At 35.0% G+C, this 63,916-nt stretch overlaps 4 protein-coding genes across 4 annotated transcripts; all 4 read right to left on the bottom strand.

Annotated features, from left to right (window-relative positions):
- Nucleotides 1–2,736: 2,736 nt before the first annotated feature.
- LOC141827295 (N-alpha-acetyltransferase MAK3) lies at nt 2,737–13,019 on the bottom strand. The gene is made up of 4 exons (XM_074714513.1): nt 12,688–13,019; nt 12,484–12,604; nt 5,289–5,344; nt 2,737–2,961 (listed from the first exon to the last, which is right to left on the bottom strand). The coding sequence occupies exons 1-4, from the start codon at nt 12,910–12,912 to the stop codon at nt 2,737–2,739; spliced, it is 627 nt and encodes a 208-aa protein (XP_074570614.1). The 5' UTR covers nt 12,913–13,019.
- An 11,402-nt stretch (nt 13,020–24,421) lies between these two features.
- On the bottom strand, nt 24,422–26,072 carry LOC141827305 (uncharacterized). The gene is made up of 7 exons (XM_074714524.1): nt 26,064–26,072; nt 25,693–25,985; nt 25,487–25,613; nt 25,125–25,409; nt 24,950–25,051; nt 24,751–24,868; nt 24,422–24,669 (listed from the first exon to the last, which is right to left on the bottom strand). Exons 1-7 carry the CDS (start codon nt 26,070–26,072, stop codon nt 24,422–24,424), a joined length of 1,182 nt encoding a protein of 393 aa, XP_074570625.1.
- A 185-nt stretch (nt 26,073–26,257) lies between these two features.
- On the bottom strand, nt 26,258–27,996 carry LOC141837179 (uncharacterized). The gene is made up of 4 exons (XM_074724656.1): nt 27,614–27,996; nt 27,221–27,532; nt 27,054–27,141; nt 26,258–26,983 (listed from the first exon to the last, which is right to left on the bottom strand). Exons 1-4 carry the CDS (start codon nt 27,892–27,894, stop codon nt 26,258–26,260), a joined length of 1,407 nt encoding a protein of 468 aa, XP_074580757.1. The 5' UTR covers nt 27,895–27,996.
- Nucleotides 27,997–37,800: 9,804 nt separating this feature from the next.
- LOC141827314 (phosphatidylserine decarboxylase proenzyme 1, mitochondrial-like) lies at nt 37,801–60,591 on the bottom strand. The gene is made up of 6 exons (XM_074714536.1): nt 60,442–60,591; nt 59,865–59,925; nt 54,717–54,826; nt 54,375–54,619; nt 44,090–44,196; nt 37,801–38,009 (listed from the first exon to the last, which is right to left on the bottom strand). Exons 1-6 carry the CDS (start codon nt 60,589–60,591, stop codon nt 37,801–37,803), a joined length of 882 nt encoding a protein of 293 aa, XP_074570637.1.
- Between the last annotated feature and the right edge of the window lie 3,325 nt (nt 60,592–63,916).

The following is a 63,916-nucleotide window of genomic DNA, read 5'->3' on the forward strand; positions in this document are numbered from 1 at the left end:
CAATTCATTGAATGGAAGAGTCTTATTCATAAACTAGGGAAGTTTTTCCCTCTGTCCCTGTCTGCGTTTACGCTTTCATTCTGGATTCAAATACCTACTTAAGCAACCGGAGCACTTACTAAGTACTTCGCGGGCCCGACCACTCATGGCTAAGCTGGCGGTGCCTTTTCGTCCTTCATCCATTCATTCAAGCAGCAACACTGAAGATGAAGAGAGAAGATACCTGATAATACTTGACTACTTGACTACTTTCAGACTTGAACTTGATCGTTCATTGAAGATACTTGAAGACTTTGACTTGAATTCCTACTTTCAGACTTGAACTTTACCTTTACATTGAAGAGACTTTCATTCCGACAATGTCAAGTCCAAGTCTCTTCTTTTATCTGATTTTAGTGATAACGACGTGGCGACGGGTATATTTGTTGCGACGTGAAGCTAGCGACGGGCGAGTGATAACGACGCGGTAGTTTTGAATGGCCTAAACTAAAGAAATTATCGACATTTTTTGGGCGGTCCGAGTGATCAAATATGAGACGGTACGAGCTATTATTTTAATTCTAGCGACGTGGCGACGGGCTAATATTGTTAGAACGACGCAGAGGGCCAAAGGCCATTGACTACTTTCCGATGCAAAAGATAATAATAGTAGTTAATGGAAGGAGTTCATTAGTTTATTTTAGGAGTTCATGGACAGAAGCATTGCTATATTTAATTTCTGGACATACTCATGGTTGGTTTGAATAAGCAGGTACCCTGGTACCCTACACGAGTTCAGGAGAAGAACTCAAATACGAGCTCAGTTCTCGTATTATAAGAAGAGGTACAAAGACTTCTGACTTGAATGAAGCTTTAGTGCTCGACCAAAGGGAGATAGAATGAGTCTCGTTCTAGGCATCCGAACCCAACCCTTTCTGACATGGGGCATTTTACCCTCTAACTGAGTTCATTCCAAGAGGTGCAAAGAAGGGAATGGTGATAGGTTTCAAGGGAGGTACGAACACTTCTGAATTAGAGTAAGCTGACGAGCTACTGCTACTGGCACGAAGGAGGGAACTATCTCAAGCAAATGTATTTCGAAATATCTTTGTAAGAAAAGAGTGAATGGCTAAAAAGAAGCTTATATACTGACTAACATGGTTAGATCTTGAGTAGTGAAGAATTGCCATGAACGAAATAATACCATATAAATCAATATGCAAATTAAGTCTAGTCGTAACGTAACGTGAGGTATACAATTCCCTTTGGCCCTAATTCTATTTGATCACATAAAATAGGCCCACAACAAGAAACTCGATCTCTCTAACAACACTCTCTCCCGTCGCACGTCGCTAGCTTCCCGTCGCAACAAACAAATATAAGATAAGATAATCTCGTACATAAAGTCATAAAGTTATTGATGGTCTTTCCTTGAATTCCTACCTTGAACAAGTATCTCGTTTGGAAATGTTAAGTCTAATGATGAACTTCACTACTTTCCCGCGCGCGCAGAGTACAGAGTACCTTGCATTAGGTTCCTTGCATTAGGTTGTTTCGAGCATGAGGAACATTTAGTGAGTTGCTCTTGCGTTCGGCCGTTCAGATCCTTCTCCTGCTTGGAAAGACAAGAGGAATGAAACCGATTAGGCGTCAAATCTCCTGTGAATGGATTAACGCTTGCCTCGCTCTGTTCGGTGACCAACTTACTACATCGGGCTTGGCCAGAGATCTTTATTACCAAAAAGGATCTCTGCTCTTGCATAAGTAGCTATGAACGTATATCTTTATCTTAGCTTAGGTTCATCTCCTGTAAGGATTAGTAAGTCCCCATGCGTAGCGGTTTCCACGAATGGACTTACAACTGACCTTCCAGCTTGCTTTCTCTACCTCTGAATCTCATGCCTAGGAGATTCTTTCTCTTCTCAGTTCGGAATTGATGATAGAGGAAAGGCGTTAAGTTGTTCTCCTTATTCTCCTTCTGTTCGACCAACTCCTCCCCCTCTAACCATTCACTACTCTTGCAACTATGATGGCGCCATTCAGACCTAGGAGATTCATAAGGAGAGCGGAAGCTAACATGAGCGTAGGGAAACAAAGCAAGGAGCTTCATCGGGCAGAAGCGCTTCTCTCTTATCTATATATCCATATCCCGAGCTTCTCTCTTATCTATATATCCATATCCCGAGTCCGTAGCATCTCTTTCCCCAGGTGTAGCGTACCTAAATAAAATATCTATCTCTGCTTCTTTCCTCTATCTAAGTCTAAGGCTCGAGACGGGTTTCACGAAAGGTCTACCCCAGAGAGAGAAATATATGATATCAAGTCCTTCGAAAAGCGGATTCTCTTTCGGGTTGAATAGTAGGAAGAAGGAGCGAATGGACTGACCTTCCAAGAGTGTTTCATCTTTTAGTTGGAATAGAATATTCTTTGATATATGTCTGGTGATCCTCCACTCGGCATGGTAGAAAGGTCGAATGCTAAAACGCGTTGGCTCACGGTTGCCTTCTTCCGTTAAGCCCTGCTTATCACAGGGAAAGCATATGGACTAGGCTGGAGCGTGGGAACCCGCGAATCCAAGTGATACAAACCCACAACAATCAATCGCCCTGCCGGGAACTCATATAGTTCGACAGGAGCTCGGCTAATTGAGGGTGGGGGGATGAGGACAGAAGAAGGCAACAATTGAATCGGGCTCTTGAGTCTCGGACTGCAGGACGAGTAAGAGAGGAGTAGGAAGACCAGTATGTTATACCCAGATCAGCATGCAGGACCGGCCAAGCGAACATCGACCAATAGCGCCATACGTCCTGGGGCTGGGAAATCCTTCCCGGTGACTGATAAGAGAGGCGGGCAAAGTACAAAGTACGCGAAAGCCTCTTGCCTAGGACTCTTTAAATTGTTCACCCCACGGAGCGGTACAGAATGAAACCAAAGAGCCGGAAAGGACTCGTTAGGTACAAATGTCATTCCAAAGCTGGTACCCTTATGAGATAAAGATCTTGAGATAAAGATCTGGAATTGGAATTACATATGATTAAGTCCTTCTGCTCATTATTAAGTTAAGTCCTTCTGTTCATTAGCAGTAGCTGTGCTTTCCTTTGTAGCAGTAGCTGTGCTTTCCTTCTGTTCATTATAAGTAGCGGAAGGGGTGCACTGAATTCCAAGAGTGAGCCGGGACGAGTTTAACGAGTAGCTCTTGCTAGACCTATGGCTATGGGATGGGCAAGGAAAAGAAAGAACTGCGGACAAGATCTAGAGTCAGTTACAATACAATACAATATAAATAACAAGAGTGGAAGCAGCCCAGAGTTCAGGAGAGTTAATATGAAAGAGATGGAAAGAGGACTCGGGAGCGGACTACGAACAAGAAAGATCAGAACCGGACTACGAACAAGAAAGATTAGAACCGGACTACGAACAAGAAAGATTAGAACCGGACTACGAACAAGAAAGATCAGAACCGGACTCGGGTTCATGAAGAGTATTTAACCAGGAGGGAAGGGAATGCTTGAAGTTCTTGTTGGCGTAGCTACTTCCTCCGCAGCCTCTGATATATCCAATCTAGTGAGTCTTCCTCTTGTCTGAGTCTGAGGTAGGCTGTAATTTCTCAGGGACATCTACCCTCCGTGTCAACCCCATTCAACTAAGTGTAAAAACTGAGATTACATGCTCGCCTCTAATGTACAATTTGGAGTCAGAATAACATAGGTCTCGATAAGATAAGATGGCGTTGATAAGGAACATAAGAATAGCTACACGCAAGTAGATCCAACTAGATTAAAAGTAAATACTGTTAGCAGTTTGCTAAAGTCTAGAAATTGTAGCTTCATTTGTGCTATACAGGATCCTACATAATTTTGTAGGAACAAATATGGACTTGGGGGCATGCACAAGGAAGATATTGAATATTAAAGGGAAAAATTGATGTGGTTGTCCAACAAAATATAACAATTTGATAAAAAAAAAAATAGCATCTTATAGAACATCAGTGTGCTTCTCCGTTAGGATAGTAGTTGTTGGGTCCAACAACCATTGCTAGTTGATGTTGGTCTCACTTGTGTTGGGACCGGTTGAACGGATGGCGGAGGAGCTAAAGTGGGGTGAATAGCAAATGTTCATGCAAATGACTTTTAAAGATATTGCTATTAGCAAGGTTAATTCTAAACAATTATGCAGCAGAAATTAAGAATCAAGAACAAAGTATGCTAACAATCGATTTTAATGTGGTTTGGAACTCTAATTCCTACTCAACAGCATATAATCTTTCGATGGATCACTTTGAATGCACCATTAAGTTTTCTTCTTCTTGAGCAACTTCTGAAGGTGGAGGAACCTTTTACAAGCACTTGGAGTGATTATAATTTAAATCTCAAATATAAAGGAAAGGAGTTTACAATTACGGCTCAAAATATCAGCAAGTATATATTGGAAGGTTAGTCTTTGAATGTGCTCCTTGACTCCTTTTTATAGTCTTCATTTAGCGTCACATGTTCTTGACTGTTGTGTTAACACCGATTAATCATCAGAAATGCACTATCAATCGACTAGCCATTAGGTCATCTGACCATTGTTGTGTAGCCTTTTATATCAACAAATCTCTTTAGTTTTTCTGCTGTAGAATCAATAGATTGAATTTTGTCATCAATTGACCAATCCAAGAAAAGTTGCCAGCCAACTCAATCACAAAAAAGTATTTTGTTCACTAGTTGATCGCTTGAGATGACTCCATGGTCATCTCAACCTCTATCAGTCAACTAAAATACGTCAACAATCAACCAACCCCAAACTTGGCCCTAAGCATAAATATTACGTTTGTGGGCTGATTCACTTGATTTGGCGATTTGGTTGACTCAATTTTATGACCGAAATAGGCGATAAAGGGAGGACTGAATATCGTGCTTTGAAAAATTGAGGTAACTAAAACTGTACCTAACTTTACAGCTGGATTTGATAACGATAACATTAACTCTTAAGAATCCAATATTCATACATTAAATTATCCAGTCCAAGTTACCTTCATACAGTCATTTAAATTGCTAAAGCCTGAATGAAGAAAGATCTGGACAAGATTTAGCTTCAATAGACCAACAATATTTCCAAAGGCTGTTTCTATTCAATAAAATGGAGAGATGCTCATAAATGTTTGGATGATGTCAAGCAAGGGAGAATACATGTGATATAACAAGCAATGTGCAATATCACACTTTCAAGGGAAGAATTAACTATCATAAACATAGGTATGCTTCTCTTTCTGAAATATTAGAAGAATTGATGCAGCATGTTATTAATTTATTCGTCAAGCAAATTACCTCCTCACATCCAGATTCCATCATCACTCTGATAGATCTGGTAACAAGTTCAGTTGCTGCAGTCCCAAATAAATTTTACAATGAGTTGCAGTAGTAGAATGAGCACATGAGCACAGCATATTTAGAGAAAGTGTCAATAGAAAAAAATAAGCTAAGAATAAAGGTTCCATTTCTAAGAAAGTAAATGCTAAACAAGAAAGAAAATACTACTCTCATCTAGGCATTCAACTTGCCAGGTCCAGTGCAGAGATTCATTTCACAAAAGGTCAAATTCAATCCATGCTTTATAGAACATCAAAGCTCAACAAGAAAACTACTATCAACAAGGCATATCATCCTATTAGGACAACAAAACAGGACTACATAGGAATTACCAAAATCAACAACAGCCAGATGAACACCAGTTTTTCATCAACGTGAAGTATAGGAAATTTCTATTCTGATGTCTACAAATTTTCTATTAGAGAAAGATGAGAGTCGCAAAGATGAAGATGTTAAGATGAAAGTTCAGGCATACAAAGATGGACAAAATAAAAAGAATGAAAATATTAAAAACAACGTGGAAGCTACGCTGATCAAAGGAGAGACACATTTAAAAGATAGTATGAATATTTAGACAACCAATAAAAACTCTAATTAGGTGGTGTGACACTATAACAAATACAAACATTAAACAAGGAAAAGGAAGATTAAAAAAAATTTAATTAGCAATAATAAAATAAACTTTATTTAAATATAAATGATGATATAATAAAGGATAAAACCCAAAGGAATAGAAAGATTCATATAATTTACCTCATCTAGTAAGAGAAGACTTGATGGTGGTTGTTGTTGTATGTCTATAAAATTTCACATTTCCACTCTTTTTTATGCAGTCTTATTTTCCTACTGTTTTAGGCTCTCGTCATATCCTCAAGCACCATAAAATGCTTTCTATCAATGTTTTTAGTTGTACAATAAATTTTTTTCCTCTCGATATCCATTTTACCACCTACATCATGCAAGAGACAAGATCAAATTGAAATATGTATATGCTACTAGTCATCTGAAGAGAGAGTGCCACTTTAAGAAATGAAGCATTGAGATCTCTAATAACCGGTCAAAAGGTTTAGGCATCACATGATGATTTGGTCTTCATGTAGCCTAGAAATGGAAAAATATAGATAAACCATATTATGGAAGTGTCCATATTCCTCTCGAAAATACACCTTCACATTAGGAAATATGCCCTTACCGTCAAAAGGTGTGCAAGGCAGGCATTAACTATTATAATATCAAAAACTAGCATTAGAGAGAAGTCTTCTAGTTGCCACCATCACATCATTGTGATATGCCAAAACTTCATATGTTGAGCAAAATCCTACTTGCGAGCTGCCTCAATATGACATATTTCCATGCAAACTCAATAAGAGTTGGAATATGCCAAATTTGAGCACGATGTGTGCATGAATTACCCAAAAGATGATTGCATACAACTGGTGGAGACTTGCGAAATTGATTATACACTGAAGACAACAAGTGTATGCAACATACATACTTAAGGTATGTTTATTTCACTTAAAATATTTTCCAAAAATATATTTCTTAAGTTTTCTAGTGTTTAGCATAATGTGATATTATAGTCAACGAAATACTACTATCAGTACATAAAAAATGTGACCCTTTCGGAGGAAAATGTCTCTTCTCTTTTTGCATGGAAATCATTTTACATAACGCAAGTTGTTAACCCCTCTATCCCTTAGAGGGGCCCTTCCCTGCCTTTAACCCCTTTATAAACCCCACAAGATCCTTCCTCACCACCTCCTTTGTACTCATCCTCTTCAACCACAAGTTGGGCCTCGCCACCTTAATTCCACTTACCCTCATCAAACATGGGGTTGATGCACCCGTCATCTCCTCCCACTCACTCTCACTGCTACTCCATCCTGCTTATCCTGCTTGTACCCACTAATGAACCTGATGGCCTTGCCAACTCCTACTCACCCACCCACATCCTCTCACTCACTCTAGAACCTCCATCTTGCTTGTCCCAACAGATCGCAAGATCAATGTTCTCACTATCTCGATCGTAGTCCACAGAAACCTTCCTCACCACCTCCAGCATACTCATCCTCTTCAACCGCACAATTGATGTCCTCGCCACCTTCATCCCACTCTCCTCATCAACTATGGGGGTGGTGCCCCCATCATCTCCTCCCACTCACCCTCACCATTACTGGCCGCCACCTCTTACTCCACAACCTCTATCTTACTTGTCCCAACAAATTACAACGCCACTGCTCTCACTGCCTAAATGATGGTTGAGTTTCACCTCTCCAAGTCCGACATCATTGTCTCCATATTTCGAAAGAAGACTTCATCCTCCAACCCATTTTAGACATAACTTCCATAATGAAGAAACCACCAATTTCATCCAAATCAATACAATAACAATAATTAAACTTTATCCCACTAGATGAGGTTGATTATATGGATCTTTCTACGTTACTGGGTTATATCCTCTACTATATCATCATTTATATTTAAATAAATTTTATCTTGTTTTATTATTGTTAATCTCTTCCTCTTCCTTATCGGATATGCACATTTGTCATAGTTTTACATCGCCTAACTAAAGCATTTATCGGTCGTCTACGTACATGATTGTATCATCTTAAACGTGTTGCTCAGAATTTTTCCTCAATAGGTGCAACCCCGACTTTCTCTTTAATTTTTTTCATTTTCATCCTTGTATGTTCACACATCCACTTTAACATCCTCATCTCTGCAACTCTCATCTTCTGCTCATGTGCTCAAGTCATAGCCCAACATTTAGCTCCATACAACATAACAAGTCTAACAACCGTTTTGTAAAACTTTCCTTTAAATCTTAGAAGTATTTTACCATCATAAAGAATATTTGACGCTCTCCTTCATTTAAATCATCCTGCTTATAGTGTATGTAAGACATCTCTTTTAATCTCTCTATCTTTTTGCAAAAATGATCCTAAATATTTAAAACTCTCAGTTACAGACAACTCATCATCTCGTATCTTAATAATTATCTCATTAAGTCTAATATTACTAAACTTAAATTTCATATATTCTGTCTTTACTCTACTAAGTCTAAAACCTTTCACTTCTAACGTTTTCTGTCAAGATTCGAAGTTAACATTTATTTCTTCATGTGTCTCATCTATGAAAATAATATCATCTGTGAAAAACATGCACTACGATATTGTATCTTGGATGTGTCCAGTGAATTCATCCATAATTAGTGTAAAAAGATAGGGACTTAGAGCTAATCCTTGATATAACTCTATTTTTATGAGAAATACTTCAATTAATCTGCCTGAAGTCTTCACTCTTGTTATTACATCCTCATACATATCATTAATTAGTTTAATATACGCTATGTTAACTCCTCTCTTTTCTAGAATTCTCTATATAATTTCCTTTATAACTCTATCATATGTTTTTTCTAAGTCAACGAATATCATGTGTAAGTCTTGTTTCTATTCCCAATGTTTTTCAATTAGTTGTCTGAGAAGATGTATAGCTTCTATTGTCGACCTTCCAAACATTAATCCAAATTGATTTTTACTTTTCACCGTAATCTCCTTCCTCAGTCTTTTTTCTATTACTCTTTCCCATTGTTTCATGATATGACTCATTAGTTTAATAACTTATAGTTTACACAATTTTGTACATCTCCTTTATTCTTATATAAGGGAATCAGAGTACTTATCCTCCACTGATCAGATATTATTTTAATTTTCAATATCAAATTGAATAACTTTGTAAATCATTCAATACCTTATTTCCCAAGACACTTCCATACTTCTATTGAAATATCATCTGATTCAACTACTTTTCCATTTTACATCTCATTTAAAGCTTGTTTTACTTTTGAAATTTAAATTTTATGATAAAAATTTAAATTTCTATACTCTACCTATTTAAATTACCTAAATTAAGTTGGTCATCTAAACCTTTATTAAAAAATTGATGAAAACATCTCTTCCATCGCTCTTTTTTATTTTCTCATCATTACTAATACCCTATTGTATTTATCTTTAATATATCTTTTTGGATAAGATTTCTTGTCTTCCTCTCTCTTGCTTTAGCTATTCTATAAATATCTCTTTCCTCTTCTTTTGTATCTAATATCTGAAATAAGCGTTTAAAAGTTTTATTCTTAACTTCATTCATTGCTTTCTTGACCTCTTTCTTGGCTAATGTATATTTTTTTAAGTTTTTCTCATTCTTATAAATATATAATTCCTTATAAGCTATTCATTTTTCCTTCACTTTCTCTTATACTTTCTCATTACACTATCAAGATTTTTTACTTGAGGGTGCACATCCTTTTTGACTTATCGAGTACACTCTTGGCTACTATTTTCAACTTCGATATCATTTTATCTCATGTCGTATTCGAGTTGTCATATATTTCTCCTAATACTTATACTCGTACCTTTTCCTTAAATATGTTTTGCTTTTCATCCTTTAACTTCCACCACTTAATTCTAGTAATCGTGCATATTGTCTTTCTATTGATATTATGTTTGAAGCGTATATTCAACACTAATAACATATGTTAGATAGTTAAATTCTCTCTAGGAATGACTTTGCAATCTTTACAAATCTTTGTATCATTCTTCTTAACCATAAGAAAGTCACGATTTATTATTCCCACTTTTGAATGTGACCAAGTGTTCTTTTTTTTCTTAAAAAATGTATTAGCTAATATAAGATCATATGCTATTGTAAAATCCAATATAGTTTTTCCTTCTTCATTTCTTGTTTCAAACCCATAACCCTCATTCACCCTATCATATTCTTTATTTTTCACTCCTACATGCTCATTTAAATCTCCTCCTATTAAAATCATTTTGGTTAGCAGAATGTTTTGTAATACCTCAATTAGGTCACCCTAAAATTTAGATTTGGTGTGTTCATCTAATCCTATTTGACAGAAGGCATATATGCTAATTACATTAATAGTTTCTTTTATCGTCATTATCTTGAGAGTTATAATCCTATCCCCTTTTTAAATAAACCTAGTACTTTATCCTTAAGTGAACTATCAACAACAATACCTATTCTATTTCTTATTTTACTCATTCCTAATGTATCATAACTTAAAATCTAAATTTTCTATCATCTTTGTCTTCTCTCCTACCCATTTTATCTTTTGTACATATAAAATATTAATTCTTCTCCTAATCATTGTATCTACTATCTCCATTGTTTTACCCGTAAGTGTTCCTACCCATTTCATATTTCAAATCTTAAATAATTAAATTTTCTATAATATTTGTTTTTACCTAACCTATAGTATGAGAACTCTTATATATTTAACAATACAGCCGAATTCTCATGGAGATGCAACGGTCCTTGCCAAGACGTTACAGTCGACCCTGCAACGCATTCTTTCCAAAAACATCCTAGCATTAACACAATACTTTGATGGATTCATTCATTGAACATTTATCTGAAAGTCCACGCTAGTTGGCAACCTAACGCACAACCCTCGTCCTTTTTCAACCAGGCTTGGGACCGGATTGGACGAATTTCACCCAAATCAATCATGGAAGTAAAAGAAAGTGAAATATTTTCTTTGTATCATAGATAAATAAGGAAAAGTAATCCATTTTCCTTTTAAAAGTTTTCCTCCAAAAATATTTTACATTGACAAATTATTTTATGTGAAACAAATAGACCCTTTTTTGTTCATCATTTGCTAGAACTAAAGATTAAATGTAAAGATGTAAGTTCACTGGCAAGCCAAATGCATGAAGACAACCATTCAACCTTGAGAATATATTTACTTATCATCGTCAAAATGCAACACAAACCACATGATCACACAAACCTATGATCTAAATTAGCATATACGATCAAGATCCCAATTAAGATGAGAATTGAGACCTAATGAGCCTATGATCTAATCCTTTGAATCTCTCACTATATGTAGGTTGGAACTTGATCTAGGCAACCTTGAACTAAGTAAATTACCTAATATCAAGATATGTTTGAAAAAGTTTTGCATAACTTAAATATTAGTAAATGACATAATTTGAAGCTAAGGTGTGTTCCTTATTGGTTAAGTTAAAGGAAGTAGAAATTCTAAAATGCATTCAAAAGAGTTACTTACAAGGTCACATACATTGAAGGGAAAGATGTTATATTTGCAAGTTGGCCTCATTTGGGAAACCTAACTATTGCCTTCTCATTTAAGCATCCACTTAGCACAAGACTAGAGAGTCCCGACTACTTAATGCCTATAAGGTTTTGTACTTAGTGATATTGCTAACTTATAATGGTTACATTTTCCACAATAGAAAGGTAATAAAGAAGAATCAACTCTTATGCTTTTGCTCCAAAAAATTATGAAATGACCATAGGATTGTGCTCCCAATGTGGAATTAAGTACTTCTTATTTATGACAAAGTGAGAATAAGAGATGTTATCTAACTTGCATCATCTACGAATGTGATATCAAAAAGTGGAAAATTTCTTATGAGCAAATGTCATAATAATGCTTAATGTTAAAAATCAAACAAATTAAACTTATTTTGGCAATTCTGCATATCAACATAATAATCTATCAAGAGTAACTTGTCAATAATAGTAATAGTCTATTTCACAGTTCAAAATTTTCATAAACCTATAAATTCATCAAGCTATTATGCATAGCCCTATTTTTCTATTCATCCTGTTAAAATGAACTTGCTAATAGAAGTAAGAGAGATAATTGTGAAAAACAACACAGTATTAAGCAATAAATTATATCATGTAGCAAAATATGCTTCACACGGCATAAAGGCATCGACAGTTCACCTATAGGCGATGTATGTGACAAATGAACCAAGGTGCAAACAAATCTAGAAAACTGATCCTATTCATAACTTATACTCAAGGTAGAAATACAATATTTACGCTATCACAGTTTATCAAATTATTATGCTAAAGCCACGTATGACTTTGTGATTTCTAGTTTCATCATCTATGCCTTCAAATGCTCCAGCATAACATAACTAGGAGGGTTTTTTTTCAATTATCATAAAGTAAGAACAGATAAAATCCCTTCAATCAATTGCTAAATTCGTTTCAACAATGCTGCCACAAATTTCAGTTAACAGCAGTGAGCAAGAGTGCTCGTTCATCATTTGTCTAATAAAAAACTGACTAAGCGGCTAACATAATTTACCAATGCCTCTGCCCCTGTAAGGCTTGATGACAACCAACATTGCAATGTACCCCCGGAAGGTGTTCCTATGCTCCCCTATCTTAGAGACCACCGTCCCCACACACCTCCCCCTGTGAAACGCCTGGATTATGCCACAAATTGGAAATTGAATAGCAAAACGTTACTGAGTCTATCAGAACTATGGAGCAAAGGTATGGCGGTTACCAGAAAGGTGAGGTTGGGCCACAGGTAGACGAAGTATCGGTAGGTGAAGATGGAATAGGGTTCGCTGAGCTCCTGGTCGACGAGACCCATGATTAGAGGGAGATGATGCTCTCCCCCGTAGCTTATATACTCGACATCGGAAGGAGAGAAGACTTCCGATTGCTCTCCTTCAACCTCCGTCGTCCCGGCTGCGTCCACCACCACCTCCGGGGCGGTCGCCTCCATCAGTTCTCACCAAAATCCCTCGTTTTCTCGATCAACTATCAATCGCTGGTCCAACTTCAAACCGGCCCGAGCTAAGGTTGTCGTCGGTAGAGCGGTCAAACGACTCAAACGGGACAATGGTAACCAGTAGGCGGATCAATCCAATAAAAATCATCTACAAAATAAAACGAGCCAATCCAATAATTAGACAGGTTAAAAAATATTAATTCAATCTAAAATGAATTACGGATTAGATGGATTATGAATTTATAAAAAAAAAAAAAATTAAAATTTTTAAATTTAGATTATGATTTAAATTGATAAATTAAAATTTTTAAATTTAAATGGTAATTTAGACATATCAAATTCACTAATTTATTAAATTTTTTATTTTAATTTTAAATTTTAAAATAAATAAATATACTTTCTCAATCATGGGTCAATCCAAGTTCGTCAACGGGTCAATCTATATGGGTCACGGGTCTAAACAGATCAATCCATCTACACCTATCATAAAATTAATTGATAAAATTTTAACTCAATCTGTTTAAATTATTTGATGGGACAAGCCAACCACCCAATAATTTTGTAGGTTTACGTATTATCATATGTGAAAAAATAGATCAAAAAACGTTCCCTCGACCTGATTGTGGTGAGTGACAAATAATAATATATAAGAAAGCATTTTGATATATATAATATATATAATGTTGAATCATCTTAGGGCAAAACGGTAATTATCTATTCAGTTTTAACCTAAGAAAGCATCTTGATTCACCCTCTAATCCACTTTGCTCATGGCCTTTTTTCTATAATTTATTTACAATCGTTAAATATTTTATAGAATCTTTTTATTATAAAAATGTCTTGATTTTTGTAGGATATTTTTCATTATAAAAATATCTAAATATTTTATAGTGAGATATTTCTAAACATGTAACGTATATCGTTGGCTCAAATTAATCTCAATTGTTACCTATGTTCCCTTCACTTATAAATATCTCAAGAATAATAGGCATTATTTGCTTTCATATCTCTCAAGTACTTTCAATCTTTCTTAGCTTCTCTTACATAGTGTTCCGGTTGGATGTCATCGACGGTCAAGTCACCAATCAATAATATGCTATCTCAACCTTTGTTGGTTCCGCCGACGAGAAGAACTTGAGGAAGTAGAGAACTGAGCGAGCGGGTTAGCAGGGGGCCGAGGATTCTCGATGGGGCCACTCTGACGCTCAAGTTAGAAAAGAGTAAAAAAGAAGTAATATATAAGTACGTGTCCAAAATTCGAGAGCCCTTTTTTCATACCTGAGAGGGTTTATATAGTAGCAGGGGGAATACGATTTTCGAGAAATAACCTCCAAGATGAGCTATTCAATGCAACATTAAATGCACAATCTGTGACAGTTACCAACCATCCAACGGCTTGACCAAGATAGTTATCTTCATTTGATGGTTGTCCGCATAAGTGTGCTAAGTTTTCGAAGATCAAGTTTGAGAATTTGGTCACTGTCCTTATCATTTTGGATGAACTGATAAGTCTAAGCCAAGGAGGAGGGTCGACCTATTTGTACGTTGATGGCCGACCTGACACTTGAGGTCAGAAGATGTGTAGATGAGCTGTATCCTTGAATGGGCGAGCCGTGAAAGCATGTGGCTGAGCTGTCTGAATGATCGAGCTGTGAGAGCATGTGGCCAAGTTGTCTGAATGGGTAATACCCGCAATTTTCCTTAAATAATTCTTGGATAATAAGATAATGAATAATTGCTCCCAAGGAATTTAATTTCTATATGTGTCTTAATGATTTAATGGGTTAATTTCGTGTGGGCTTGCAAAAAGGTAAAATAAAAGAAAATTTATGGAGGAGCTGGGGATTGATCCCTGGACCTCATGGATGGCAAGCCTAGTAGAAGCATGATTTAACCAAATGTGCTAGCAAGTTATCTTGTTAGAGACACATAGAGAAATAAATGTAAATGTAAGGATAAAGGAAAATAGGGTATATAAGGCAGTATATAATTATTCCTCTCTACGATATTTTAATAAATCAATCAAGATTTATCTTGATTTGATAGGGGTGGCCGAAACTTCAAAGAAGGAAAGGGAATTCGAAAGTTAAAATTCGAATAAATAAAGAATAAGGAAAGACTCTCCTTAAATGGTAAGTTTAAAATAATTTCTGCGGCTGAATTTTCCTTTCTCCTCAGATTTTATTTTTCTTTCCTTATTTGAGGAGCCATGGCCGAAACTCCTAATAGAGGAAAGCCAATTCGAAATTTAAGATTTCGAAGGATAAGGAATTAAAGATCTCCACGAATGGTAAGTTCAGAAAAATAATTTAATCGGCTAATTTCCTTTCCCCTCGGATTTTATTTTTCTTTCCTTATGGGTCTTGGCCGAAACTTATAGAGGGAAGGAGAGTTTAAAATTCGAACAAGAGGAGAAAAGGAAAGGAGTGGTCGGCCAAGGGAAGGAGGGAAGATTAGGAAAGAGTTTAGGAGGGAATTTCATACCAAATAAGGAGGGGAATACAAGGAAACTTTCCACCTCATGGCTCCCTCCACTTATATAACTAAACCCTCTCCCTCTTCTCTCATTCTTTCCCACGCCAACCTCCTCTCCTCTCCTCTCCCTTGTGACCGAAAACTCCAAGGAACCCTCAAGTGGCCGGCGCCCAAGAAGAAGAAGCAAGAGAAGAGAAATCAAGGCAAGAGATTGGTAAGGGTTAGCCTTCTTGGTTTTCTCTCCGTCTCTTCTTGTTTTTCCATGTGACCGAACTCTTCATCCTTCTCCTCTTCTTGTGGCCGAAAGTCTCCAAGGAAGACAAGAGGCCGGGTTCCCAACCAAGCAAGGGAAAGACAACCACACGAGGACTCTAGGAAATTCGTCGGTAAGGGGTGGTCGAAGTTATTTTTCGTTAGTCGTCGTTTTCTTTTCTTTCCATCTATGGCCGAATAGGTTAAAGAAGAAAATCTCATGGTTTTGTTGTCAAAATAAGGGGACAACACCAAGAGGCAAGAAAGGCTCGGAGAAAAGAAGAAAAGGACGCGAAGAAAATAACGAACGACTCATCGGTATAAAAACAAATCAAAAGGACAGTGTAAGACTCCCTCGCCCTGCAACATGATTGCTACGATTGCATATGATTCTTTATATTTTTGTAATCTTCATGATAAAAATATAGGAAATCCTAATTATAATGTTCAAACACGAAGAAAGGATTAGGATCTAAAAGCATGTCGCATAAATTGTTTTTATGCCATTTATGGAAACTTGTATGTTAAAGAACTTAGTTTTTCCCATGTGCTAAAAATGGAAAGTTCATGCTATAGAATCCTTAGGTTCTTGATTATACATGTTAGAAATTTTAAGAGTTCGATTACATGCCATAATTGGAAGGAATTACAAGACATGACATATATGGAAAGTTTCTATATGCGATGACTTTTATGGTATGTTTATGCAATGCTAAAACCTAACCATAGCTAGAAAATATGATTCATGCTCCATTAGGTATTTTTAGAAAAGTTGAATCCATGTTTAGGAAATTGTAATATTCGGCCAACACCTTGTAACCATGATTTGGATCGAAGTTCAAATTAGGAAAGGTGTCGGAATGCTATAAAAGGAATGTTTAACAAGATATAAAAGAATGTGTAACTAAATTAAGGTTTATTAAAGGATTTTTAGAGTGATGAGAGGTTCGGCCACTATAGGCTAACAAGGTTAATGGTGGTTCTATTCCTAACTCATGACTCTAACAAATAAGGAAACCTTAAACAAGAACCTAGGACCCCAATGGCTAAACCTAACTCAAGGTCCAACCTTGTGAGGGTCGGCCAACCTAGGTAAGAGACTCAAGTGATGGTGGACCTATGCTAATAGGACTTCAATATGACTTGAGGCTCTCGTAAGAAGTTAAAATAGGTAAGGGTATTTAGGGAAAGTAAAGAATCAAAAGGGGACTCCGAGACGATTCGACCAACCTTAAGAAATTAGGGACTTGGTCGGGTCTAGAGTTCTTATGTGATCAACTAATAAATGGGTAACCTTAGTCACTTGTTACATTCTTAGTAATAAGAGACGACAGGACCTAAGGAAAAAGGTAACCCATAAGGAGATCGCTTAACCCTAAGGAAAAATGTAAGGTCCTGATTAAACAAAGACATTCATGTGGATAACTATTATAAAAGGTTCATGACGTGAGTTTATCTCATGTTAATGACATAAGATGATAATCATGATATGTTATAACATACCACATGAAATGATGTCCCAATGTTCATCATGTATAAATGATGATGTACGATGAAATGATAAAAAGGGGATATTCATAATGAAATGATAAAAGAAAGATATATGCATTAAATTTATTTTAATGAAGGGCTTGTACCGGAACCCGAAAGGGATCCAAGGGATGGCCACCTAAAGAACGGCTCTAGGTCGAAAGACAAAAGACCTAGTAACCGAATAGTCGAGACTTGCAACCTCGTACTATTTGGAATGGCGCGCAAAAGATGAATGGGTACAAAGCCAGGGATCCCTAAAGAATGAAAGATGATTAATTTCACTTATTATGTAATAAGTTTTCAAAGCATGTGCATTACACTTATGCATATTATGACAAGGTAAAGTTGAAGGAAATTAATTGTGCTCAATGTTTATGAAATGGTATGCTAATGTTTATGCTTGCTTTTGCTATATGTATATGCTCGGATTAACGACTTGGTTTTGGTGAGTAGGAAAGGAGCTTACTAAGCCTTGTGCTTACAGTCTTTCTTTCTCATGTTGCAGAACCTCATCAAGGTCGTTAGGGAACGGGAAGCAGCTGGACAAGGCCAATAAAGATGTGTGTGGTGGTACCATAACGACGGAAATGAAATTAAACACTGCATGCTAAATGTTAAAGTTATTTACTATTGTTTAAGACTATGATGCTATGTGGTTTATGATTGAACTTAAAATTTCTTAGACAATAATTTGCATGCTTTTAATATGTGTTAAGTATCGCATATGCATTTCTAATATGATAAAATGTTTCCGCTGCAATATTAGAATTCTTGTATGTGATATATTTTATAAGTATGTAAGAAAAAAAAAAGTAACCCACGTAACGTCCGTCGTAAGACTCTGTATATAAGTAAGGACGGGCGTTACATCCTTGTTTGCATCGACAAGCTCTTTGGGTGAGGAAACTGCACTGATTAAGTCGAGAATGTCTCGGCCGAGCTCAGACATATGTTGTCCAACCAGATCTGGCCAAGGAAACTGCGCCATAGGATGGATTTGCATGTATTAGCCGAGTAAATGGTTCGGCGTGTGTGATAATGCACAAGATATGTAATCATTTACAGAGATAAGGGCGTATCAATGCTTTAATGGCAAAAGGCGTGCGCGATCGCGATGAGATCCGTACTGCCAAAATTGTCGTCAGATGACCACTCGTCGTGTCAGACTTTCAACGGTAAGATGAGAAGTCCGGCGAGAAGCAAAGGCGCAGATGAACGCAAAGCCGAAAAAGGAAGAGAGATACTAAACCAATGAGAGCGGTCAGACGTGCGGTGTATATCTGGCCATTGAGGCGTAACCACCATGATCTGATGGCTTCCAGTTAACCACGTCACCTCTGCCGGGCCTTATAAAAGGGGGACTTCGCCGGCATATTCGACGCTTATCGAATCTCCAAGCTTGTCGATCTTTTGCTTTCTGCGTCTGGCCTGTTTTAGCATCCGATCCTTTTTTAAGTAAGTCCGACCCCTTTTTTAATTAAGCCTGACCTCCTTTTTGTAAGTTGACTAAACCTCTATTTCCTTCTTTATTAAATTCGGATCTAATCTGTGCTTATCTTCTACTAAACGACTAGATTCGATCGATCGAATCCTTGAATCCTGAAGAACTTTATTTGTCTACAAAATAAAGTTAATATAAATACAAACATAGAAATCTTGCAAAATAAAGTTAGAACAGTTTATGTATGCATAAATTATCTAACAGTTTTGGAATGTTTGATCTGGACTTAGAAACCTCCGTTGGTTCAGTCAGATCAATGTCTAAGGTTGTCCCAACCAGGACATGTCCTCACAGTCTTCCTAAATGGAAAGACCTCTCAAGGGCTCATCTTAACTCACCTGCTAAACATCTGATTTAACTGACTTGTTTGGACTTCTATTCCTACTTAGTGTCCGATCGACCCACCAGAACTTTCCTTACTTGATGTCCAGTCCAGCTGACCCATCAAGTGCTCTGCTAGATTAGCTCATCTAGTCTTCTGCCGGTGTTTGGTCCTTCTGATCCACTAAAACTTTTAATGCCTAATATCCGGTCTTCTTGACCCATTAGGACTTTTCAAGTTAAGTGGCATACACACTTAACTCATACATCAAACACATAAAGTTTAACTTTAAACTCTTTATTTGATATCAAAATACAAAGTTCGATTATCAATGTTGACTGTACTAACAATCTCTCTATTTTTTATATTTGTCAATATAGTTTAAAGTTAGATAAAATATACCTTTTCTAAAACAGTTTATCATGCTTTAAAGAGATGTATACTTTAACTCAAAGCATTAAACTTAAGATCACAATGATTTAACTATTATATTTGAGAGGCGTCCTAATGCAATCGTCTTAAATATTATATTATTTATTGGATAATTTGAGTATACATTCTCTATATATTTGATTTGATCTTAAACTCAATTACTGATATCTACAATACAATACATAGCATGGGAGAAATTGTAATTAGATCATAATTAGGTATCTCTACATATGCAATTATGAACGTATTGAAATATTTTCTAGTCGATGAATTGATGAGATTGGATATCATCAATTCTATGAGACTAGCATATGTCAAACTCCTTAGTTTTGCCAAGCAGTCAATCCTCGCTGGCTGGAAATATTGGAATGTTGAAAGTTAACATTTAGATACTAGTTAAGGGTAACTAGTTCATTGGGAGTGACCTGCCATGAAATTTTATATGGTTTTATGAATATCTATAAAGATCTCATTGCAGCTCAAGTGCAAGTTTCCTCTGACTTGAAGTATTTAAGTTATCTTGGTTATAGAGACTTATACTTTGACATCTCACACAAACGTCTCTACGGAGGTATAGACCCGGAATGATTGAGTATAAGCCGAAGTGCCCGAAGGTGTTTGAGTAGCCAATAAAGGATTCACCACTCCTTTAATTAGGAAACGTGTACCCTATGACCACTTGTCAAGATTGTTACTCGTAAGTCTTTGGGAAAAGAAATAACACGTCAAGAGAATGATCTTTTTAGACAATTATTTTGAGTAACTTGAATCTGCAGAACAAGGAACTATAGCTTAGGCTAGGTGTGACATAGTCAATCCAGTAGGGACTGACACATAAACCATACCTGAACTAAGCAGGTATAAGATGATGAAAGGAATAGAGACATGATCAACCATAGTTGTTGAAGGATTCAAAAGTGGTTCTGGAATCAACTGTGATTTTTTATTAATTGGAGAGTCATAATGTACTACTAGGTGTCACTCATGATCGATCCATAATTAATGTTTAATTATGTATGATCAATATAAATTGGGAACCTATAAAGTCACACACACTACGAGTTTCTTCAAGAGACATAAAATGAGTTTGAGAATTGAATTCTCAAATAGAGAGAAATTGAGTCTAGTTGAACTAGACGAAGGAGGGTTTAGAAGATATTTTATAGGGTTTGGGCAGGGTTTGAAAATAACATGGGCCCTCTTGGTTTAATTATAAACTAAATTGGTTTGGTTTTAATCAAAGGTGGTTTGATTTTGAACCAATCTGATTTGATTTTGAACCAAACTTGAGGCTATAAGATAGGAGTTTGGTTTAACAGATTCTGTTAATATTTCTTAACAAAATTTTTTCTATTAAATACCTATAAATATATCTCTTATGAAGAATTATTTAAAGGTGATTAAAAACCTAATTGTTAGATTTTAAAAATCCAACACAAACTCTTCCTCTTCCTCTCTTGTTGTTGCCCACAACAACAAGTCCCCTCTTGTTGCCACCGCCCAAGGTTAGGGTGGTTCTTATTGCCGCTGGCCATAGGGCCTCTTCCAAAGCTTATCATCAATTTCTAATCCTCCAAGGATCAGTACCTCCCAAGGGTCGGCCATTTTGGAGCCAAAGGAAGTTGCAAACCAATGGTGGAAGCAAGGAACGCAAGGAGAAGCAACAATTGTTTCTCCACCGAAAGGTATCACTTCTTCCTTTCAATTTGGTTTTTGTTTTAGGGCGATTGTTACTGCTGGAATATCCACACCATATTAGTTCACTGCCCTTTCTTGACAGCAAATCATATGACCTTTGAACGGAGGCGTGATCCCTTCGGTTCATTCCAATTTGTATAGTGAGTTGCTAGTATCGCAACGGAGACATGACACGTGACTTAGAGAAGTCATTTCAAAGATATCTCAGCATAGATATGAGTAGAGGCAACCTTTCTCAAAGTTACTAGTTGATGTTATTTCTGTTGCGCATCATTCAAAAAGTTATATAAAATTATTTATGCCTTATTTATAATTATGTTTGCATGTGTGTGTTTCCTTGGATGAGTTTTTACATAATTAGTAATAAATTTATTTATTATGCTTTCATTGCCATGATTTATGAAATTAAAATTTTAAATTACGTATACAGAAACTCAACAGTGGTATCAGAGCCACCGCGTGTTCAACATAGATCGTACATCTTTGTTTGACGTGTTATAGGTTATCTAAATTTTTTTTTGGATATGTTAGGATATTTTTGATATGTTAGGATATTTTGGATAAGAAAATTATTTCCTAATCCAATATAAAAATTTTTCACATTTAGAAAAGCTTCCAAATTTATTTAAAAATTAAATTTAATTTAGAAATTATTTTCTAATGTGATTAGAAAAAATCAAATTTTAAAATTATTTTCTAATTAAATTGAAATTTTTTAAATTTAGAAATTTTCTTGATATGTATATATGTAATTAGATTTAGAAATTATAAATAATTTTTCTATATTATATGTAGTTGATGAGACCTAATAGAAAAGCTCTTGTTTAAATTTTGAAGTTTACACCTTCCATTGATAGGGTCGAGAATCAGAATTTAATTATAAGCATGGGTTGTTAGACTCTCTCTAAGTTCAACTTATAATAAGTATATTTGAACCATTGAGATATAATCTTATGATTGTCCAACGAAAATGGTCAAGAACCGTGGGCCTTGGAGTAGCAGCCTATGGCTGTGAATCAAGTAAATAAAAATGTCACTATTTACTTTTTACTGCATTTCGTAACTCTAGTTTGATGTAGTTTTTTTTAACAAATAAAAAAATGACAAACATACTATTCACCCTCTCTAGTGTTGGGAATCCTATGTGACAAAATCAAAAATCGCAGTGAAAAATAGGATCCCTTGAGCGATCCATGCGAAAGAAAAACTCATACAAATTTAAAACATAAAATTCTATCTAATAGAAATCACCTTTGATGCGTGCCCTTTGCTTATCCCGCTCGTCCAAAGGTCGTCAGATCTCTAGCACGTACAAGTGTTCGTGCCTCTATGCATATCCACACAAACACTCACTATTAGAGAAAGATGGTTGTACTAGCAACCTTTGTGGATTTCGGCCACAAGAAGGAAGGAGGAAGAAAAAACCAACCAACAAGAGTTCTTGCAAGAAGAGCTCTTTTATTCACATGCCATGAATACCAAGGGTTTTTAGCCCTTTTGGCATTCCTCATCAATGCATAATAAATCCTATTAATCAAGCATGATAACTCTCATGCATGTAACCTCTTATGCATGTAACCACCTCCTCTTGATTGCATGATTAATCTACATTAATCATGCATGATGAATCAAAATCCAATTAGGCTTAATTTGAGTCTAACTCAAATTCAACTCATGCATGATAAATTCCATACATATAATTTCCTCTTATTAATTACATGATTAATCCATATTAATCATGCATGATGAATCAAAATTTATCTTGACTTAATTTGAGTCTAACTCAAATTCAACTCATGCATAACAACTTCCATGCATGTAACTTCCTCTTTTTAATTGCATGATTAATCAACATTAATCATGCATGATGAATCAAAATTCATCTTGGTTTACACTACAAAAAAATTAAGGTTCTGGGACGAATTTTGCAACGAATTTTCTTAAATAATTCGTTGCAAAAATATTTCCAACGAATTTTGCGACGAACAAAATTCGTTGGTGTAAAATCGTCGGAAACTTTCTGCAACGAAATAATTAGGTTTGTCGCCAAATTTTGCGACGAAAATACAAATTCGTCGCCAAATTCGTCGCCAATTGGCGACGAAAACGCGATCGTTGCCAATTGGCAACGAAAGAGTTTTGTCGCCATTTGGCGACGAATAATTTCATTCGTCGCCAATTGGCAACGAACAGATAATTCGTCGCCAATTGGCGACGAATACTTTTTCGTCGCCAATTGGCGATGAAAGTATATTCATCGCAAAATGGCGACGAATTAGCTGTTCGTTGCCAATTGGCGACGAATAAATTATTCGTTGCTAATATGCGACGAATTGTGTTTCGTTGCAAATCTGCGACGAACAGTGAATAGTCGCAAATTAGCGACGAATAATTAGTTCGTCGCCAATTTGCAACGAAATCTGCGACGAACCTTTATTGCGTCGGAAATAAAATAGAAACAGTGAGTTTCGATATAATTGCAACGAACCAATGTTCGTCGCCAATTTTGTCGCAAATTTGCGACGAATCCAGTTTTTGTCGCAAATTTCGTTGCAAAATTAAAAAAAAAATCAGAGGATCATTTTATTTTTTTAATATTCCTGTAATACATAAAATATCAATCCAATCGGATCGATTTACAAAGACATATAACCTGTAACAATCAATAATAGCAAAACTATAACAATCCAAACAATCCACATAGCATTCAAACTAGTATATAAAATACATAACCATCCATAACATACACAATCCAAACATATACATACATCCATATATAACAATCCATCCATAACAATTCATACAATCCAAACAATCCATACAAACTCCATAACAAGCCAACTAAATATCCATAAACAATCCAAACGAAGTACTGGTCCAACGAGAAATCCATACAAAGTCGAAGTAACAACGCGCATCATCAAAATCCAACAAATCCATACAAAGTCTAAACAAATCAAATGAGATAGGAATAAAAGATAGGAAGAAGATCATCGTGGTCCCCCAGAAACTCTGCTGGATTCTTCGTCGCTATCTTTTATTCGCCTGCATACAAAAATAAAAAAAGATGTACAGTAATATCATTCTGATGCAATAAAAACTAAAACCTATAAATTAAATAGATAAAGAGTTACCTTTTTTTTCGGATTTGTTTAAAACAACCTGTTAAAAAAAATAAATAGTATTAGTAAAAATAAAAAAATTATTAACTTACAGGTCTAATCAACTACCAATTAATCAACTATAATTTAACTAAAATAATTTTTATAAAAAATTCCTACACAAAAAACTCATGAAGTATCAGCACCATCGTCGCTGGCGTCATCGTCATCGTCATCGTCGTCGTCGTCGTCTTCAGCAAGAAGAGATTGCAACTGAAAATGTTGCAACAGGCGAGCTTGTTGTCTTTGCAATTTTTTAATATCATTATCTCTTTGTTGCATTTCCTTATCTCTTCTTATCATTTCCTGATCTCTTTGTTCTAATAACCCTTTCAAATGGGTTACCTCCTCTGTCAAACTATGAATCTGTGATGTGACTGCAGGGGAGGTGATAGAAGAGCTACCAGCAACTCTATGGGTTCTGCTCAAAGAACCCATACCCAAAATCCTTCCACCACCTTTGCATCCCCCAGTCGCCTCCAACCACAGACTCAATTCACTTCCAACTGAGGGCTCAGATCCCTCAGAGCTACCAGCTTGCGATTGCTGTGCTAACTCAAGCTCACAATATTTATCCTGTATTATAAAAAAATTTATTAATATGTTATAATATTTGAGAAATTAAACACATAAATATAGAAGATTAGGGTTTAAAACCTTCATTTTTTTTGCTCGTTCTCCACTCCAAGTCTTGTCTTTTTTCTGGAAGGTGCGAGTGAAATGTTCGATAACATTTGGATCTCGACCCAATTCCTTAGCCTAAAAATACATTGTTAGAGATTATAAAGATTAATATGAAATAAATTTAAATAGGAATAGTTGAAAGATTTACCAATCTACGCGCATGCTCATCAATATTGATTGAGCCCCCCGCATACGTCGCAGAAGAGGCACCAGTATTATAAGCTTGATTAAGCTTATTCTGGTCACTTATCTTTTTAATGGCGTCAGTTTTCCAAGCCTGAGTAATCTTCACCCAATTTTCATCGGTTATGCATGCTGGTTTTTTATTTCTTATTTTGGCATGATGTAGGGTATGCCGCATGTGATCACCGCATTTTTTTCTAAAAATGCGGCAAATCTCAGCTTCATCACTCGGCTCCCAAGTAAACAACCGCTGAAAGTTAAAACAATAAATTTATTTACTATTATTCAATAATATCATATATATAAAAAATTAAATGAATTTATTACCTTGAATTCTCTCCACCACAACTCCTTTGCGGCTGTAGGAGTGGTTCTGAAATTCATATAATTTCCTTGCCAATGATTGTTCACGATTCGATTAATATCGTGAACAATCCGTACAGGATCAGTAAAACTATTATACACAATCAAATAAATAATGTTATATAAATATCAAACTATAATTGACAATATAAAAATTTTAAAATACTTACGAATCACCGAGCGGTGATATATGAACTCGTGTAACTGCAACGGGGCCGGTGGAAGGACCTGCTATGTCTCCTGTGGAAGGTCCTGGAGCTCCACCGGAAGGCGAGGGAGCTGTACCAGAAGGCGAGGGAGCTGTACCAGAAGGCGAGATAGGTGTACTAGAAGGCACCAGGGCGGCACCAGAAGGCGAGAGAGCTGCACCGGGAGACGAGGAAGCTGGAAGGGACGGTGAGAGGGTCGCATCAGGAGTAGAGGGGGATCCACCAGGGGTACTAGTGCGTCTACCACGTCGTGACTGTAAAAAAATTGATTATGAAACATATTAGGAAAGATACAATACTTATTTACATAATTAAAATGTTTAATAACTTACCGGAAGCATGATGTAAAATCGTATCGAAGCTGAATGTACCAACAAGTCAGGAGAAATGATCTATAAGAATAAAATGTACAGTTAAATTATTGTAAAGAAATCTATAAAAATTTACATATTAGGAAGAAATATATATACTTACAATAATGCATGATCTAAATGTTAAAAAGAAATTTCACCAAACTTACTCAACATTAATTATCATCATCGTCGTCGTCTTCATCCTCATCGTCTTCTTCATCCTCATCGTCCTCATCGTCGACGTCCTCGTCGTCATCGTCATCGTCGTCCTCATCGTCATCCTCATTTTGATGAATTTCACTTATATCTATGGGTATTACTACTCCGCTGGGATCTCGTAATGTAGGGATATGATATTCATTGGTTTGAAATGTAGTTACCACTTCATCTTGTTGATATGCGTTCTCTTGCCAACGTTCTTCAATTTTTGACCTTGCTTTTGTTTTACAAACAGCCCACCAATCAATTTTGTCTCGTTTCATACTTGGATATGAAGCATAGAATACTTGAATTGCTTGTTGTGCCAAGACAAATGGTTCATATCTCTTATAAAATCTCTTATGATTAATTTCAACCAAATTGTACTGTGGATGCACCTTCATCCCTCTGACAGGGTCAAACCAACGACACAAAAATAAAACAACTTTAAGTTCTGGACCTGGGTATTCCACCTCTATAATTTCATCCAATAACCCATAAAAATCAGTACTTGCAGCTCCATCTGAGGCGGATTGAACACAAACCCCGCTATTCATTGTTGACTTGGCCATTCCATATTCCTGAGTATGAAAATTATATCCGTTTATGAAATATACGGGCCAAGTCCGTACCATCGATTTTGGACCCCATGAAAGATTAACCAATAATTCAGAATCAATGTGAGCTTGATTACCCTGAATCTGAAATCGAAATGAAAATTTAATTAGCGACGAAAAAATTTGTTAAGAAATATAAAGTTTTTAGACTTACATAGGTTTTGAACCATGGTGCAAATTCTTTATCACAGAAGTTATTAAACTCTTGTGTTGTCATTCCTGAATATAAATTCTGGAAAATCCTATTAAACAACAATTATTAATTAAAACAACAATTATTAACAACCAAATGGAAAGAGAACAAAATTTTTATATACTCACTCAAAATATGGGTTGACTTCTGGACAATTCAGTAAAATATATGTGTGGGCTGCAATCCATTCTTGACCAGTTAAGTATCTTTGTTTACAAGTCCCACTTGGCCTCCCAAGATAATTAAAAATTGAAACTGATATCAAATTGGGATCAATGGGTCCTTCTTCATTTCTCCCGGCTCTTTGTCTTTTGCTCCGGACGTGAGGCTCAAAATAATATGATGCAAACGTGGTTACTTCCTCCACAATATATGCATTAACAATTGACGCTTCAACATGTGCCTTATTTTTCACTTTTTTCTTCAAATGATACAGAAATCTGTTTGTAATAAACAAAAATTATGTAAGACATTAATTATGATATATGAAACAACAAAGTATTTAAATATTTTCTGTTTACCTTTCAAATGGATACATCCATCGAAAATGTACAGGACCTCCAACTTTGGCTTCATAAGGCAAGTGAACTAATAGATGCTCCATCGAATCAAAAAATGATGGTGGAAAGATCCTTTCCAAATTACACAAAATTATTGGGATTTCTCGCTCTAATTTCTCCATGTGTGAGACTTTCAAATTTGTTGAGCAAATATCATGAAGAAACATACTTAATTCTGTAATAACACCCCATACAAAATTTGGTAAGAGCTCCTTAAAAGCGATAGGAATGAGTCTTTCCATAAAAATATGGCAATCATGACTTTTCAAACCAATCAATTTGCATTCCTTCAAATCGACACATCTTCCAAGATTGGAGACATAACCATCTGGAAATTTCAAAGCTTTAACCCATTCACAAATAACACGTCTCTGATCTCTATTCAATGAATACACTGCCTTTGCCTTTGGTCCCCTACTATTTTCATCAACAGCAAGTGTAGGTCTTTTACAAATAAGTCCCAGATCTTTTCTGGCATTCAAATTATCTTTTGTTTTCCCGGGGATATCCATTACTGTATTAATCAGATTATCAAACACATTCTTCTCAATATGCATTACATCAAGGTTGTGATGAATCAAATGACCCAATATGGTAATTGCCAAAAAATACTCTGTTTAGTCCATTTATGGGAACTTCCATATCCATCAGGGGTACCATCTAAGTTTATGCAATCCATATAAAGATGGACAATGTGCTCAAAATAATTGAAGGTTGAAGCACAAAAATTTGGACTGAATCAATGAATTCCAAACAGTTAATATCATAATGTTCTCAGATATCTCCCAAAGAGTAGGAAAAGAGCAATTAACTAGGTCAAAGCACAAACAAATTCCAAAAAACCTTAGTATCCAACCCATATAGCCTGAGAATTATCTTAAAGTTCCAGACAATAAAAAAGACTAACTTCTAGATAGAAGAAGAACAACAACAACAATAACCACACTTTATCCCACAAGATGGGATCGGCTATATAAATCATTTTACATCATTGAGCGCTATCCCCTTCTATATCATCATTTATATTTAAATAAATGTTATTTTATTTTATTGTTACTAATCAAGTTTTTTTATTTTCCTTTTCATCATTTGATTTGCACATTTGTCATAGTTTCACATCATCTAACTGGAGTATGTATTAGTCGTCTAACTATATATTTGTATCATCTTAGACGTGTCTCTCAAAGTTTTTCCTCAACAAGTGTAACTCTGATTTTCTCTTAAATATTTTCATTTCTTATCATGTCCATCCTTGTATATCCACGCACCCACCTTAACATCCTCATCTCTACAACTTTCATCTTTTGCTCATGTGCATGGGTCATAGTCCAGCATTCAACTCCATCTAACCGCCGTTTTGTAAAACTTTCTTTTAAATCTTAGAAGTAATTTTATGATCGTAAAGAACACCTAACACACTTAATCCCTCTATCTTTTTATAAAATTGATCATAAATACTTAAAACTTTCAATTACAGACAACTCGTCATCTCATATCTTAATAATTATCTCATTACGTCTAATATTACTAAACGTAAATTCCACCTATTCTATCTTTACTCCTAAGCTTAAAATCTTTCCTTTTTTACGGAAAGATTCGAATTTAATATTTACTCCTTCACATGTCTCATCCACCAAATAATATCATTTGCAAAAAACATACACTACGGTACCGTATCGTGGATGTGTCCAATGAGTTCGTCCATTATTAGTATAAAAAGGTAGGGATTTAGAGTTATCCTTGATATAACTCTATGTTTATAGGAAATGTTTCAGTTAATCCACCTAAGTCTTCACTCTTGTAATTACATCCTCGTACATATCCTTAATTAGTTCAATATATATTATACTAACACTTTTCTTTTCTGAATTCTTTATATAATTTCTCTTGGGACTCTATTATAAACTTGTTCTAGGTCGACGAATATCATGTGTAAGTCTTGCTTCTGTTCCTGATACTTTTCAATTAATTGTCTGAGATGTATAACTTCTATTGTCGACCTTCTAAGCATAAATCCAAATGGATTTTCGATTATCATAGTCTCCTTCCTTGTCTTTTTTATTTTTTTCTCAAAATATCATAGTATGACTCATTAATTAAATAACCTTATAATTTGTACAATTTTGTATCTCTTTTATTCTTATATAAAGGAACTAAAGTGCTTAACCTCCACTGATTAAATATTATTTTCATTTTCAATATCAAATTGAATAACTTTGTAAGTCATTCAATATCTTATTTTCCTAAACACTTTCATATCTCTATCAGAATATCATCTAGTCCAACTACTTTTTTATTGTGCATCCTATTTAAAGCTTATTCTACTTCTAAAATTTGAATTCTACAATAAAAATTTATTTCTATACTCATTTAACTTAAATTACCTAAATTAAGTTAATCACTTAAACCTTCATTAAAAAGTTGATGAAAATACATCTATCATCACTTTTTTATTTCCTCATCATTTAATAATATCATATTGCATTCATCTTTAATACATCTTATTTGGATAGGATCTCTTGTCTTCCTCTCTCTCAATTTAGTTATTCTGTAAATATTTCTTTCTCCTTGTGCATCCAATTTACAATATAAGAATTTAAAATTTTCATTCTTGACTTCATTCATTATTTTCTTGACTTTTTTTTGCTACTGTATATTTTTTTAAATTTTTCTCGTTCTTACAAGTATATAATATCTTATAGTTGTTCGTTTTTCCTTCATTTTATCCTATACTTTCTCATTCCGCCACCAAAATTAATTATTTGGTAGTGTGCATCCCTTTGACTCATCAAATATATTCTTGACTACTATTTTTAATTTTAATGTATCTTATCCCATTTCGTATTTGAGTCACCTTATATTTCTTATAATACTTGTACGCCTATCCTCTCCTTAAATCTGTTTTGTTTTCGATCCTTTAACTTTCACCACTTAATTCTAGGAGTCATGCATATTTTCCTTTTATTAATATTATGTTTGAGATGTATATCCAACACTACTATCCTATATTAGGTAGTTCAGTTTTCTCAAGAGATGATTTTACAATCTTTATAAATTTTTATATCATTCTACCTAATCATAAGAAAATCAATTTACGACTTATCATTCCCACTTTTGAATGTGACTAAGTATTCTTCTCTTTTATTAAAAAATGTATTAGCTACTATAAGATCATATGCTATCACAAAATCCAATATAATTTTTCCTTCTTCATTGTTCCAAACCTATAACCACATATACCCTATCATATTCCTCATTTTTCACTCCTACATAATCATTTAGATCTCTTCTTATTAAAAGCATTTCGATTGGCATCATATTTTGTAATATCTCATCTAGGTCGTCCTAAAACCTAAATTTGGTGTCTTCATCTAATCCTACTCAAGGTGTCTATATGCTAAGTACATTAATAATTTCTTTCACCACTACTATCTTGAAAGTTATAATCCTATCCCTCTTTCTAACTACTTCTACTACTTCATCCTTTAACGAATTATCTACACAATACCTACTCTATTTCTTGTTTTACTCCTTTCTGTGTACCATAACTTAAAACTCAAATTTTCTATCATTTTTATCTTCTCTCCTACCTATTTTGTCTCTTGTACATACAAAATGTTAATTCTTCTCCTAATCATCGTATTTATTATCTCCATTGATTTACCAATGAGCATTCTTAGATTCTATATTTCAAATCTTAGATAATTAATTTTCATATAATATTTGTTCTTATCCAACCTATGGTGTCAAAACTATTGCATATTTAACACTACACCCAAATTCTTATAGAGATATAGTGGTCTTTGCCAAGACGTTACAACCGAACCCTGCAACGCATTCCTTCCGAGGAACAACCTAGCATCAACAGAATAGTTTGATAAATTCATTCATTGAATATTTGTCTGAAAGTCAACATTGGCTGACAACCTAACGCGCAACCTTCACTCTTTTTTATCCGGGCATGAAACTAGCATTGACGAATTTAGAACGAAGAAAAAATGGAATATAAATATAAAAGGCACATTGCATCTCATTGCAAGCTTCACGTAATCACTTGCTAAGAAACAATAAAAAACATCTAGTTTAGAGAAGTAAAACATTCCTTACCTTCATCGCTCAAAGACTTATGTTCTTTAAAATTATTTATATGGGTCAAAATTCATTCTTAAACAACAAATTATATTATCTGAGTCTAAAATCATTTATATGAGTGATAATTGATGTTTAACCAATAAACTATATTTATCCATAATTTCCTATCTTAACAAAAAGATAATAAGAAAAAATAGTAATGAACATAGTTTAAAATATCAAATCGTGCTCCTTGACACAACCACACTTGCAATTCCATTGGAGGACCAAAACACAACATGGTGGCTTAGGGTTTAATCACTGTCGCTCATACGAGAATAGTGTCGCCCATGTCAAGTAGGATATAATTGTATGTCCTGTTGTTTCGATCAACACAGACGGAAATCAAACAAATCCATTTGATACCAACCAATGAAGATGGAAATTATTTAGCGTCGGTCACAAAGGGAAAGCTTATAAGAAAAGAGGCTATAGAAAGACTAGAAATCAAGGATAGGAGGCATAGTGGATTCAATTGAAGTTGTCACACACTTGGAGAGTCAAGGAAGATTCACAAAAAAACTAGAATTAACATAGGGGAACTAAGGTAAGGTGATCGAAAGGGATGTCGCGGGGCCTCATGCCTCTCTCAATTTTACTAAGGCAGGGTTGCAAGTTGTGAAGATTTGTCAACAGGGTTTCACAACTTCATGATTTCACAAACAGAGATACGCAAATGCCCTCTCATGAAATAATATAAAATATTATCATATTACATGTTATAATATATATAAATAGATGCTATATATTATATAATATAATAGTATATGCCATATAACATAGTAAATGTTATATTATATATGTGTGTGTGTGTGTATATATTCTTATTTTTGTTTATCCTTTTTGTAAATGTTATATGTTATGTATAGATTAGCTGATAACATAAAAATGTTATATAATTAACTAATATAATAAATAATATAGTATATAATGTAATATTAATTATATATTATATTAATCAATTATATAATACATTTTTAAAAAATTTATAAGTTATTAATTAATTAGTTTTATGGTTTGCTAAATAATATACTAGTTAAGCGCCCAATAAATGCCTCAGTTAGGTCATAAAAGATGATAAATGCACACATTAATCGAGGAAGAGATATCAAAGAAGACTTAGCCACGATATATCAACATAAAGGCTTTAGGATATAGTAAGAGATTGAGCCCAATAGCGTATAAAATTCATATAGAAATAAAAACTTGCTTGTTATTATCGTTTATAAATATTATATTAATTATTGTTAATAATTCTATATTTTGATTATTAATGTATTAATTAAATATTAGTATTAGTTCATTAGTTGGTTAGTGTGCATGGTGTGGTAACTATATTACAATATTTATTTAGCATAGATAATTTTAATTTTAACAATTTAATAACTCTAAAATAACAATCCTATGATCCAGCTAAGAAACATGTGCATAGGCTAGATAATCTATTCGACTAGTAGCGTTCATATTGTGATACAATTGGATGCAGGAATAACAATTTTCAAGCGTGGTGTTGTAGTGTCAATAGGTACACTGACCTCTTCTATGAGCGATTTTAGGGCAGCGGCAAGACTTCAGGTTAACAGACTGAAGTCGAACATCTATGTAGCCGGAGTGAATGAGCACACACAGGTAGCTACTTTCCATCACAGGTTTCTAGGAGGGTGGTGCTATGCCTTTCTGATACCTTGGGATACCACTTGTTGTTGAGCGTCTCTGCCTTTCTCACTATTCCCCCCAATCGGGCGAACCAATGCTTGGTCGAAAAAGACCCTGTCTTATGTCGACAAAGCATAGCTCATCACCTCAATACTTCAAGGAGTTGAGTGCTTCTGGCTATCCATTCTACCGATACCTTAAGGCATCATCAATCACAATTACAATACCTATCATTCTTTCATATGGACGTCCAAGCATCCCTCGGTGTCTTGGGTAGATATGTGTCAGCCAAAGGGCGAGGGAGGCATGGGATTCAGGGACTTACGGGCGTGGAACTTGGCTCTCCTAGCCAAGGTTTTATGGCGGATTTAGGAGGGTGCACTCTGGATCAAGTGGGTTCATCACACCTACTTGAGTCAGCTCATTCAGATTCTCCTCTGATGAAGCATTTGATGCAGATACGAGATCTCATTCTAGAGGTCACCTTAGACTGTCAAGTAGAGACTAGCATATTGGTTTGCAGAGGATGGAGGGGTAGCTTGAGCGTATGACTTCTTCAAATGGCCTAGTCCCGTGATGTTGTGGGCCCGGATAGTTGGAAGACTTATCTACAGCCGAGTCATCCAATCACTTTCTGAATGTTGGCACTGCGAAGACTTCCCACCAGAGATAGACAGGATTATTAGGAGGATCGATTATGCACTTTTTGTAAATAGACGCTTGAGACATAAAAGCATCTGCTCTTCTAGCGCCCCCTATTGTAGAGCTATCGCGGAGGATTCAAGGTTCGCTCCATATGCGCCCGAAGATGTTTTCATATCGTCGAACGCTTAAAGTTTTTGGCCAGCACTACCATGGAAGCAGGACGTTGACAAAGGCTCATCACTTGACCTTGTCATCAGTGATACACTATGTATGGAGGGCATGTAACCATAGTTTTTTTGGTGAGGGGCAGTTAAATGTTGAGAGGATATACAGGACTGTGTAGTTTCATGTATATAAGTCTTTAGGCGTCTACTCAGATCTGATACTCGCGAAATGGAGGAACTTTATGCTATATATATATATATATATATATATATATATATATATATATGATAATTTGAAGGTTGCAGCGATAATATCACAAATGACCAAGAATTTCTAACCTCTCTTCTTGCATTTAAAGTCAAATATGACTATAAGCAACAAACGCAATTTAGTTATAACACAGTTGGTGCTAACGGAAGTGATTCAACTCTTGCACCGACAACAGGGAGTACAAGTGTTTGTGTTTCCTTATCGCGATGTGATATTAGTTGCTTCTTTCCTTGAATGGGGCAAAGACATGTTATACATATTGCCAGCCTTCATAGACCAAGGTAACAAAGAGACTAGAATTAATAATGCATATAGAAAGGAGAAGAAAAAAAAAGTCAAAGCATTGTGAAACTTTTTCATTTTAATTGAATTTCCCCTAATATGGAAAATAATACGAACTACCATAACACGGTATCTAACTTCCAAAAGTTTAATCCTAGCATCTAACCTCTAGTTGATAGCTAGACAAACAAGTAGAGAAGATTAACACAACAGTACTAAATGCAAGAAGTGGAGCCTATATGAGGTTGTGTTGATGTTGTAGTTAGACAGAACCAACGTGGATGAGCATTATTAAGTTTCTAGTATAATGCAGATATTTCACAAATTTATTTATGCAACATAAAATATCTTGATACATCTTACATATATCAACTAATAAATAATGCACTTTGAGAGATAATATCGAATATATATATGTATAATGGCCACAAACAATAATGTCAATCTCAAGATAGGCTAAATAGTTATTAGAGCAAACTTCCACCATCGTTCTAGAAATCATGTGCAGATCACTACAGTAATTTAATAATGAAGTTAACAATAAAGTTGATATGATTAAAGTAGGGAGATGAAAAAGGTAGTTAAAAGGAGATAATCATTAACAAAATTCCTTTATAATCATCACAAATTTCATAGATTAATTATTGAACAAGAGATTCTACGACTAGAAGTAACTAGGTTTGCAACTCCGTGTCTTGTTAAAGTAATCACCAAAAAAGGTTGGATTGAATATCTTCACTTCTAAAGATTGGAAAGTGTCTTAATATACTAGCATTACTGAAGGTAGGGAGAAAAAAAATATTATATTGGTGGATTCTTAGACTATATGTAAATATTCTTATGATAATAGGCCCTTATGCATTGTCCTTTGCACAATTGATACGAACAAAAAGTTATAAATATGCAACATCTACCAAGGAAGGAGATCACGAGGCACCTACAATTACCTATTATCAACAATAGATTGATATAAACATTAGATGATGGGACAGCCAAATGAAAAAATATGTTTATCTAGCAAGTTCGTAATTTTTTTCAATAATAAAAAATTTGATTATTGGTAATAATATATGTTTAATTATTTTATTTTATTATCTTAATATGACATATCAATGATGAGAATACCAAGTGTAATATTAAGAATACAAGCAAATAAACGCCCCCGGGACATAGCTGAGTTGGTTACGACGGAGCAGACTTGCAGAAGAGGGCATGAGAATGGAGAAGAGAAAAAAAATATTATAGATTCTTAGTTCTTATGATAATAGGAATCTACGAACAAAAAGTTATAAATATGCAACATCTACCAAGGAAGGAGATCAAGGCACCTACAATTACCTATTATCAACAATAGATTGATATAAACATTAGATGATGGGACAGCCAATACTAGCTCGTAATTTTTTTCAATAATAAAAAATTTGATTATTGGTAATAATATATGTTTAATTATTTTATTTTATTATGTTGCTGCTTCGCGCCTCGGGGGCGCGGTAGAACAAGGAGGCAGCGGCTCCGTCGTGACCAACTATAGTTCGAATCTCGAGCAATACTCTCAATAATAAAAAATTAATATTGATTATTGGTAATAATATATGTTTAATTATTTTATTTTATTATCTTAATATTTACCTCCTCACGGTCGTGATTGATCTTAGCTTTATGAAGAAAAAGAATACAAGCAAATAAATGATTAACAAAAATTGATTATTTCAAAAAACATTCTCACTCTTGTTTCATGTCATGCAAATATAAATTGAATGATAGAAAAACATAAATAATTTACTTTAAATATATTATTTTCTGTTTTAGGTTGGTGTATCTAAATTAGGATGAAACATAAATAAATTTGTTGTCTAATAGAAAAAATAGAGGTACTATATATAGGAATTGGAAATATATTGAGGTAACTGTTTCAGCAATAGTGATAGAGGAAGATGAAGACTTAAGTGATTCCTGATATTGAAGAACATGGCAAATGGTCGATTTATCAAAGGTATCATTAGTGGATGCAATATGACCGTGTTAGGGCCACTAAGGTGGCAGATTCCACCTTTATGAAGAAAAAGGCAATCCTATTTTCATGTCATGCAAATATAAATTGAATGATAGAAAATATAAAATTTATTAATAGTCATTATCTATTTAAATAAAATATTTTAATTTGTTCAAATGTATATCTTCCATGTTATTCGTACAACAACCAACTAAGGGTCTGATTGATCTTAGCGATCCATAACGATAAAACATCTACCTTGTTTTGTTGATTTCTCGGGGAGGAAAGAAAAACATAAATAATTTACTTTATATATTATTTTCTGTTTTAGGTTGGTGTATCTAAATTAGGATGAAACTAAATAAAGATAACGGCATCAAGATTGGATCCATCAACTTCGAGTTTAAGTTAATTTTGTTAGAATATTTAGATATTCTGTTTTTTTTTTTATAGAATAATTCGTGTAGAATAGGTCCCTATAGTAATGTATAAATAGGGGCTTAACTCGATAATAAAGTAGAGATTCCATAATAATATTTTACATGGTATCAGAGCAAATTTAGGTTTAGGTTTATCCGCCTATCCCTAATCCCTAATTCTTTCTCTTCATCGCCTACCGCTCGCGATTTTCCCGAAGCCTCGTCCTCGCGCGATCGACGGCTCGCCGACCGCTCGCGATTTTCCCGAAGCTTCGTCCTCGCGCGATCGACGGCATCCAGCGCCGCGCTCTTCTCCGGAAGGAGCGCCGTATCCTTCACTTCGTCAGCGACACCTCCGCCGCCTCCCGCGTCTCTTCTCTGTTCGCGCTACCGCCGATCGAAGCCGCCGAAGCTCGCTGTCGCCTTCGACGCCGATCGCTAGGGGCGAGATCGCGAGGATCTCTTCTCTGTTCGCGCTACCGCCGATCGAAGCCGCCGAAGCTCGCTGTCGCCTTCGACGCCGATCGCGAGGGGCGAGATCGCGAGGAGCGATTTCTCCTCCGTAGGCTTCGTGATTGAGAGCCTCAGACCTCCATAGGTGAGGTGCGGCCAGCACGTTCTTTTTCCGCCAGAGCACAAGCATCGTCGGCTGAGGCACGACCAACGCGTTCTGCTTCCTCCTGTGCGAGCGCCACCACCATAGCCTGAGGAGAAGAAAGAAGAGAAGACCTCCGTAGGTTTCCTGTTGGTTTTGATTTCACTGTTCCCTGTTTTTTGATCTGTTTCCAACTTCCTGTCCGGATCAAAACAACAAAACAGCAAAACAACAAACAAAAAAAAAAAAAACACAAGGATCGGTTTCTTCCCGATGGCTACCTCTTCCAGCTCCACGACATCCAGCACTTCGAAATCAGATATCTCAATTTTTACCAACCACATCACGGCACCACTCTCTTCCGAGTTGTTGGATGGTAAGAATTATTCCTCTTGGAGCTCTCACATTGAACTTTGGCTTGTTGGACAAGGTTATGAGTCACATCTCACCCAAATCGAAGAAGATGTTCAAGCCACCGAACGTCCTCTGTGGAAAAAGGTTGATGCTCAGTTGTGCTGTATTATCCGAGCCACCATTCATCCATCTCTTAGGGATGTCTTCCGCACTCACAAAACTTGCAAAGCTGTTTGGACACAGGCTCAACAACTTTTTACAAATACCTCTCGGCGACTCTATCAAGTTTGTGAAGATCTCATGACTATTCTCAGTGCTCATCAGATTAAAGATTCTATGTCAACTTATCTGGGTTCGGTGTCTAGACTTCTTTGTGAATTCAATGAACTGCTTCCACCTGCGGCCACTCCTGTTGCAGAGCTTGAAAATCGGAAGAAATTTTTTATGTCTCTGGCTTTATATGGTTTGCCCACAGACTATTCTCATGTTCGTGATCAGATCTTGGGTAACCCCACAGAGGCTACTATGGATAGTACCTGGGCGACTCTCCTTCGTGTTCCTGCCAAAGTCTCGACGTTACCTCCTTCCAGTCATGTCGACTCATCAGCCTTGGTCTCTCGAAACAACAACAGACCTCCACCTCGTAAGGGTGGCAAAGGACGTCCTTGGTGTGATCATTGCCACCGACCAGGACACACAATTGATAAATGTTGGAGTCTACATGGTCGACCTCCTCGTGCTGCACAGATTGTTCAGAGTTCTGTCACTCCTTCAGCTTCTACTTCACAGTTGCCACCAGATCCGACCCCACCGCCTTCCTATGACGACTTTCTGAAGTGGTATGAGGATCGAAAGACTTCTGATTCCCCTGCTACCGTTGCACTCACTGGTAATTCCTTTGCTGGCATATCTCACATTTCGAGTTCTTGGGTTCTCGATTCCGGGGCCACTGATCATATCACTGGTAATAAATCTCTTTTTTCTTCTCTCTCTACTTCTGGTTATTTACCCTTTGTCACCATGGCAAATGGTTCGCAAACTCAATCTCAGGGTGTTGGTATTGTTCATCCTTCTCCATCTCTTTCTATCCATAATGTTCTTTATGTTCCCGGTGCTCCCTTTAATTTATTATCAATCAGTCAGCTTACTCGGTCTCTTGATTGTGTCATCTCATTTAATAAATCTTCTGTTTCCTTACAGGACCGGAGTACGGGGAGGATGATTGGCTTCGGATGTGAGTCTCATGGCCTATACCGGCTTCAACAGTCTTCTCTTGTTGGTTCGGCGGCAACATCTCCACTTCTTATTCATGCTCAGTTGGGACATCCTGGCCTTGATAAGTTGAAACAATTACATCCTGGTCTTTCTCACTTAAAATCTTTGTCTTGTGAGTCATGTCAATTAGGAAAGCATATTCGTAGTTCTTTTTCTCCTCGCACTGTGAATAGGGCTACGTCCCCCTTTGCTTTAGTCCATTCCGATGTTTGGGGTCCGAGTCGTGTTTCCTCTACTTTGGGGTCACGATATTTTGTTACCTTTATAGATGATTTTTCCCGTTGTACTTGGTTATATCTGATGAAGGATCGTTCAGAGTTATTTTCTCTTTTTCAATCCTTTTTCTATGAAATTAAAACTCAATTTGGTATTTCTCTTCGAAATTTACAGAGTGATAATGCACGTGAGTATTTATCTATTCCATTTCAGACCTTTTTGGCGTCTCATGGTGTGTTGCATCAGACGTCTTGTCCTCATACCCCTCAACAGAATGGCATTGCTGAACGCAAAAATCGTCATCTTCTTGAGACTGCCCGAACTCTTCTTCTCCATTCTCATGTTCCTCTCCAGTTTTGGGGTGACGCTGTCCTTACTGCATGCTATCTCATCAATCGCATGCCTTCCTCCACTCTACAAGGACAAATACCTTATCATGTTCTTTATCCTCATAAGTCTCTTCATCCTTTACCACCTAAGGTCTTTGGTTCTATATGTTTTGCTCATGCTCTCGATCCTGGCATTAGCAAACTTTGTCCCCGGTCTCATAAATGTGTTTTTCTTGGATACCCACGGTCTCAAAAAGGGTATAAGTGTTATTCTCCTACTCTCCGTCGGTACTTCATCTCTGCTGATGTCACGTTCTTTGATTCTGTTCCATTTTTTGGGCCCAATGAATCTCTGTCAGAGTTTTCTCCTTCTACGCCTACACCGTTGGCTATCTTTTATCCTCCGGAGGAGGCTCTGTCACCTCCGGAGACATCTCCTCCATTGCAGGTTTATCAGCGTCGTTCTCGTCTTGCTTTGCCGCCGCCAACAACTGACACTGCCATGGACACACCTTTGGAGCCGAGTCTTTCGCCTCGTCCTTCGGTCCCATCTCATGAGTCTGATGTTCCCATTGCACTTCGGAAAGGTATGCGTTCCACTCGTAATCCTTCCCCTCATTATATCTCTTTGAGTTATCATCGTGTTTCTCCTTCCTATTTTGTTTGTCTTTCTTCTTTGTCGTCTGTTTCTCTTCCGAAAACTGCAGGCGATGCTTTTGCCCATCCAGGATGGAAACAGGCTATGCTCGATGAAATGTGTGCTTTGCAGAGCAGTGGGACTTGGGACCTCGTTCCTCTACCGCCAGGAAAGTCAGTTGTCGGTTGTCGTTGGGTATATACGGTGAAAGTTGGTCCAGACGGAAAGGTTGATCGGCTTAAGGCTCGTCTCGTTGCTAAAGGATATACTCAGATCTTCGGATTGGATTATGGGGATACTTTTTCTCCTGTTGCCAAGTTGACCTCTGTGCGCTTATTCTTGTCCATTGCTGCAATTCGACATTGGCCTCTTTATCAGTTGGACATCAAAAATGCTTTCTTACATGGTGACCTACTCGAGGAAGTTTATATGGAGCAACCTCCGTGTTTTGTTGCTCAGGGGGAGTCTTCTGGTCTTGTATGTCGCCTGCGAAAATCTTTATATGGCCTCAAGCAGTCTCCCAGAGCATGGTTCGGTAGATTTAGTACTGTAATTCAACAGTTTGGCATGACTCGGAGTGAGGCTGACCATTCTGTCTTTTATCGTCACTCATCTACTGGTTGCATCTACTTAGTAGTTTATGTTGATGATATTGTTATCACAGGTAGTGATCATCTTGGGATTTCACAGGTGAAACAACATCTATTCAAGCATTTTCAGACAAAAGATCTCGGCAAACTCAAATATTTTTTGGGAATAGAGGTAGCACAGTCCAAAGATGGGATTATCATATCCCAAAGGAAGTATGCAATGGATATTCTAGAAGAAACAGGCATGTTAAACTCAAAAACAGTTGACACACCTATGGATCCTAATGTCAAGCTCATGCCAAATCAGGGGGAGCCTCTTCCAGATCCTGAAAGATACAGACGATTAGTAGGAAGATTAAGTTACCTTACTGTTACTCGTCCAGATATCTCTTTTGCAGTAAGTGTAGTAAGTCAGTTTCTCAACTCTCCATGCAAGGAACATTGGGATGCTGTGACACGCATTATCCGATATATCAAAGGTGCTCCAGGAAAGGGTCTTTTGTACGGAGACAAAGGACATACTCGAGTCGTAGGCTATTCTGATGCAGATTGGGCAGGATCTCCAATTGATAGAAAATCTACTTCTGGTTTTTGTATATTTATCGGAGACAACCTTATTTCTTGGAAAAGCAAAAAGCAAAATGTTGTAGCAAGATCCAGTGCAGAGGCAGAATATCGAGCTATGGCCATAGCCAGTCAGGAGCTTATATGGCTCAAACAATTACTTCAAGAGCTAAAATTTGGAGAGGTTACACAAATGTCACTTATATGTGACAATCAAGCCGCCATGCATATCGCCTCGAATCCAGTTTTTCATGAGAGGACAAAGCATATTGAAGTCGACTGCCACTTTGTCAGAGAAAAAGTTATATCTGGTGAAATATCTACTAATTTTGTTAACTCACAGGATCAACTAGCAGATATATTCACCAAGTCACTGAGAGGTCCTCGAATTGATTACATATGTAACAAGCTGGGTACATATGATTTATATTCTCCAGCTTGAGGGGGAGTGTTAGAATATTTAGATATTCTGTTTCTTTTTTTTATAGAATAATTCGTGTAGAATAGGTCCCTATAGTAATGTATAAATAGGGGCTTAACTCGATAATAAAGTTCAGATTCCATAATAATATTTTACACTTTGTTACCTATTTTAGTTCCATGACCTCTACTTAGCAATTTATGCTTCCTGTCTACTTTCCTTGACCTCCAGTTTTACAGACACATATACCCTTTTGATATTTATAGTCAGTTTCAACTAGACTATAGAGTTGCTCAAAAATCTCAATTTGTTGATTCCTAGTTTGATTTTTATTTCAATGTATTTCTATTCTATTCGTTTAATCTTTGTTTTATACGATTTTATTGTACTTGTAGTGAAAGATGCATAATAAAATATATAAAATTTGTTAAATTTTTTATTGTCCTATTTATATGGCTCTTAGTTCTCTTTTATTATACTATCACCCAGTGGGGTACCTCTCCTAGTGAGTGGGAATTACACCTTGAGGCGTGACATTCCACTGTGAATAATGGTTATAATATGAAGGATGAGTCCTAATTTAAAATAAATGCAATAAACATTTTCTCGCATACAACGTCTTATAGTAGTTATAATATTATCATCATCCAAAATCGGACTATCTAATGATGTATTGATGAAGTGTTGTCAGACCAAGAATCCATTACCTCATGAAGCATGAGATCTACTACAACCATCTCAATTTCTCATCTAACAAATATAAGATGTGGAAGCTAGAGACGATGTTAGGAAGCAAGATGATGATGATAAAGCTATTAACTAGGAATTTCTATTGTTTGGTTCTAGACCTAATTGTACTTAAACATCTCAACCCTATATACAACCAACTGACACAAACCAATAGAAAGGCAAAGCTCCTACAATCTCTAATAAAGAGTATCAAAAGCTTTTATTCAATAGAAACTAACCGACAAGGAAAATGAAATCAAAATTGTTTTTAAATTTATTCAATTAAAACTAGCTGACAAGGGAAATGAAAATTGATGATTGGTCAAAATTCATTCAATGCAGTCGATAAGCAAGAACTTGATGAGTAATGGAACAATGTTACATTTTTATACTACAATTCAAGGAAAAGTCCACAACTATAATAGTGATGTCGACAACATGCAACTGTAGATAGAGGCAATAACAATGGTGAAACTTATATTCCCTAGTCTCCAACACTTGAGCCCTAAACATGTGAGCAAAGCAACATTATACACATGCAAGTCAACAAGGATAGTATTCATGACATTATACCTATTAAGAGTTTCTATTAACAAACTCAATATAGGGGAGACTAATTACAACCAACATTTATCATATTCTTAATCTTTTCATTATAACTTTGTTGTATCATACAGTGATTTATCATATGAATCCTTATCCTATGGTTGTACTAATCCCAATTCTAGTAGTGTGAGTTCAAGTCCACTCTCGATGGAGAATCAAAACATGTTGATAGATATGTGGAGAAATCAATAACAATATCGCATGTTTGTGATAATTATTTAATTTAGATCTTGAAAAACTATGGGGTTGAACTTGTATACAATCTTGCAAGATTTGATGCTCTCGCCTAATGCATGAAACTCCTTTTAGTATTAGGAATATGATTGATATTCTTGTAATAATTTATAACATATTGCTTTTAGTATTAATGGAGATGATTTTTTAATTGGCATGGCTTGAAATAAAAATCAGTATTGAAATCATATCGGCACAATTCAATATGAAACCTTGTTATTCTAGTTAGAGATCAAAACTTCAGTAAGGCTTGAAATTTTAAACTTTGGAAATGAAAAATATAAAGGAAAGCATGAAACCACCATGACCAATTTTAATGATACCTGAGAAATGACGACGTGAAAGAATCTTCCAGTCAGTTGGTGAGTGGACACGATGATAGTCTCCAGGATTCAAATATATCACACAATAGTAGATGCCTTTCTTTGGACTGCTAAGATGCATTCAATTCAGTTTGACTAGATAAATCTAAACAGATAGGCACGCTCAAATTAAAATGAACACTTAATGACCATATTAATCCACAAACTGAGAAGATAATTGCAAACTCATAATATACCAAGAGTGATCTCGATAGAAATACTAAAGAGAGCAGATTTTTTAGACAACTAAACATCAAAATGACTTTAGTCTAAACTCCAATTTATCGTTAATTTTCTTAAAGCCCTTCATAAAGAAATGAAGAATGTAATGAGGTATCAGCTAACAGTAGAGTTTGGCAAAGGAAATCATAGATCACACTATTCCACAACAATGTGATTAAAGTTACAATCAGCATGTCAAGAAAACTTAAAAATTGACAGGATAGTTGGAATGAGACGATTGGTATTCAAAACTAGAAACATCATGAAATAAATAGATATTTTAAAATTAGAAAATTGAAATGACAACACAATATAATTTGCCTTAATCTGCTTCAAAAGACTAGCAATTTGTAAGCAACTGTGTATGTGTTCTATTAAATTATAATTCTGTATCTTGTTTACAATCAAGATAATCAATGAGCATAAAAGTCATGTAGTCAAACAGTTAACAGAATATTCTTGATTTTTGCAGCATATAATTTGGATTTTCTTATATTAGTCGGTAGAATACTTTGGGTTTGGTGATTTTTTCTCTATGTTTTAACATTTTCAATCCATATCATATATCTATGGATAAATTATAAGCGTGAGCTGATGAAGGCAACAACAAAATAAATTAAACATACGTGTCCTATAGTTCACTGGATATAATGTACCTCATCAAAGCCTCCCACCCACCCCCCTCCTGCTCCAATACAACAACAAAATAAATAAATAACAATTTCAGAAAATAAACTCCATTTTAGTCCATAATAGCCTAAGTTAATAGATCATCTAAAAAAATTTTGTTCATTAGTAGCAACCATATCATTAAAATAACCTAATATGTGCTCTAGTTTGTAATAAATTAGATTAAATAAGTAAATGATGGAATAAAATTTTGAAACTACAAGTAAACTTCAATCTTCTTTCAGCAAATTTTGTTGTATTTTCCCTTTTTTAATGGAATAGTATTGAAATGAATCTAGGTACCAAAATGTAAATAGCGTATAATTCTAGAGACCATGTAATTTTACATGGATGAATAATAAAATAGGTAAAGGGAACTACAAGGGGTACCCTTACTCTAACATCATATATGAATCATGAAGGACTGTACCTCATGGGTTGTAGCAATCAAGAGTGGATTATTATTGAGTTACTGGCTCTCCTTAGGAGTCAAATAATCTCACCCTCAAGCATCCTCTATTTCTCCTTCTCTTACTATGACTTGGACGCGAGCTCACAATTCACATAGGGGTGACAACTCTAGGCATATGATGTGATTGGATCATGGTGACAAGTTATGATCATGTTCCTTCATGTTATTCATCCTAAGTTATAACCGATTAAGACTCACATTTTGGGTAGCTCATCTGTTCCACCCTTCTTGGGTAGCTCTTCAAAATTGTATAGGGTTGATGTCTCTAGGCCACATGATTGGTAATCTCTTCCAATTATGACTATTAAACACCAAGATGACAACTCACATTGATTTAGGTTTTGCAATTGACTTTAGAGACATTCTCAATCACCTCAAATGTTAGGATTATGCACGAATGCTATGGAAAGTTTTTTGCTATTTTGTTCCTTTATGCTATTAAATTCTGAGTTAAAGCCACTGAAGACTTAAATTTTAGTTAGCTCTTTTTCCACCCCAATTGAACTACATACAAATGTTGAAAGCTTCTACCATAAATTATCCCACCATCCTCTGATTCTACAGTGGTTCCATTTTCTTTGGAGATTTAATTGTCATTTAGAGGATTCCATGGTAATGGAGAAGGATATCAATAAGATCACGGAGGATCATCTGGTTGTCAAGGCAAGTCAAAGTGCTCTTAGTATAAAATAAAGTTACACATGTAAATGATATTTGCTGCACTCTGAATTTTAGATTTTTTAACCTCTAAGCATATTTCTCCTAACATCGGTCTACACTTAAGCCACCAATATAACAACCCAATCAAGGTTTAAAATTTCAAGCCATACCGAAGTTTCGGTCTTTAACTAGAACGATACTATTCGGTATCGTGTCGATGTTTAGATGCATGGTATCAGTAATGGATTAGAGTTGAAGAATGAGATAAAGCATAGGAAGGACACATTGTATGTGTTGAGCATTGTTTTAAATCTTAAACCATGCTGAACGAAACAGTCAAAACATATCATTCTAGTAAATTACTAAAACTGAATATCATCCAGTACAGACAATATCTCCTTCCTTTGCTTCATTTCTTTCCTCCTTCAACTTTTAATCTGTCAATGACACTAAGCATTGGAGCGTCGGCATGATACTAGAATAGTATCTTTCCAGTCAAAGATCGAAACTACGGCATAGTTCAAGATTTTAAACATTAGTATCGAGCGTTATCGAATTTCAATTTTTTACCATAATGATACATTTCAACCATTTCGTCCTACACGGTACTAAATTTCAAACCATGAAACAAATATCATAATAGACAATGAGTCTCATTCATGGATCCAGGACATTGAGAATGTTTCTCTTTCACCTTCACTATATATATATATATAAATATATATATATGAATTGTTTATAGCATTGTTCAGGCCCGGCTTAAGGCATAGCCTATGCCTAGGATCCCAATTTTATTGGGGCCCATTATTATTTTTTTAAAAATTATTTTAATGAACATTTTTTTATATCAATCGAACAGCGCATTCGTTTCGTGAGATCGCGGTGCTTCGATTTCCGCAGGGTCACATCACGCACGCCTGCATAACTACGCATGAGAATTTGATGCCGCTTCGTGCATTTGATGCACTACTCATGCCTGCACGCCTGCATGCATGAAAAGTTGTTGCATGCATGAGAATTAATGCATGACTGAATTGATGCACCATTCTAAAAACAACGGTAAGACTAATTAATTTTATATTAATTATAATCATTATATTTATTATAAAAATATAAAATTCTATTTATATGTCAATACAAGCAATTTTCTTTTCTTTCATCTAATTTTATATCTTCATTCTCTCAAGAGCTAACAGAACAATACTGTGTGCTCTGTAATTTTCTTTCTTCATCGGCAATTTTCTAAAAGGAATCCTTCTCTTCAAGGCTCAGTCCTCCTTCACTCGGTAATATTTTTTTCACTCTTTTTTTCTTCTAATCTTCTTCAAAATAGTTTTTTTATTCTGTATAAATTGTAAATTATAGATACAATGAATAGAATTTTTTTCTCTCATTTTTTTATGCAAGCAAATTATTACCATCACAAACCTGATTTATGTGCTTAAAATGTCATAAAATATGATTTTTAAATTGTTAATATCGTTACTGTTCTTGCTTTCATCCATATACCATATTATTTATGCCAGCCTTATTTTTTAGCAATTTAGCTTTTTATTTAAAAATTTATTTTTAAATTAATATTTTTTTTAAAATTTTTTTTAAACTCGTTGTCGGTCCCAAGTCCAAATGAAAAAAGATGAGGAAAAATTTTATATTTAAAAAAAATGTATTAAAGGTCTAAAAAAATTTTAGCCTAGGGCCTCATGGAACCTTGAGACGGCTCTGGCATTGTTTAATTCAAGATTCAAGGACAAGAAAGTTAATAAGTGTAGGGCATGAATTTTGCAAACTATATCAATTAATATGCCTTCATTCTATCGTCTTTTAGAGGCACCACATTATATTGGTCATCTTACTCTTCAAAGTTCAAAACATATAATTCCTAGTTTATCAATCTTAAGCCTCTTAAGTTTAACTACTTTTCATTCCCTAATAGTGTCCATGAGCGTGCATCTACAACTTTTGTTTTAGTTGATTCTGATATGGGTCCAAGTAGTGTCAATTTCATTGTTGGATTAAGTTTATAACTTTCATTAGTGATTATTCTTGAATGAAAAACATTTCTTTTAATAAAAGAACATTAACTTTTCTATATATTTTTCTTTATTTGTTGATGTGTTTAGATTAAAGCAAGTTTGGTGTGCCTACTAAAATTCTTCACGGGGATTAACATTGACTACTTCTAACATACTTTTTAGTCAATTCTTTTGGGCCTATATTCTTCACTAATCCTTCTACTAGTTGTTCTCACTAGCTTGACCCTCAATTTGTGTTGTCTAAAGGAGAGCGAAGGCTAGAGGACTTCAACAAGGTTGAATGGGATTAATTGTTTAATTTGGCTAACTTGCCTAGAGTCTAGTGAAGTTCAGTCAAACTATGAGTTAGGTTGATGTGTGTTGAGTTTCTTTGAAGCAAGAGCCACTCCCCTAGGTAAAAGGGTATGGATTGACGTATAGTGTTGAGATGGGACGGTTGGTCTAAAATGTAGAGCGATTTTAGGGGTTAAATAGATTGATGTGGATGAAGTTTTGCAATTTGGCTAAGGTGGGGCGGGTTTGAGATGTTCAAGGTGCCAAAGTTCTTGTCGCCTTGTATTATGAAAAATATTGTAATGTTTTTTCTAATGCAGTCTAATAAAGTCCCTCAATAGGCATCCTAAACTTCCGATTTATATGTCTCAGAGTGAGTGTCCACCAAGTGGGAATTGTCATATGGCGATGCCTTCCTAATAAATTCAACTTTTGCAAGTGTCTTAACTATCAATTGATCACAGCATAGGCACATATCATGCTCTTATTGGATAAGCTCATTGCATATTGATCCCTTTCCAACTGTGACCTATCTCAAAGTGCACATGCCAACTATCCTAGACATCCGTGAATAATAGGTAATTTTACACACATTAGTCACTTAGTTAAGACCACCTAATATGAAATTGCGATATGGTAATGCCTTCCTAATAAATTCAACTTTTGTAGGTGTCTTAATTGTTAATTGATCACAGCAGACACATATCAAGCTCTTGTTGGATAAGCTCAGTGCAATATTGATCCCTTTCTGACTGTGGACTTTCTCAAAGTACACATGCCACCCATCCTGAACATCCTTGAATAGTAGGTTATTTTACACACATTAGTGACTTGGTTAAACCACCAATTTTTTCCTTCAACTGCATGCTATGTTAAATCGCTTAATGTCTTGTGATCTTCATGAGCAAGTTCTTTTCATAATCCTGTTTTATACTCATCCCCATGGATGTGTTGTTGTACTTGTCTTGTACATGTCTAATCTAGAAGATCACATAAGATATCCCCTATCAATCATGTTTATATTTCTTGGCTATTCTCATAAGGCTATCATTGCTTCTTTCCAAAATCACACACAGTGTTTATTTATGCAGACACCAAGAGATTGAACCTTCGACAAACCACAGCAGGAATATATAGCTAAAGACCATGACTTGAGCATTATACAGTACTTCCATGAGACTCTTCACACCCTCTCATCATCCTTTGTCATCTCAAATCTTGTCTCTGATTTAGATCATCCCATTTCTTGTCACAAATAAAGTCAAAATTGTTCTACTTCACACCTTCTTGCTCTTCATTTTATTGCTCTTCATTTTATGGTTCATTGAAACTCAAAGATGTTGTATTTCAGTCCTCTTTAGCTTTCACTATCAATTCATAAATCTATCTTAGACACCTTTATGGATCTAAGATGGTGACAAATCATCAGTTAGATGGATGTTCTCCTATACTTGGTAACCAGCTCCTCTACATAAAAAAAAAATTAAAAACTACTATGAATTGCAAATGAGTTTTCACTGTCCAATGCTCTCTTACTATAGACCAATTGAAAGTTTGTTGACTGGTTATGGGATAATTTGAATTTATGGTGTGAAGTGTCTTCAACGCTTTTTCAGTGGATAAGGTTACTTCAGTTCATCTTTTTCTTACCATCACAATTATCTTTCACTGGCCTCTTAACTTGACAGTTGATGTTACAAATATCTTGTGATCTTAAAGGGAAGGTTTATAAAGATAACATTTGAGATTTGTTGCTCCGCATAGAGTGACCTAGAAGAAATCAATATATGAGTTGAAACAATGTCTAAGGACTTGGTTTGGGAAATTTAACTCTCTGTTTAGCATAAATTACTATATATGTCACTTCATTTCATAGTCACAAAGACTTTATCCTTATTATCATATATGTAAATGACATCATAAATTACTGGTGATGAATCCATGGGGAACACACAGCTGATGAAGCATCTACATCAACATTTTCAAACAAAAGGCATAAGAGATCTCAATTCCTTTAGCATAGAGGTTACTCACCCATGATGAGACATTCACATCTCCCAACAAAAGTACATGGTCAATGCTTAAGGAGCCTAGTATAAGGGGATCAAACTAGTTAATACTCCTATTGATACTAATGTTGAATTGGTCCTATGACAAGGGGAGTCATTTCCACTAAAATACAAGAGAACTGAACCTTACAATTACAAGACCTGAGATTTTATTTGTGGCTACCATGAATAGTCTAGAATCTACATCACAACCATTAGGAGGCAGCTAATTCTACGGTGCTTAAAATCCCTAGAAATATTTACATCATGATTGAAATCACCTACAAAAGTTGTGATACACTAATGTGGTGGAAGAGCAACAATTGGGCTATTGTAGCCAATCCAAGTACAAAGGTAGAGTATAACCCTCGTAACATGTGAGCACATATAGCTCAGTCAGTTGACAACCAAGTTAGGACAATCAATAAATGCCCTAATTAGGCAATGTGAGACCATGACAAATATGCACATTAATCAAGGAAGAGATCAAAGAAAAACTAATTAACAATAATAAAATAAATTTCATTTAAATATGGATATAATTGGATTGAGCCCAATGGCATAGGAAGATCCATACAGCCTACCCCACTTAGGTTTTTTGGATAAATAAAAATATATTAAATCCAAAGAAAAAGGTGTACAACCACGATTAGACAAGCCCAATCACTATGATCAACTGTCCCTCATCCCTAGGGCTACTTATGTCCGACACAGCATCAAGTCAGAGTATAACCTCAATGATCAGTATACATGTGTTTGCACCATAGATTGAAATCTTGAGCCATTTCAAACAAAACAGGTGAAAATTCTCATTCTGCCAATGAACCAACATCGACACAAGCGGACCGACACAGACACAAGCATACCAGCTCGCTACAACACATCGGACACATCGTGCGGTCCTGATGACGCGTCCGAGCCCGTCGCCGAGCTCAGGTGGCACGTCTTGGCCCACGCGACGCGTCGGACTCATCATGCGAGCCTGGCGACGAGCCCAGACGAGTCGCCCAGGCCCAATGACACATCCGGACGCACCACGCTGTCTCGACAACATGTCTAGGCCCATCATTGGGCTCGAGCGACTCGTCCTGGCTTACAAGACGCGTCAGACTTGCGGGCGGAACAATGGTCCAGAGTTAGGTTTCGAGGATTTAATTAAATAACTTTATGTTAATAATTTTAATCAACTTCTATCTATAATTAGGATAATTTAAATAAACTTAATGAAAACCTAATAAAATTATTTCATTAATTTAAAATATATATATTTAAAATTCTAATTTATTTTTTATTTTTATGTTTTTTATTTTTAATTATTTGGATTAAATTTTTTATTTTTAGTTAATATTTTTATATTTAAAAAATACTGAAACTATATCAATACGGCATGATACGATACCGAAACTATATCGTTCTGGTCCGGGATCAAAACCTCGACACGGCTCAAAATTTCAAAACATGATTTGTACACTCCTAAATATCCACTCAATATTTAACTGCCCCTCCCTAAAGAAACTACTATTCCTCACTCGCCAAACATAGTGAATCATAAAAAATAAAGTCAAGTGACGGGCCTGTCAACAGCCGACTCCCTCGGTAGTATCTACAAAAGACACACATCATCCTCCTGTATATGAACTTCTCATGTCCCATATGTAGTCAATCTCTAATCCTCCGCTAAAGCTCCACAATAGGAGGGCATCCAAAGAACAGATACTCTTGTGACTCGAGCACCTGACGACAAAAAGTGCACTGTCAATCCTCCAGTACTCTTGCCTATCTCTAGTGGGAAGATGTTGTTACACCAACATTCAAAATGTGACTACATGGCTCGATTGAACATAGGTCTTCAATACTATTCAGGCCCATGGTTTCTTAGGAGTATGGTGCATAAAGAAATCATAAGCCTGGGCCACTCCATCATCCCGAGAAAAGCAATCCATCAACATCTGTCCAACAGCCTCTGGTGTCCTAGCCGCCGAAAGAAGAAGATCCCGTATCTAGAGTAACTGCTTGATTAGCGGGGAGTCCATGTGAGCAACCTCTTGGGACTTAGTAGAATAAAGAATTGGTTGGTTGGTTGTTGTTGTAGTTGACGGCCAAGTTAGGGCATGCTCTCACAAAGCGTATGAAGTTGCATTGTAACAATAGAGATATTATGCATATAGCCTATATTCTAGTGTTTCCTCAAAGAATAAACCCAATGAAGATTGATTGTCACTTTATCAAAAAGGTATAATCCAATGAAATTGTTATCTTATTTATCTTTGATAATTAGCAGATTTGTAAATTAAATCATTGAAGGATTCCAAAATTGATATATATATATATATATATATATATATATATATATATATATAACAAGTTAGATTTCCACAATATACTTAAACCAACTTATAAGGAGGTGTTATAAACCTAAATATAAATACCATCTAGAAACCTATTTATCATTTTATATTGATTAATAATAAATAAAATAAAGATTAGTTAGCATAGCTAACCTAATAATATTTCCCCAATTATTCTAACAAGTATGCTATGTTTTACATTATGTCATATAGTATAGCTAGATTCATCTCAATATTTGCGTGTTGTAAACATGGTGAACATTAATTACTTTATGGATTCCATTTATTCTCCTTCAAGACCCTGTGTAATTGAGAAGTAAAAGTAGAAGGATAGATAAAGTGGAGAGATAGAAATTACAAAGTACAGAAATTCTCAAAAATGTTATTTATTTGAGATTGAATAGAGGGGGAATAGACACCTTAAAATAGAGAGGATTATTTTACCCCTTTTTCCAAATTCTCATTCTTTCCAATGTGTCTCTCCTTTTTTTTCACTTAGCATGACTGCCATTTTTGTTGTCCACCTATGCCATGTGCTGCAGAGAATATGGCTATCAGAGTTACATGAGCAGCAAGCATCACCAACCTTGTGCACTCCAAGCACCATACACTATTTTTAGCCATGGATTCCAAGGCAGGACATTATTCCTTTATTGAAACCCATATAACAACCCTTACAGCACCTCCTCAGAAAAGCCTTTAACTCCAGTGAAACCTCCTTTCCACATGCAGTGATGCAATACCAAATCTCATATGGTGCTATCAGTGAACATTGTTTTAAAAAGCAGTCATGTGGCAACATGCAGTTTGAGGATTTTAGTGGCCTAGTCGATGTCAGCAAATTTCCAGCTTATGATTGATATATACTGAATAGCTATCCCCGTATCCCCATGGTTTTGGGGAAAGCATTGGCAATATTCCACATGGTTTGGGGGGATAATTGTGCTGATTCTGATGGTTATATCACTAAGTCAGTGAACAGTAATGAATTTGCCTCCTCAAAGAACCTCACAAAAAAGGCACATCAGGATATTTGTCCTCTTATCTCACAAATTTCTTTTTTCTGTCAAGGAGCATATGTCTAGCTCTTATATCTGTATTTTCTTTTTCCCAAGCAACCACTATTTTGAAAATGACTCTTGCACCAGGAGAAGATGGCTAACCATGAAAAAGCATATGATGGTCAAACTCTTACCTATATCTGCATCATGAATCGAACATGGAAGATCTATGAACTTAAGTTCCATTCAGATCCAGTAATCTTCCTCAGTTGTCAAAGGTCACGTTTTGAGAAGTTTCCGATGTTGAGATTGCACCTTTCTACAATTTAATTTAACAAGCCAGTGACCTTCTACCCAATTTTGAAAACATTGTGCAAGATTATGTCTTTGACTAAACAATTTTGTTTGCAATGGATTCTGAATTTGTTGGCATAGTACATATTTACAATTGACATTATGAATAAAGCTTTATACCAAGTAAAATAGAAGAAATCGAATAAAAACTACAAGAAAGTACCTTGTCACAGGATTGCGCACTTTTGGTGAAGCAAATGATACATGCCACCAAGATTTCTTGCTTGAATCTTCACTAATCTGCAGAGGATATTTCTTATTTCCATCCTCATTAGCAGCTTCATGAATGGTTGAATTAGCACCAAGAAGTGAAACAGCAGAATATGAGAAACCTTTGACTTGTTCAATCATAGAACCTGTTCCTTTGAGCTCTCCAAGGCGCAATACTTTACCATCCACAGGACTAACCTATTTAATCAAATCAATTGAATAATATCTGAAAGTTATATTCAAAAAGAAGTTAATAATGCCAAAAACAAAACCAAAAATGCTAGTTACCAGTTACCATAGATTTCGGGTCTGGATCAATGGGTCGTGTACCTTCTTTTAGTGAGCGAACAAAAAAATCCTGAAGAGAAGCATATTTTTCTAACGGCAAAGATGCTTCATCCAAATCTATTTGAACAACAATAGTTAAATCAAAACTTTGAAAAATTTCTTATGCCATTTAAATTTTGAAAATTGAAACCCATGAAAGGTTATAAAAAGACAGTTTCAAATTATTTAACTCTTGGTCAATTTACAATATAGACCATCCATCAACCTAGTTCGTCTAAATTGAATATTAAGCATTCCCTAGACAAAGAAATAGATTATTCTAGGTGAGTAAAACTATAGTCCCATTTGTGTAGTTCAAGCTTCAGGACATATTGGGCACGTTTAAGAGATTAGGGATTTGGGGAATTTCCCTCCTAAATAGAAATTCATTTTTGCAAGTGGGCTCTTGCCCATTCTACTTGTCGTGAAATACAAATTTTTTGCATGAGATTTAAAGCATAACTTTTATTCAACTAAGGGGATCTTGACCTACATTAACAATTTGAGAACACAAATATACTCCTGTCTTCTTGCATCTTGTTTGATGGATCACACAAAACAGCTAGTACAGTACTATAGTTCCCGGGGTATGAGAGGTTGACTCATGCCAGTCGGCACAGATGGAATTTACTGTTCATCCTTCTGACTGACATGACACTGTCGAGCACGAAGCCATGAGGTCCATCACAACCTCGCGGCAAATCACAGTAGGCAAGTCCTTTTTTTATTTTCCTTTTTCTTATTTTCCATTTCTTTTTTTAAATTTTTTTCCCTCCTGTTTTTTTTTGCATTTTCCCCCCTATTTCTGTATTGTTTTTGTTTTTTCCATTGAAAACTGATTTCCCTTATTAATTTTTTTTATATTCGTCCATGATTTTTCTTTCATACTTTCACGAGGTAAACAATGAAAAAAAAACCTCTTTAAAGATGAAGATTTCAAATTATTAGAAAAAATAAAAAAATATAATATAATTTCTAATCTTATAAAATATACTATTATTAATGAATTAAATTATTTTATATAACTTTAACTTAATTTTAAATTGATCATAATAAATCCAAACTAAATTCAATTTAAACCAACTTGATCGTGTCATGTTTATTTGGTAAACTTCAATTAATCCTAAATCGACTTTTATTCAATAAAGATCAAACATCTCACGAAATAATATCAAATCTAACTCAAAAGTAAACATCTATAATCAAATATAAACATATTTTTTAATTAATATATTTTATATTTTAAAAAATATCAAAATTATCTCGGCACGACACGGTACCGAAATGTATCATTCCAATCATAAACTAAAATTCCAACACGACTCGAAATTTTAAATTTTATATAGTTCAATGCACAGCATAAAGAACCCTTCCTACTTGTTAACAAGTACCCTAGTTCATTCTTAGTATCTTTTAAATAAAGTTCCAATAAATCAACAAATGATGTGGACCAAGATGATTGTCAACTAAACTGCTTTTTCATATGGTAACATTACACTCATCAACAGATATTCAGTACTGACCAATGATAAATCTTTAGCAATTGGTGTTATTATAAGCAGTCAAAATTTTAATAGTTTGTTACATTTCATAGAAAACAACAGAAGAAGTTTTACAAGTTTGTTTAGCTTTAGGAAAAGTCAATTAGAGTTGTTTTTAGGATAATTAGAACTTTATTGAGATAAACTGCGACTTTATTTTACAAAGAATTTGTATTCAGTCTATAAAAAGGGATTAGCATCCCATGTATTAAACATGTTTTTTTAATTAGTCCAGTTTCCTTTTTGATTCATTTGATGAGAAAGCTTTTCCTCTGGGGATCTATTTTTTTTAGAGAGAGATTTATCCCCTTTCACTTCATGAATTTCGTCCTAAATCCCCTGTAATTCTAGTGTTGAGTCAATATTACAAACTAAAAAGAGGTTCTAATAATATAGGAGTCAAACATAAATAATAAAGACACATTTATGAACATTACAAACTTAAATCAGCTTAGAACTATAGCATATGTAATTTCACTCAAAACCAAGGTTTAAAATCTCGACCCGTGCCGAGGTTTCGGTCTCAGACCGGAACGATACTGTTTCGGTATCGTATCGTGCCGTGCCGATAGAGTTTCGGTACTTATTTATTTATATATATAATAATTATTAGATAAATATATTTATTGTGTATAATTTAAAAATAAATTATATATTGATTGGATATAAGTTCTCAATGATTGACCATCTTAATATTGTTAAACAAAAATAAATAAATTAAGTTTGAGCGATAGTTTCTAATTAATTATTCTAACTAAATTAAATAGGTAAGAGTTTAACTAAATAAGTAAACAACCACTTTGATATATTTATTTAATTCATAATTCATCGTTAAATAATTTTTATCATAAAATTATCATTAATTAAATTATTTAAATAATAATATATAATTAATTAAATTTTTTAACAGATTAAATAATTTATTAAAATTATTTAACATATAAATTTAAATTAATTTTTTTAATTTTTAATAAAAATAAATTTATATATTATAATTATATTAATTAATAGTAATTTATTTAATTAATTATTAATCTATATAATATATACATAATTACAGTTTATTATATAATTAATTATTAATTAACAATTATATATATTAAATAATACTTTATATATTTATATATATTAAATAATATATTTTATAAAAATTTAATATAACACTGTTTATATCAGTTTCAATATAACGGTTTTAAACCGTTATATTGAATTTCATTTTAAATTCTTTTTTAAATAGAACTTTTCCTCCTCGCGATCGATCGCGATTCCGCCCGCTCGCCGCTCGCCGCCTCGCCGCCTCGCCGCTCGCCGCTCGCCGCTCGCCGCTTGCTGATGCTTCTGATTCTCGATTTCCTTGGTTTAAATAGCCACGATTTCCGACCGAAGGAATCGATTCGATTCCTTCTGTCGATCACGCGAGAAGGAATCGAATTCCTTCTCGCGTGATTGACAGAAACCGAAGTCCTTCTGTCTGTCTTGCGCTGCAACCCGACGAAACCGAACGGCGCTGACGCGAACGACGCACGCAAAGGACGCACGCGAACGTCGCGCGCGTGCCGGTCGGGTGCCGGTGCCGGTCCCCAAGCGGAACGGTAAATTTCGGGCGATACGCCCGATTCGGCTCGGTATTTTAATCCCTGCTCAAAACTGATGGAAGCAAATGATTCATGATCGCATGATGTTCCCCATTATGTTCCTATAAACAGTGTGAAAAGCAAACAACCTAGAAGGAATCAGAAAGTTAATAAATAAATTATAAATATTAATCATACTTTTCCAGTACAACCAGGCAATTAGGATACACAATTTGACTTCCAATAATACAAGGGTTAAGAGCTTAAGATAGGTAATTAATCTATAACCAGCCTTATCACAAATTAAATGGCCATACATGCAATAACGAATAAGACCAACCAGACCTAGACTAGGTAAATCTTGAAAGATGGAAGAAAAAGAATGTGTTTGATTTTTAAAAAAAAATTAACCAAACTTCAACTAGAATAAGCAAATCCAAGTAATCATCCTGGTTAACAGCATCAAAACATTTTTGGCTTAGTTTTCTTATTTCAATGGGAATATTCATCATCCAGGTAAAGTTTTGGTCAAAAACATAACCCACCTTGATTTGCTAAAAAAATATCAGGTCTCACAGTTTTTAAGTATCAAACAATTGACTCATGTTGGGCTAGGTCCTAGGCATTTATAAGGGAGAGGGCCAACAAAACTCAACTTCCCCTCTATTCCATCAGAGGTTACTAGTGGAGAGAAATAAACGGTAGGGGAAGCATCTCCCTTGTTTTCCTCAAAAATGCTTCTACCCAAATAGGGTGAGAAGCAACAAGTGCAAAAATCAAGCAGCAATTTTTGCCCCAGAAAAAAAAATGAATTCTCCTCATTTATGTGAAAAATATTTATTTTTTCTTGTGTTTTCACTCAATTAATTCATAAAATTAAAAAAGCATTCCCTCTTTCTTTCCCTTCAAGGAAATGGTGGAAAGAATTTTGCATGACTTCAACACTTACAAGGGAGCATAAATGAAAATTCATGTCTTTCACTTCACCCTCCTATTTTTTTTCTATGATTTGATTTCTCTTCCACATAGGGGCGTGCTCTCATATATTAATATTTGTTATACTGTCCTTTCTTGTATCCTGACACATTCATCTTTTACATACTAATCTTTTGCCATATCAACCTTTTGAGTTGCTTCCTACCAGGCAAATAAAAGGATTGGAGGATCATGGCTTATAAAATTTTCTTTTAGCCTAAATAGTACATGATCACATGAGATTAGTAAATCTTTCAATACCTATCTATTTTTATTTTAAAATATGACCAAATTAAAATCTGCTTTATTTAGAGGGGGGTTTTGTAATCCTCCCATTAATTAATCCCCAGATCTCATTCAATATCACAAGTTAAATCCTCATCTCAGCAATGTGTACCTACCCCATTACGATTCCACAAACGAGATCTTGTCATCCCTCTAAGAACATTGCCTACAGGAGATTTGATGGCCAAGCCCAAATTTTATGAGGTTGTCCCCTCCGCGAGACCTAATCGCCACATCTCATTTTCAACGCATCCCAACTGCCGCAATGATCTGTGAAATCCAAACATTCTCAATCTCATAGTAGTCAATCGACCTCTGGACACAAGGACAACAACCACCACCTCATCGGCCAATAGACAATTTATGAGTTTGTATGAAAATTTTGCTTGCTCAACGTCAATAATTTGAGCCTAACAACTAGGTCAACAAATAACATATGGAATTATAGAAATATATTTGGTGCTCATTTGGATGTTCAAGAAATTAAAATGTTTCATAATATCTTATCATATCAACCTACAAAAGACATTTCTGGACACAAGGACAACATTGATAAGCAAGTCTTGACATGATATTTCAGTTTTGCAAAAAAGAATTAGATAAATAGTTCAAACAACAAACCGAATATCATGCTCAAATTCTGCCTTCTATGATAAACATTATGTTAGACGTTACCAAGTGGAGTTTTTTAAAACTTTAAGCCAACAGTGGATAAAATTGAAGGGAAAGATCGTGACATACCACAATGAAATGCTCTAGCCCATGCCTTGTAGATAAAAGGTCGACTCCAAGCTGGGATTTCCTAAAATAATATCAAAAAAATAAGAGAACTCAGAGTTTTCATTTTAGCAAATCAGAATACTAATCCAAATATTGGCAGAAAAGAGTAGGTTTACAGAAGTTAATATCTATAAAGAAATTAGGGTAAGATTTAGTGGCCATTAGACCTGGTCACTACTTTTAGAAAAGGACATTTCTTAAGAGGCCACATACAATGTTAATATGAATGAAATCGACTGATTTTTACCTAAGGAGTTGCCAGTTAACCAAAATAGCTTGAGTTAAAGATAAGTCAACGGCAACAAATTTGTTGATAAGCATGAACAAATTTGATAATGTCATGATTGCTATGCACATTAAATAGATAGCAAGTCCGAGACAATGACATGTCCAAATATAACAATAACAATCAAACATTTCTCCCGCCAAGTGAGGTCAACTATATAGATCCTCCAATGCCATTAAGTTCGATCCCCTATTATATTCAAGGATTTAAATCTTATATCATGTCGTGTCAATCAGCACAGGCAGAATTTACCATTCCACCTGCCAATCGACACCGACACAATATTAGCACCGCGACCGCGAAGCTGTCGTGACCTCGGGCGGCCTCACAAGATCGTGAATGGTGTCGCAACCCCAACGGTGACTTCCACAAGGACGCAGAGGGTGCCGCACCCCCCTCCATGCGGGCACGTAGGATATTGCAACCCCACACAGGCAACCTCAGTCGCAGCACTTGCAGCAGCAACTGCAAATTTATTATTATTTTTTATTTTTGATTTTTTATGTTAGTTTTTATGCTTTATTTTTTTATTTTTTATTTTTTATTTTAGAGGTTGAATTTTCTATTTTTTAAAATAGTTATTTCTTTTTTCCTATTAAATTTTCCCTTCTTAATTCTTTTTCTCTTTTATGCATTAATTTTTTTCGTTCTTATTAATTTTTTTCTTCATTATTTTTTTCTCCATCAACATAATCAAAGAGAAAAAAATACCTCTTAAGATAAATAGAGTAAAAACAAAACCTCTTAACCACTTTAAAGATGATTATCCTTTCCCCTTAGATATATATATATATATATATTATAATTTCTAACTTTATAAAATATACCACTACTAATAAACTAAATTATTTTATATATAAATTAGATTTGATTTTAAACTAATCAAAATATATCTGAATTAAATATAGTTTCAACCTTCTTCATGGACTTCAATAACCTAAATCGACTTTTACTCAATAAGAATCAAACATTTCACAATAATATTAAACTAATCAAAATATATCTAAATTAAATAGAGCTTCAACCTTCTTAATGGACTTCAATAGCCTAAATCGACTTTTACTCAATAAGAATCAAACATTTCATGATAATATCAAAACTTAAATTAACATTCAACATCTCAAATATAACTTAATAATAAGATCAAATATTAATAAAAATATTTTTAATTAATATATTTTATATTTTAAAAAGTATCAAAATCATATCGATACAACACAATACGATACCAAAATCGTATCATTTCTGTCATATACCGAAATTTTGACACGAGTCAAAATTTTAACCTTGATTATATTATCATCTATATTTATTGTTACTAACCAAGTCTTCTTTGGTCTCCCTCTTTGTTGATTAATGTGTATACTTATCACGTTCTCGTATCGTCTAATTGGGGCATTTATTGATCGTCTAAGTACATGTCATAATGACACATCCAAACTTTGAAAGATAATGAAGAGCAAGATAGTAGGTCAAACAAACTCATTAAACACTGAGGAAATAATAATGGAGATAGGCAATGCCAACACAAGAAGATTTACATGGTTGGCAACTCTAGTTTCTAATCCATAGCCTAACCATATGTTCAGTAGATCAAGCCCATAATTTCCACTATGAAAGATCTTCAAAGGTAGAGGATTATGTTACAAACACTAATAATTCTCCATACAAGATATATAAATGATATTATCCCCTTGTAGGCAGTCTTCTAGCAATCCTTAGTTGTGTTTCTCTCAACTAGATGCAACAATATATCATAGAAGTTTGTGCACAAATACCGAGCCTAAACATACCATTGCTTACATAGATAAGCTTATTTCCACAATTGCCCAATGGCCATTTTTTAATTAGTCCAATCAACTGGAATCAACTTTAGTAGATTTGAATTCAAATTAAGAAATCGTTGACAAGATCTTATCAAGAAACTAGTCAACTAAAAGTGTGTCTTATGGACTCAAATCTAGTTGAGTCGATTATACCACTTTTCTAGTCTATTCAAGCTCAATAGTGAGCATTCTATGTCTTCAATTGAGTCAATAATTGGCTCAAGTCATCAATTGACTCGACCTACATGGAGGTCCCGATTTTACTTGTTTAGACCTCTATAAGCCTCCGCTTTAGGATCAAGCTTAGTCACTAAGCAAGGTAGGCTCTCTACACGCTCATGTTTATACATGCCCAAATAAGCGAACTTAAGAATACATTCACACAAATGTCTCACCTATAGAAGTCCATCCACTTACCCAAAAGCCAAGCTTCCAAAACTTCCAATACCCTAAGGCCACACCTCTAGGATTTCATCTGCTCACCTAAAAGTTGCATTTCCAAAACTTCACCATTTTACCAAAGTCCTTGACAAAAGAACTTTGTCATTTACCCAAACGCCACACCTCCAAGATTTCATCATTTGCCCAAAGGCATCACCTCCAAGACTTTTGATCCATTAGATGTCGTGCAACATCCAATATCAATTAACCAAGGTTTAAAATTTTGAGTCATGTTGAAGTTTTGGTTTATGACAAGAATGATACGGTTTCGATAATATATCGTGTTGTGTCAATATAGTTTCGATACTTTTTTAAATATAAATATATTAATAAAAAATATTCTTATTAATATTTGATTGTTCTAGATGTTTACTATTGAGTTATATTTAAGATATTAAAGTTGAATTCAAGTTCAAATATTATCTCGTGAAATGTTTTAAAATCAATTTTAAGTTTAGCTAAGGTCCACTAAGTAGACATGGCATGGTTGAGTAGGTTTGAACTAGATTTAATTTGGATTTATTTTGATTAGTTTAAAATTAAACTATTTTTATATATAGAATAATTTAATTTATCAATAGTAGTATATTTTATAAGGTTAAAAATTATATTATATTATTTTTTCTAAGGTGATTTTGGAACTATAGTTTGTTTCAGCTAGCAGTTATAATTGCTCAAACATCTCGATCTGCTCATTTCAATTTCAAGTTTGGTTTATTTCATTGTAGTTTTGTTTGTTCTGTTCATACAATCTTTTTGCATCCTAGGATTTCATTATATTTATAGAAAAAAATAATATGCATATAGTTTGTTGAAGTTCTTGATTATTTTGTTTGCATGGCTCTTCATTCCCTTTTATCACACTGTCATCGAATGGGGGACTTCTTGCTAAGTGCAAATTATACCCCAAAGCATGATAGTTGTAATAGGTATCAAAGCCTCATTTGCAATTTATATTTGAGGCTTTCTTATTTTCTCAATTTTCATTTTCTATTTTATGATTTTTGCAACAGTAGAATTGTCATGCAAGTCAATGTATATCTCTGAGTTATAGAATTTAAGAGTCCTTTTATTTGTTATTTTAAAAAAATTAGTTATGATTTGTTATTACAAATTTTATTTGGTTTTGTTGGGTGATGTCACAAGGTGGTGCTAATCATGATCATGGTCATTGTCGTAGTCATGGTCATGGTCGTAATTGTAGTCGTAGTTGTGGTACTACACGCAGGCATGCATCTACTACCCGGGAGCTGACCAAGGCTCCATCTCTATCGAAAGCTCAATGTGATCATGGTGCAAGAGTTATTGGTCAATCAAATGCGCTAGGCCCTAAGGGTAATCCTTCGGGAGCACTACTAGTCGACCCAACTACCTAACAGCAGACGTTCTTGTGGATGAGGCATGCATTCATTTGCTTGCTTGATCAATGAAGGATTGTTATACACTCTTCCACAAAGGCA

Source organism: Curcuma longa, chromosome 1 (genome assembly GCF_044706935.1).
Source record: "Curcuma longa cultivar G26 ecotype Majalengka, Jawa Barat chromosome 1, ITB_CL_G26_1.1, whole genome shotgun sequence".
NCBI lineage: Eukaryota > Viridiplantae > Streptophyta > Magnoliopsida > Zingiberales > Zingiberaceae > Curcuma > Curcuma longa.

Bases quoted from the DNA above. Each gene is read 5' to 3' on its own strand.
- LOC141837179 (XM_074724656.1), bottom strand. From the start codon at position 27,894: ATGGAAAGACTCATTCCTATCGCTTTTAAGGAGCTCTTACCAAATTTT. The intron at 27,533-27,613 runs GTAAACAGAAAA...TATTACAAACAG, and splicing joins TGGATGTATCCATTTGAAAG to ATTTCTGTATCATTTGAAGA. The intron at 27,142-27,220 runs GTGAGTATATAA...GTTGTTTAATAG, and splicing joins GAAGTCAACCCATATTTTGA to GATTTTCCAGAATTTATATT.
- LOC141827305 (XM_074714524.1), bottom strand. The intron at 25,614-25,692 runs GTAAGTATTTTA...TGTGTATAATAG, and splicing joins ATATCACCGCTCGGTGATTC to TTTTACTGATCCTGTACGGA. The intron at 24,869-24,949 runs GTTTTAAACCCT...TTTATAATACAG, and splicing joins AACGAGCAAAAAAAATGAAG to GATAAATATTGTGAGCTTGA.
- LOC141827295 (XM_074714513.1), bottom strand. From the start codon at position 12,912: ATGGAGGCGACCGCCCCGGAGGTGGTGGTGGACGCAGCCGGGACGACG. The intron at 12,605-12,687 runs GTAACCGCCATA...GGCATAATCCAG, and splicing joins GGCCCAACCTCACCTTTCTG to GCGTTTCACAGGGGGAGGTG. The intron at 2,962-5,288 runs GTAATTTGCTTG...TTATCTCATAAG, and splicing joins TGGAATCTGGATGTGAGGAG to GGTACCAGCTTTGGAATGAC.
- LOC141827314 (XM_074714536.1), bottom strand. From the start codon at position 60,591: ATGGAGGGGGGTGCGGCACCCTCTGCGTCCTTGTGGAAGTCACCGTTG. The intron at 44,197-54,374 runs GTACTTTCTTGT...GCATCTTAGCAG, and splicing joins GTGCGCAATCCTGTGACAAG to TCCAAAGAAAGGCATCTACT. The intron at 38,010-44,089 runs GTATCATTAAAA...TGATCCGGACAG, and splicing joins TTCACGTCGTCATTTCTCAG to GAAGTTGGAAACAGATCAAA.